Here is a 52,924-nt window from a genome sequence, read left to right as displayed (position 1 = left end):
TTTTTGGAGCCACTATTCATCTATAAAATGAAGGAGTTGGTGGAAATGATCAGTTAAATTCCTTTGTGTTCCTGAAGTTCCATGATTTTATGAAACTGAAAACCAAGTATTTCATCTTCCCCACTAACTTGCTCCCTCTTCCTGACTCTAGGAAAGATCAGTGAACTTTCAAATAATCTCCTATTTGCTGGTTCTCCTTCCTATTAGAGGCACTAATCTCCAAGACTGGGAAAACTCCTTATCTACATGGTCTTATCCCCAATGATGCTGGTGCCCAAGTCTCCATTCAGTCCCTTCTGCTAGAACAAGGGAAGGGAATAAACAATTATGTAGTATCTTCTATGTGCCAGGCGGTGTGTTAAGAACTTATGAATAGCTCATTTGATTCTCACTGCAAACCTGCCATGATTATTTCCACTTTACATTCAAGGAAACTGAAGGAAACAGAGGTTAAATGATTTGCCCAGGGTCATGCGGTTAGTAAATGTCTGATGCTAGATTGGAACTCAGGGGCCCTCCTGACTCCAGGACCAGTGCTTTATCCACTGCACCATCTCAGTGCATCTATATAGAATCTCTACTATAGTCTCTTAATAGGTAAAACCAACTTATAAGAAGCTAGGTGATATAATGGCTACAGCGTTGGATGTGGAGTCAGAAAGGCTTGGGTTCAAATCTGGCCTCAGACACTAGCTATGCCACCCTGAGAAAAGTCACTTACCTGTTTTCCCATTTCTTCCTATGAGAATGAGGGTAACAATAGCACCTACCTTCCAGGGTTATTGTGAGAATCAATGAGATAACTATAAAGCCTGGTACATGGTCAGTTCTATATAAATGCCAGCTATTATTTTTGTTGTTGTTCAATCATTCATTCACATCTGACTCTTCATGACCCCGTGGACCATAGCCATTCAAGGGGTTTTCTTGACAAAGATATTGGAGCGGTTTGCTGTTTCCTTCTCCAGTGGATCCAGAAGATCCTTTTGTCAGGCAATTAGAGGTTAAGTGACTTTCCCAGAGTCACACAGCTAGGAAGTATCTTGGGCTGAAATTGAACTCAGGTCTTTCTGAGTCTAGACCCAGTGCCCTATCCACTGAGCCACTAGCTACTTCTCAGCTGTCATTAAGACCAGTAGAATGACCCAGGATACTCTCATCGCAGGGACATACAGCACAAGGCTCACCCATGAAAGATCGAACCAAACCAACCAATCCCTCAAGGAGCAGCAAAAACTCACATAGTAGAGTTAGGCTCTGGGAATTCTCCATAATTTGTATTGAAATCTCTGACTCTAAATGATTTCCAGTGTTGCCCAAATAATATGCTCTTGTGTTGACACTATAGAATTCCAGGGACCAATCTACTTACAAGTAATCTCTTATTATGGGAATTCCTGTTCTATATAGATCCTTCATGTAATTACAGGTCCAGTTTGTATGATTCCTTCCTCTAGACCTATCTACCACTCCATCCCTTTCCCTATGTGTAAGGGGGTATTTTACCGTCTGTTTTCTTTCTGGAAGTAACAAACAGAAAAGAGGACATTGTAGCAGTGCAGGTAAGACAATAAGGGCAAGAATCCAGGTCAACAAAGGTTTACTGAGTAGTCATTTACTATGTGCTAGGCACAAAGCCAAAGGAGTCTGCCTTCAAGAAGCTTGAATAATAATTGTTATTATTATTATTAATGCTAATGATAAAAATAGCTAGCACTCGTATAAAGCTTCAAGATTTGCAAAGCATTTTACAAACATTATCTCATTTGATCCTCACAACAATCCTGGGAGTAGTTGCCATTAAAATTCCCATTTTGCAGATGAGGAAACTGAAGGATTCAAAGGTTAAGGTCACATAGCTAATGTCTGCAGCAAGATTCAAATTCTGGTCTTCCTGATTCCAACTCCCAGGCTTTGTTTCAATATGAATACAACAGAGTATAATGCAAGGTGAAATGAGGAGGAAGAGAGTACTAATGACTGGGAAGATCAAGGAAGGCTTTTCATAAAAGGTGGCACCTGAGTTGAACCTGAAAGGAAGAAAAGGATTCTGAGGTAAGGAAGTAGTACATTCCAGGAATGGGAGGCAACCTGTGCAGATGCACAATGTGGCATTGAAGATGGTTAAGCACTAGGTTAATTTGGCTACTATTTAGTGTCTGAAAGCAGATAACATGAAATAAGGCTGGAAAACTACAATACTGGATAGGGCCTTAAAATGCCAGGCTAATGGGGTTTTTATCTTTAGGAAAAAGGCCTAGAAGTAGAACGGTAGAGTGGATAGAGAACTGGCATGGAGCCACATAGACTCAAATTCAAGTTATGCTTCTGACACATACTATCTGTGTGTCTTTTGGCAAGTCATTTAACCTCTTGATATCCCAGAAAATTCTCTAAGACTACAATTGCAAAGAGGATACAAAGGTGCTTTGGTAGAGAGAATTCTCTCAACAGAGCTCCTTGTAGCACTGAAATCACAGGTCCATTCACTACTCCAATCCTGAAGGCAATGTTGTTGCTCAGTCATTTTTCTGTCATGAAAACTCTTTGTTTTAAAATCAATATTCTTTGGGACCCCATTTGAGGTTTTCTTGACAAGGATATTGGAGTGGTTTGCCATTTCCTTCTCCAGATCATTTTACAGATGAGGAAACTGAGTCAAGAGGGTTAAGGCCCTGTGCCCAGGTTCACACAGCTAGTATATGTCTTTGGTCAGATTTGAACTCAAATACTGAAGGCAATAGAGAACCTCTATTATTTTTGAGCAGGTTATGAAAGTGTCAGAATGAAGGTTATGGCAACAGAAATTGAAAGGAGGGACTGAGCATGAATCCATTGAGGAAAGGAGTACAATTCAACTATGCCTGCCCATAATCAGGATCTGGGAAATCTGATAGAGGACGCAAATAGATGGTGGCAGAGTTGGTAAGCAATTCTGCTACCCAGTGTCTGCTATTAACCATTGCAGAGAAATATGGCAGCACTTCCAAGACGGCTCAAGTTTCCTCTGTGCTGTACTCCCCTTATATAGAGCTAGTCAGACCAAAGGAAACTGCTTGCCTAGGGAAGCCTAGATCTCTTTGAACACAAACTGATGCCATTATCAAAAGAGTTGCTCACAGATATTCAAATGCATCTGTGATCTCATCAATATTAGTATTTCATCTATGAATACAAATTGCAGCCAGTCCTGCCTATCCATCCTGTGGCATCCTTATTCATACCTCCCCAGAGGGATTTCACCTAAAGGACTAGAGGTCATGACAGGTAGATTCAGAGCACATGCCCTGTTCATTATTATTCCCAGTTCATCTTCTTTTTTAGTCATATAATTTCTTTAACAGCATGTTTACTCCAGTTCTCCTTCACAATTCCTTGTTTGTTAAATGTTGCAGCCTGCTGATTGCCACCAAGTCCCTTCTTGATGGTATGTTCTATCACTTGCAGTCATATGACACCATTAGTAGAATATTTATATTAAAAAAGATGCACAACTGCATATAAATCACTCCATAACACTAAAGCATAAAACCTTTAGGGGAAGCTAGGTGGCACAGTGGATAGGGCACCAGTCCTGGATTCAGGAAGACCTGAGGTCAAATACGGCCTCAGACACATAACTCTTACTAGCAATGTGACCCTGGGCAAGTCACTTAACCCCATTGCCTAGCCAAAAAAACCCAAAAAAACCTTTAGTAAATAACAACAGTAGTAGGATCCCCTTGCAAATATCTACAAAGCATGGTAGTCCCAAGTGGTTAGTTGAAGTAGTAATACGTAGAACCGCAATCAGTAGTAATAGCTTCCTGTACAACTTTCTTCAGTGTAGACAGCACCAGGCAGTGTACCATCTCAGATTTTTTGAATGTCAGAGCTGTAAATGAACTTAGAGACCAGTAAGTCTAATTCCTTCTCCTCCAATTTTGCAGGTAAGGAAACACAGAAAAGAGAAGGAATTCTTTTTTCTGAGAAGGGATGGACACTATGGTTTTCTTGCTATATTATAAACATAAAGCGTTAGCCCTTTCGTATGAAGCAGTTTGGTTGTTGAAACGGGAAGAAAATGAACTTTGAAGGTATAAAATTAGATTCTGCATAAAATAAGAATTAAATCCAATTATGAAGGATATATGGCACTGTCCCTTTCTTGTATGAGCAGTCTAGTTGCCAAAAGGGACCAAAAAAAAAAAAAATTTATTTAAGAAAAACTGATGAAAAAAAATTCTATTATGAAGAAATATAGTTTTCAATGTAAAAATGTGAAGTGAGACAGACTACTTGGACAAACAGAAAGATAACTGAGAGGGTATGTTGGAGGACAGAGAAATCCTGAAGCTACAGGGAATTATGGTCCCTCTGTTCATTTACATGCAAAATTTGCATATTTTTAAATTCTGAGAGTTTGACAAGTTAGAACTCTCAAGGCCATAAACCAAATAATTGTTTGTAAATTATGGGGTGATTAAATAAAGACTGATGGTTTAAATACTATTTAATGAGTTTTATTTATTAAAGGAATTTTATGAGCTGTATTAAAGGATTTTATGATATCTTTATTAAAGGAAATATGAGTCACTGCGCAGGATGATGTGATTTGAGCTATTGAGGCAGTGAAGTACCTGGTACCTAGGAGAAGAAACATCAGGAGCAGTTAAACAGGCATGATGCTGGCAGACTTCATTTGCATAGCTGAGAACTGCCAACTGGCTGCATAAAGACTAAAGCACTTTGCAAGGGAGCTGAATTTTGCTTATTGCCCTTTAGCACCATCTGCAGTTTGACAGAGGTAAAACTTCTCAGAGGTGCTTGCTTGCTCTCTGATGCCCCCTTCTGTTTTGAGAGGCAAAAACAGGGGAAAGAGCTCCTTTCATCAGGTTAGGCTAACTGATGGAATAAAGCAGCACCTTTGAATAAATGGGTATCTAGATTTGTCTGATTTGCGTAATTATTCTAAGGAATTTTGCAGTTCTCTGGCTAAAGAAAACTATTTGTCATTATAATAGTACAATATTTCTTCAGCGCCCTTTTAAAGGGATAGTGATTATGCATTAAAAGCTTTTGTCTCTGCTTTTTCAGTTTTATCTGCTTTATCAGAAGAGCATATTTTAGTAGCAAGAGAATAGAGAGGACCAAAAGTGAAGCAGTTAGCAGAATCGGATCTTTGTGTGGTTCAGATTATTCATGAAGGGACCAAGGATATCAAAACTTGTAGTCCAGAGTAATGAGTTACCCTGTGCCTGTGAACTGTCTTCAGTTGTACTCTTGGAACTCTGGATACTTTGTGGAAGACTGTGACCAAGGTTTACTTGTGAATTATGATATTAATTATTCATGCATTTGCTTTGCATTGAACAACTGTGATATAGTGCTTTTTTCTTACCGTGAAATAAATGTTTTAAATTTAAAAATTAGTGGTATCATCATGCTGATTGATTTTATATAGATGGAAGGTATAACAGTGGATCATCAGGAATTATAGTGGAAGTGTACTCCCACCAACACACATACACACACACACACCCCTACTGACTGTAATTCTGGGCAATCCCTTAACCTCTCAGGCAACTCTCTAAGCCTATAAAGTATAGAACAGTCACCGATGTGTGTTACTAGAGGGGTTTTCCTTCCTTACAATTCCATAAACCATTGAGATCAGAGGTGTGGATCAAAAAAACTGATCTGTACTGAGTGTTCATAAGTCTCAATGTTTCCTCTGAAAATCAGTAGAATACTAAGAAAGTGATATTTTGTGCTAGTGAGATTTTTTTTAGACTGTTGACCAAACCACCTCCACTGAGGAAATGCTCCAACATTAAAAGAAATTATATAACTCAATTCTCCTCTTCCCATCTGAGAGGCCTCTAGAAGTATTTTCTGCATGACCTAGCCTTGGTAGGGAGAGCAATTCAATTGCAATATCATCTACGGCTGTGCCTCACTCTTGAGGCCCCCAGCTCATAGCATTAAGCTCACAGCCCTAATCTCCATTCCCAGGGAGCTAGTCATGGGAACCATGGGAAGCATCATGACCTGAATTTAGACACCAATGTAACTTGGGGCTTAGCGGTGTCACCAAAGGGAGCTGTTGTTGTTGTTGTTAATTGCGGCAGCTAAGTGACACGGGGATAGTGCTTCAGGCCTAAAGTCAGGAAGATTTATCTTCCTGAGTTCAAATGTGGCCTCATACACTTAATAACTATGTGACCCTGGGCAAGTCACTTAACCCTGTTTGTCTCAATTTCTTCATCTGTAAAATAAACTGGAGAAGGAAATGGCCAACCACTCCAGTATCTTTGCCAAGAAAAACGCAAATGGTGTCACAAGGAGTCAGATACAACTAAAACAACTGCACAACAAGTAACTCGGGGCTTAGTAGTGTCACCAAAGGGAAATGGCCAGTAATAAAGAACTATAGACAACATGGGAGCTTTTACAAAGGAATGTTTACTTCAAAAGTATAATCAAAAATATACAAACATTCGCTCCAGCATAAAGGGAGGCATAGTCCTCCTTCCCTTTGGTATCAGCTCAGTTTCTGGGGAAAAGCAGAGGAGTAGGTTCATAGCTCTGCTCAGTTCCTGTGTAGCACAGTCTCAGTTTCAAATCCAAAATCTACCTCAGACTTGAGTCCCAGGCACTCTGGCTTCTCAGGGTTTCCATGCCAGGCTAGCTGGCTGTACAAACTTATTTGCTAATTAAAGGAGGACACCCCCACCTCAGATGATGGGGAGGCAATGGCTCCATGTTAGACATACTGGACATGTTCAAATGCTCCTCAAGGCCGGCTCCAAGTTAGAACTGGATGTGTTCAGAGAAGTCCCATGCTACATATAAATGGCAGAACCAAAAGTGAGCCTACTATAGACTGTTGAATATAAACCATATAACCACCCATTTCACAAATGAAAAAGCTGAGATGAAGGAAGGAAAGGGAGATCATACAGTTATCTTGATTGAAAGCTGTCACATTTTTGGGAATCCAATCTACATGGATGAGTTAAATATTCATTATTTCATTCTTCCTCTGTAAAGGGAAGGCAGCACCTGCAACTTCATTAGATCATATACAGGCCCAAGGCCCATGTCTCTGACTTTCAGGAAAAACCAGTTTTTGTTGTTTGGAGGTTATTGAAGGATTAAACCACAACATCAGGTTTAACTGAGCACAAGATCTCTAGAGGAACAAAATCAGGTACGGAAAAGAGTTGTGCCTTAAATCTATCAAGTTATTGATGTCATTGGAGTTCCAGGATAGAATCAGAACCCCTTAAGGCCTCTTTCTTAGTTCTGAAATGCTCCCTACTTTTTTTCTGACCACCTCTTCACCAAACAGTCCTTCCTGGAAATACTTACCCCTCCCATTGGGAATAGTTAAGTCTATAGGACCTAAGCCTCTACCTTATCTCTACGAAATACAAAGACCATTGGCAGGGATTTTCAGAGATAAGAAATCTCCAGGCTCATGGTTGTCCATTATTTTATTAATTGAGCATTCGCTAAGCACCTAATGTGTACTGGGAACAAAAGAATCATAGATTTAGAGCTGCAATGAAACTTTAGAAGCCAGTTAATTTAATCCCCTCATTTTACACATGAGGAAACTGAGGTTCATAAAGGTGAAGGTCACACAGGTAGTGACCATGGTGGGATTTAAACTCAATTCTCTGGTATCAAATTTGCTCTTTCTACCATATCATGCTGCCTTTCATTTTCAGTCCTTGACTTCTAGGAGCTCATAAGACATGGACATAAAAAACCATGAAACAAATCAGACTATGGCAAGTACATAGGAGAAGTGTAAGCAAAGCACAAGAAAAATTCTGAGGAGAGAGAAGATACCTCTGATTGGAGGAATTAGGAGGTGCAGCTGCTGATCTGGGCCATAAAGAATACATAGAATTTAAATAGGCAAAGATGAGATGAAGAGGCAAGAAAACAGTTCACACACAAGTGATGAGATCAGCAAATTCATAGAGTTGGGAAAGTTCATAATGAACTTAGTGTTGAACTTACTGTTCATAATGTTCTTAAAATTCATAATGAACATAATGAACACATCCTGATGGGTAAATAGCTCAATTTGGTGAACAGTTTAGTACTATGTGTTTTGCAATGTACAAATAACATGAAATAAGGCTGGAAAGCAATGTTAGAGCCATATTACAAAGATCCTTGAATGCTGAGCTAAGCAATTTAGTCTTTATCTACCACAAAGGAGAGCAAAGGAAGGGTTTTGAGCAGAAGTGCAGCATAACCAAATGTGAGCATTTGAAAGGTTAATCATGCAGGAGAGGTGAAGAAAGGATCAGAGAAAGAAGAGATTGGAGGAAGGAAAACCAGTTGGGAGATTATTGCAATTGTCTAAGTGAAAGGCAATAATAGGAATCATAGAATTTTAGAGTTGAAAGGGATATATAGTGAAACAATGCCTCACTTAACAGATGAGAAAATGGATGCCTAGAGATAATTAAATAATTTGCCCAAGCTCACTTAGAGAATAAATTACATTCAGTCAATAAGCATCTATTAATCATTTAATAACGTGTACTAAGGAATACAAAGAAAGTCAAAAACAAAACTTTGCATGTCAGATTAGTCCAAACCTCAAGACATCAGAGCATTTGGCACAGTTCCGTCTTAGAAAACACAGAAGAATGCAGCTTAAACTGTGGGGCCTCTGAAATAGGCCCTTTGTCCTTGAGGGGCTTCACACCTGTGCTGGGGACACCTCTCTACAATTTCTCAACAAGTTTTCCCCCCCATTCTGTGCATGGGAGTGGGGACAGTGGGGAGAAGAGGAAGGTAGGCTTTGTGCTGACCCATCTGGATTTAGTGTAGACCTTAAGAGGGGCCTACTATAGAGCAGCACATGTGCAGTGTATATAGTAGCAAGGCACTGAATGACTCTGAACCTTTGGAGCTATGGGTCCTTAAGCAAGTTACTTCCCTCTTGAAGCTTCTCCCAGTCTGGCTCCCATCTACTTTTCCAGACTTACTGGACTTCCATATTACTTCCTTTCAACAACTCCGTATTTCATCCAAATTAGCCTACTAATTAATCTGGTGACAAAGAAGTCAACAAATGGCTTCATGTCTATGAGAAAGTAAACACCCAGAAGGGAGAATTTTGCAGCTGAGTTAACAATCTGGTGCCAGCCAAAGGCTTTGCAGTCATGGGATGTAGTGTCCTCTATAAACCATCTCAATAGGGAAGTTCAGGATTTGGGCCTCCCTGATACTGTAGTCTTGGGCCACATCTAAGTCCTGATCAATCAGGGCTGTTTTGAATACCAACAGACAGACAAACCTAGCTCCCTCTGCCCACACAGCTTTATTCAACAGGACAGAGAAAAGTAGTCCCTCTTAATAAGTAATAATTAATTAGTTCGTAGTGATTGGCCTCATTTTCTTCATTTATCTGATAACAGTGTTGAGAAGATGATTTCTAAAATCTCTTCCAAGCCTAACATTGTTTGTCACTATATGTTAGCCTTCCCAGAGCACATTTATCTGAAAGACGAGTGGCATGCCTAGAAGGGAAAAGGCTTAAACTGAAGAAACGAATCTCTAAAGATAGGATTTCAAACATTTCAAGTACATGGGAGTAGGGAGGTGGACCAATATTTTAGCACAAAAGAGAGTTTTTTACGTTCCTCACATCACCAAACTAGACAATCACCTGTCACATACATGCATTTGTGATTCTGCCCTCAGGATGGGTGAAGGGATGGAAAACAGATTTACATGGGAAGGATTTATCTAAACCTGAGAATGATTAGAGAGTTGGGTCTATTGCAGAAACAGATAGGAAGCCATGAGAGGACCCTTCTACCCCACTGTGCACAAATGCACAAAAGAGAAAGGCTTAGTGTTCCCACCAACTTGTCATGCAGAAGTGAAAAGTTAACAAATGGCCTTAGGTCTTGACCAAGGTTGTATATTTAGTGAGTGGCAGAACCAGGACTGTGATCTGACCTTTGTGCCAGGCCATCATTTGCTCTTTGCATCTCCTAACTTTCCTCACCTAGACTACAATTCTCCCTTTTTCCTTTTTTCTACCACCCTGACCCCTTCTGCAGGAAGAAATAAAGAAATGGGACTCAGAAGAGGTCTGTGCTTTTTTATTCAAGGCAGTAACATTCCTGCTTGCACTTGGTGATGCTCCATGCAGAGATGGGGTTCTTCAGCACTCTTTGTGAGATGAACCAGTCACACAGCACTGCATGCCAGTAGGACAGATACCATCAATTGCCTTTTTGCAGGGTAATGATTTTGACCGACAGGTTGCAGGAGGGCACACACTACAGGAATACAGAGGTCTCCTTGGGATTCCAGTGTAACCTAAAGTACAGAAACATACATCATCTTTAGCTCAGAGAATGCCAACTCATTTGCTTGTTAGGATTTGAGAGCTGTGAGTCAAATATAAGTAAACCCCAGAAAGGCTTACCAAAATAATACCTTGCTTTTCCAGCATGGCTACTAGAGTCTGTCTCCTTTTTCTATCACTACAAAATATCCATTAGGAGACAGTTAAGCGATGCAGTGGATACAGGGAACAATTAGGCTTCTTTCCCCCAAGGATAATAAGAATACACTACTAGTTCAGAAATAACCCATATTTGCTGAGGACGATTGAGGGCTAGTTCTTAAAGTATTCCAGTTGGTGGGGATATTTGAGAGGAAAATGGCAGGAATAAACCATTTAGCCCCTTTCTCCCTAAGTCTTTTACCTCAGGACTCAGACTTATTACAATGGATTTTTTGTTCAGTCATTTTTCAGTCATGTAGTTTTTCATGACCCCATTTGGGGATTTCTTGACAAAGATACTGGAGTGGTTTGCCATTTCCTTCTCCATCTCATCTTACAGATGAGGAAAATAAGGCAAACAAGGGTTAAGTGACTTGTCCAGGGTCACACAGATACTAAATTTCTGAATGCAGTTTTAAACTCAAGAAGATGAGTCCTCCTGACTCCAGGCAAGCAACTGTATCACTATCCACTGCATCATTTAACTGTCTCCTAGGGGATATCTTTTTCTTTTAAATACAAGTTCAGAAGGTCCTTATATTCATATGTACTCAGGGCTATTTCCACCTATTGTGTTTTCAGGAGACAGCAAGGCATTGTCTGTACACAGGAAGGAGAGAGTAGGGAAAGGTTGTCTGGACAGATCCTAGACAAAAAATGTGGGGAGGTTAGCAAAGTTTTCTTTTTCTTTCTTTTCCCTCCCTCATCTTAATAATACTCACCCTTCCCAACACCCTCCATACTCTTTCTCTCTCCCTCTCTCTTTCACACACACACACACACACACACACACACACACACACACTCCATACTCTCTTCTACTCCATGTGTTGTAGAAAGGAACCATTTCTGAACAGATTAGGAAGTTGTACTGAAGAGATTAGGATTTGGAATCAGAAGACCTAGAATGAAAACTCAGCTCTGCCACTTACTAATTGTGTGATCTTGGGTAATTAATTTAATTTCTCGGGGCCTTGGTTTCCCTATATGTAAAATGAGGGGTGGGACATTGGAAGCTGTCTAGTTCAAAGGCAGCCACACAGCCTGAGCATGTGAGGAGCCAGCCTGGAGATCAGGTCCCAGAACGGAAGATGGTGAAAGCATGGGATGACATGAAGGCTTGGTAAGGAGTGAAATAGAGACCACTTGAAGCACTTCCAAGACAAAGGTGGCCTGATTTACTCTTTTTTTCCAAGCTAGCCCTTGCCGTAGTTAATTTATATTCATGGAAGAGTCCCTTTAATCTTTTCTGGAATTAGAGGACTTGGGTTCAAATTCCACCTCTCTGAAAATTACTACTTACATGACCTTGGGTCAGTCACTGAACTTCTGTGGGCCTCAGTTTTCTCCTCTTTCAATTGGCAGGTTTAGACTAGATGACCTTCCAGCTCTACATCTATGACCCTATGTTTTTTATCATTTTAAGCTAGATGAGTCCAAAGCCTTTATTTTACTGATAAGGTAAATGAGGGCCAGAGAGAAAAATTTGTCTAAAGTCACATAGCTAGTAAATAGTAGAGATAGGATTTCTACCCAGAGTCCTCTGATTTGGAGTCTGGTGCTCTTTCCACTGTAATATGCCACATTTGCCTTATTTGTTCCACCCACTAAATCTCCTCTGTTTTTGGTAAAGCAGCTATCTTCTCCAACCACATTTTTACTCAGTTATGATCATAAATTGTTAAAACTGAGGGGATGCTTACAGATCATCTATTCCAACTACTCTATTTAACTGATATGGAAACTGAGACTCAGAAAAAGAAAATGACTTTACTCAAGGCTACATCACAAATTTCATAGCAAGAGGATCAATACTGATAATAGCTGACATTTATACTGTCCTTTAAGTCTAACAAACACATTTAAATATATTGTCTCATTTGATCCTCTTAACCACCCTAGAGAACAGGTGCTACAGGCAATATTATCTCCATTTTATTGGTGAAAAAAACTGAAGCTCAGGGCAATGGACTGATTTGTCCATGATTCTGAGTTCAATATAAAGATGGAGAGACCCAAAATGATGAAATTCACATTAGGGAGTTTCAATATTCAGAGTGAAATTAAATTAGATTATTTACAGAAGTTCAGAGTTAGGGTGGAGATAGGAGGCTCTGTGAGAGTACATTAAAGAAAGAGAAGTTTCAGAACAACCATTGTGCAAAATGAGCCAGGTAATTGACAAGGGATGACTAAGATGTGTTGGCCGTTTCCATGACACTGAGGACAAATATAAGCAGCACATGGTAGTAACCAGGAGCTTTAGCGGCCAGTGCACTTCCACCCTCAAACCCCGAATTGTCCACTTTGAGGAGTGGGGAGTGGGCCTTTCCCCCAACTACAGGGTAGATGATCTCCAAGTCTCCTCCCATGATTGGTCTTCTCAGGAGGAATTCAATGGATGTCCCTTCCCAGGTACTCTCTACATCACAAAGACACTCTAGAGAATGAGTTCCTCCCCCCTACCCCGAGTTCCAAATGTTCTGGAAAGTCAACAGAGCCTGAGAATGTCTATCCTGGCTCTTACCTGATGTTGCCAGGGACAGGACAAAGACACCAATGAAGAGAAAATACAGGAATTTCATGGTAGAAGTGTGACTGCTGCCCCAGATCCCAAAGATATGAGAGTTAAGAGAGTTGCTGATATCTTAAGTGAGGTATGTAGAAAATCCTTGAATTTATAGAGCTGTTATCTCCCCACAAAAGCAGAAGTAATGTAATACCACTCAAGACTTTCTGACACTCATAAACCACACCCCTGGCAAACCAAGAAATTAGCAAATGCCCATTTGACCACTTCACCAAACCTAGGACCACAAATATAACTCAGCATCAAAATTTCACAGAATCTCAGTCTTGTCAGGGACCTCATAGGGCTTTTAATACAATCCATCACATGAGCAGGAATCATATCTACTGAATACTTACTATCGGACAAGTGTTTGTCCAGCTCTTGTTTGAAGACCTTCAATAAGGGTAAACCAAATGTATAGTCTTAAATTGGGGGAGATTATTTTTTAATCTTAAAAGGTCAATTTATGTGAATAATATGTTGCTTAGGGGAAGAAAGTCAAAGGCAAATTAAAATATTCCCAATATTTCTGCCTTTGTCTTTATTATTCCTTCCTAGGACAGCTGTTATAACTAGTCTCCCTGCTCTCTACTCTGTTCTCTACATCTATCCATTCTGCACACAATTATTAGATTAGGTTTCTTAAAGGACAGAGTAGGGAGGGGAAGAGAAGATAGAAAGGAGAGAGAACTCTGTATTTTTAACACTTGGAGCTCCCTTCCAGGTCTAAATGAAACATCTGGCTACTGCACTGGACATCATCACCACTCCCCTTCCTTTCCTCCTCCCCCCTCAAAGCCCCTTCTCATCTACTAGTCCCTGTGTTCTCTTTGACCAGCTACTTTGCATAGTCCCAAGCCCCAGTCATTCAGCAAACTCCATTGGCTGAAATATATCCATTATAGATATATTGCAATGTGTGTGTGTGTGTGTGTGTACATACAGACATAGATATAGATATAGATAGATATAGATAGAGTATATGATAGCATTTGAGAGGTTCATGCCCCCCCCCCAGGATTGAAGTACAGGACAGGTTCATCTAGAATGAATTGATGGATTCAAGCATTCTTTAAGTCAAGTTGGCAAAGATTTATTATAATGCTAATATGGAGGGCAGAGCTCCTTAAGGAATTTTGCCATGGTTGGCAGAGCTCTCTAGGGAACTTGCAACCTAACAGGAATGATGCTAAAGCTTATATAGGAAAAGTAGTAGTGGATTGTGTATCAAGTATGCTAATTAAGTGATAACATACTACATTAGTCACGGTTGTTATTTACTACTGGAAACCAGGGAGGAGGTTCCTAAGGAGTGTATTTTTATTATGTTATATCTGTGACAAGATAGCTTCTGGAGTTGATGTTGATAACTTGACCTCTGGATCACACACGATAACTATGGGAATCAGTACATGATAGTTTTGTTGATACAAGACTGTCTTGTTCATACAAGGGCAATTCTACAGAGGTCAGCTTGTTCTTGTAGCAGGGAGAGATAGTGAGATAGTTACCTCACTGGGTCTACTCCTGAGTTATTTCCAGAGATAGGGTCTTTGGCCTGGGGATAGTGTTTTGAGGCTAAGGAGAAATATGACCTTGGAAGTGAGGTACAGGCACCCAAGTATCCCATCAGCATATAAATATATATACTGTGGGAGCGGGGTATATATTTAGTCCCTGGAAGCTACATTTCCAGGAAAAGTGACATAATTTTATTTGCTATCCACAATGTCTAGTCCCTTCTGATTCTTTTAAAAGGAAGTATTCAAGATGTACAAGATGTGCATTAAAAAATAGATTTCTGAGTAGTGTACAAGCCTTTGACTTCTTTCATTTTGTTAATCCTGTTTTTCCCAACTGGGGGGGGGGGAATGGGGAGTTTGGGGAAGGGTGTCATTTTCTCTTCTGCTCACCTTCTCATTAAAGACATCAAGAATCAAGATATATGTTGATTTAGTCGGGGTTAGAGATTCTTGTCAAGTTCTACATAGAAATTTTCTATTTCTTCATCCTCTAAAACAGATGTTGGGACATAAGCTGCCAAACATAGAGGCCTTCTTTGGTTTTTAAAGCTCTTAACAGCTTGACCCTAAACTATCTTTCCATTCTTATTATATATTACTCCCTTCTCAGTCTCAACAGATCAGCCAAACTGTTCTTCTCCCTATTCATCACCCATAGCACTCAATCTCCCATCGCCATGTCCCCCATGCTTAGACTGTACTTCCTCCTCACTTTGACCTCATAGAATCCTTCACTTCCTTCAAGACTTAGCTCAAGCACCAGCTTCCACAGTAAAACTTTTCTGTTTCCTTAACTGATGGCAATCTCCCTAGCTACATTGTGTTTGGCTACCTTCAGTTTGCTTTATATTTGTTCTTTATGTGTTTATTCAATATATATTTATATATGTGTTTGTTGTCTCCCCCCAGTAGACTATAAACTACTTCAGAGTGGAAATCATTTCAAATTTTGTCTTTGTATACCCAGAGTCAGGACTGGGACATCTTAAGAACTTAATAAAAAACGTGTTGATTAGTCAATTGTTTAATTTAATATCTTCATTGTGGTCTTTTTGCTTACACTTGTTATGGTCACTTCAAGGGCAATTGACCAAAGATTACATGAAATTATATTTCTTGTTGCTTTGGGCACATAATGAAACCATCTCTTAATTCATCTTTTTTCAGGATATATACACATACACATACATACATACATACATATACATATACATACAGTATGTATGTATATAAATATATGTAGCATATATATGCCTACTATGTGTATATATGTGTGTATATGTATGTATTGTATATGTATATTGTGTGTATGTGTATGTATATCCAGTCCCACTTCCACCTGATGGTAAAAGAACAGAAAAGAGGGCAGAGGATGCTATAATCACACAATTCATAGACCCTCTAATTAATATACATATATATATATGATATATAACACATAAATATGTCTATGTATATATGTGTGTACATGGAAGTATATGTGTATACACACAGTATATATGTACAATATATATACTGTGTGCATATAGTGTGCATAATATATGTACATATGTATATATGTACATGTACGTGTTTGTATGTACATGTGTGTATGTGTGTGTGTGTGTTTATATAAACATACCCATTTGTGTATGTGTGTGTTGTGTGTATATTAATTGTGTTGTTGTGGTTCTCACCTAGACCCTTTTCCCAGCCCCTTCCCAGGTCACCCAAAGTTACTTTAGTGCATGTAAGATCCACCCTGCCCCCATTTAAATGCTGAGACTTTCTCATGCCCAAAAGGCTGAGACTTTTCATGCCCACTCATCCTTACAGGAGTCACCTATGGTTTATTCCTAATAAACTTTTTCCTCTGGCTGAAAGAAGATTTGGGTTGAATTCATTCAAGCAGGGCCCATGTCGTAATCCTGGGGTCCTAGCACCCCTAAACCTCTAGACCTCATCACAATTGCAAGTCAATTGGATTTAAGAGAGGGAGGGCTGTGCAAAGTCACCAGCCTCACTTTCTCCTCGGGAGCCATTATGGGTCCAGTGGCCAGATATAGATCAGGACAACTGGAGGTGGCCCAGGATACAGTAGGAGACCTTGGCCTTTTTAAGCTAAAGTATTTCAGGGTTCTTACTTTGACTAAGGAAGGCAGCACCCATTCAGTGATTAAGGTCCTTTAAGAAGTGAGGCAAGGGATGGACCCTTTAATAACAAAAAAAAAAAAAATCAAACTGGGAGGGGAAGACCCTCAGGGTTTCTGGCCAAAAGAGAAATAATTGCTATTTACACTCACTCTGATCCATCAGGGCCCAAACAAAAATCTTTAAGTTGTGCTTGGGTGGGGACCTATTATTGGCCAATCAATGAGAACCAAATCACCCTGGGTTTCAGACATGGTCTTTAGGGGAAAAATCTAGTTAGTAAACCTCAAGATATCTAGGTAGGTTTGAGTCTTCCAAATTTACCTTCCTTTGGGCAGAGCACCCTCAGGTAATGGCATGATATCCCACGTGTAGAGAAGAGAGGAGCTGAGTATATTAATTAGAGAGTAATTAATAATAAGAGGACTTGACTTGAGATTTCCAGTGCAGATCAGCACCAACTTAGAGAGTTGCCTGGAACACCAAGAAGTTAAGTGACTTGCCCAGAGTCACATAGAGTCAGTATGTGTCAGAGAGACAAGTCTTGAGACTATATCTCCGGGGCTTTGAGGCCAACTCTCTGTCCACTACTCCACAATTTGATCTTTACAACAATTCTGTAGGGGATTCAGGGCAAGTATTTGTATTGTGTCCATTTTATAGATGAGGAAGTCACAGTTCAGAGATGACATAGCTTGCCAAAGTTCACCTAGAACCTGGCGCCAATGAGACTAGAAGCCATATTTCCTGGTTCTAAACTCAACACTGTTTCTCAGTACCACCTTCCCTCTCCATAACCTTCTGAGTTTAGGAATAAGGAACCAGAAAATATATCTGTATCTAGCACAGTGCAAAGAAAGTAACAGTTTCCCTTTTGAAGCATCATTTAAACTACTTTAAACTAATAATGCGCAATGCCCAACCCATACCAGGTCTGCCCAGGGAATTACTACAACTCACTGGCAAGAGACACCCTAGCTAACGTTACTCTAGCCACAGTTTGATCACTTCACTAAGCTACCTGATCCCCTTCCCAACAATCATCCAGTGAGTGATTACCATTATTTCACCTACAAGGGAACCTAAGAAGTTTGAGTGAAAATCCTTGAAGATCTGTGAAGAGTTAACTACTGAAGAGCTAATTAAGTATGTCAAGTCAGTGATAATAAATATTAGCTCGTTGTGTCAAGAACCTTATTAAAAATAGTGTGTGAATTTTATTTTCCATTACAAAATACCTCCTTCAGAGATTAGTGGACTCTTCTTACCTTCTCTTTGTTTCTTTTCCTCAACTTCTCTTTCTCCCCCCTCACTAACTTTTTTCCTTCATGAAATTCTCTCTCCTCCTGTCTTGCATTTCTCTTCCCTCTCTTTCTCACTTTGAATCCCAATTCTGTTGCTTACTAGCTATGCAACCTTAAACTCTCATTGTCCTCATCTGTAAAATGGAAGGGTTGGACTAGATCTCTATTAGGTCCCTTCCAGCTCTCAGTCTATGATCCTAAGGTCTTTGAGGCATAAAGCTTTTCTCCCTTCCTCTGCTCCATCTTTCCCTCTTCCCTTTTCTCATTTCTCCATACCTGTCCCACTTTGATCTCCACCTTTCTCCGTCCACCATTCATTACTGGAATTAGAAAGACATCTATGAATGTTTTTCATTGCATTCTTGTGTTTTTTAATGCAAATTCACTCCCTGTTGTCCTTAATTTAAAAAAAATGTAACTTGAATGTTTTATTTTATTCTTTTAAAAAATAACTGAACCTCTCACTGAACTGAACTAACATTGAACCTCTCACAAATTAAATATAACTGGTTTTTTTATGTGTGTATAGCCATTGAATTGTTTTTTCTATGTGTCAGCATCTCCTGAAGAAAAATATTTCCTTGCTGCTGACTGAGATGCTGCTTCTCTCACTTCTCCTTTGCTCAGTCCTACCCCACAAACTGTTTCTTGTTTCCCTGGCATGTTCTCTGGTCAGATTTTACAGCCTGTCTCCTGTGTATTCCCTTCAACTCTTGCAACCAACTGACAGTTAATTTTGTAACCCTCCTTTACCCCCAACTTCCCACTGGAAGCATTGCCCCCAGTTCCTACACCAGCAACTGCTGACTTTCTGTCCTGAAATCTTTGAATGAAAAGAGTCATTAAAACTTTCCATTATATGAAAATTGATTATCATCATTGCTTGGGGGCTTCATTACCTAGACCTTCCTTTCTGACCTTCTTTTCTTTAAAGGTCATTTTGTTCTGACACATGTCATCTATAGAACCTGTATGGAGAACCATTCTAACCTTAACCTCTGGACACCACAAACAATACAGAACCATGGCTGACAGAGGCTCAGAAGTTTTTGTGAGCATTCCAAGAAATGGCATGTGTAGAAGCATCATGTCCCAAAGAGATTTACCCACATTTACTATGAGGACTCCTCTGGCAGCAGAGGTCTTTCAGCACAAACCCTATCTCAGCCAACTGCTCCCTGCCTGGGGCTATTGGTATTGTTTTCCTGCTGCCCATCTCTCAATCTCTCTCTCTCTCTCTCTCTCTCTCTCTCTCTCTCTCTCTCTCTCTCTCTCTCTCTCTCTCTCTCTCTCTCTCTCTCTCTCTCCTCAAACTCCCTCCCCATAATGATGACCTTAGCCTCAGAGAATAAATAGGTGGAAATTGAAGACAGGCATCTTCATTTGATGTATGTATTTTCTCACTTGATAGAACACAAACCCCTGATGGGCAGAATGTTTTATTTTTGTCTTTGTGTGTGATTGTCTAGCACAGTGTCTGGCTCATAGAAATGACTTCCTAAATGTTTGTTAATTGATAGATTTATTGATTAAAGACCATCTTCTTAACAGTAAGAATTATCCCAAAAAGAAATGGGTTACCTTAAAATGTAGAGTTTCCTTTCACTTCCTTAAAAGCCTTCAAGGAAAGACTGCTTTTGTCAGGGATTTTACTGAAGGAATCTTTGTTCTGGTTTAAGTTGTCACTAAATGGTAGCTGAAGTAGCAACTAATTCTGACATTCTGTTATTCTTTTTGCACCAAGTACAGGTCAAGAGAAAAAGTCGTATGTGCCAATCGTAAATATCAGATTAGATATTAGAACTTCCTGTTTGCATAGTTAGAGGAAGGGCACAGGTTCATGAGAAACCATCAGGTCCATAAGGGTAAGAGAATTAGGGTCTTTATGCCTCAAAGATCATCGGATGGTAGGTGTAGAACTGGAAAGGACCTAAAAGTTATCTAGTCCAACCATTTCATTTTACAGATGAGGACAATGGGATTTCAAGGAGTTAAAGATCACCCTGCTAGTAAATTACAAAGATGAGATTCAAACCCAGGCCATGTAACTCCAAATATAATGCTACCTTACAAGGGCACATCATGCAGAGACCTCAGAAGATGCAATTAGCATCCCCTTGTCATGGCATTAGTAAAAGGTTGGTAAGTTGGGGCAGCTAGGTGGTGCAGTGGATACAGCACTGGCCCTGAAGTCAGGAGGACATGAGTTCAAATCTGGTCTCAGACCAAACATTTAACACACACTAGCTGCGTGACCCTGGGAAAGTCATTTAACCCCAATTGCCAAAAAATTAAAAAACAAAAAGTCAATCACTCAAGGAGGGTTGTTTTTGTTTTAGCATCCTTGCCTCATTCTTTACTCTACTCCCTATAGAAAGAATTCCTTTAATCTCCTATCACCCTCATTACTCACCAAAATTTCCATGTGAGATTTGGTTCCCTAAACCCAAAATAGGCTGTGGATGTAGTGATGTGGAAAAAAATAGGTATTCAATGAAAATACTTACTAATTATGTGACTCTAAGTAAGCCATTTATTTTGCTTCAGTTTACTTCAGTTTCCTTATCTGTAACTTAGTAACACCTCCCTCGCAGGGTTTTTATGAAAATAAAATGAGAAAATATTTGTAATGCATTTTGTAAAACTTAAAGTACTGTATAAATGCTAGCTATTAATATTATCAGGATCTAAACACAGGTCTTCTGACTCCAAGACCAGCCAACCACCTTTCCTTGATCTCATATTTCTTTACCTAACAGAATTTCATGCATTTTTTCAGGTGTCATATAAATTAATTGTCTATTGTATCTTTCAATATTAATTTATTATTAATATTAATGAAATTTCCCTGTTTATCCCTTTTTGTTATCACTTCACCCAGTTCTGTAAAATATCCCTTCAATAATTTGATTAGTATAGCATTAAAGCTATATTAACATCAGTAAGCGTCATTTTTATTACATTTGCATGGTCTAGTCATGAGCAATGAATACTCTTCCAGCTTTGTAATTGAATCAGTGCAAGTATTTTTCATGCTTTGGTAGATTGATCCCCAAATGCTTAATGTATTTTGTAGTTATTTGGCATAGGATTTCCCTTTTGTTGTAGATACGGCTCTAAAGCTAGTACCCTCGTAGTTCAAATTCAACACTGGGATATGACATTCTCAAGTCACTAAACATTTAACAATGAAGGGAGTTTACTTTGCTTTAAAATAGCCAGGATATGACAAGAGGATAGGACCCCCGTCTCCATCTGGAAATGTTTCTAGTCGGTCAGACACCACTAAGTCTAAGAAGCTCAGAGTCCACATGACTGTGGCCAGGACACTGAATTAGGGAAACTAGGGCCAATCATGTTTCATGGGAAGAGGAAATTTCTCCAGGAAAGCTAAGAGAGAAGCTGGAACCAAAAAAGGTTGTGTGGTGATTGTCTGTGGGGAAGAAACTATGTCAGTGAAGCCTGAGCCATCAGCGAGAGGAAAATGCTGGTCCTATCATATACCACCCCTCGATATAGCAAAGTCCTAAGAATTTTCTAGACGATATTTCCACCATTTAAGTGCTAATAGGGTTTTTACTGTACAATATTCCCATTGTGAATAGTATTAAGCAAAGTTGAAAAGCAAAACAAAAATGAAGACCAAGTCCCAAGTTGTTTACTAAATAGTTTTCTCAGGATGGACTGTAATAAGTGGGAGTGGAGGGGGGAGGGGAGAGAGTAGAGGAAGGGAAAAAAAAAACACAAACAAAATGTAGAGAACAAAAGCCAGAAATTCTAGGCTTTTCCTCCAGCCCTTCAGAAGGATCAAATTTCACATCTTTTACTCCTCCTCACATATAATATTTTTAAAATTTAATTTTAAAAAATAAAAAAATTTAAAATGTACAAAAAGTACAGAAAGGAGTACAAAAGTCAGAAATCCTAAGCCTTTCCCTCCTCCTCCAAAAAGATGAAGTCTCAAAGTCTCACAATCTGTTTGTTATGGGTGATGTCACATCTTTGCAGTCCACAGTAGGTCTCTTAATGCAAAGTGGTAATGATGAACCAGAGTATCATCAAAGGCATCAGAGCCTAGTAATGATGATTATACCTCCAAGATGCCCTGATGTGAGATAGTGATGAACATCAGGGCCTCTTCAAAGATGCTATGGTAGAGTCATAATTTCTTTATCCTAAATCAAAGCCATCTGTAGCAATGTGATTAAGAGATCATTAGCTCTTACAAGCAACCTATCCCAGGATCTAAATTAATAGAGACTCTCCCTGTATAGCCACCCACTTAGTATTCCCTGGAACACCTGTCAAAACTTCCCCACCCTAAAGAAACAGTTTAAGCTCCCTTCAGTTGGTACATGTCTCTTCCCCTGGAGGGGTTCAGACCTTCTTTCCATTCCCATGGTTCTGGGGGACCATGGGGTAGAATTATTGGGAAGTGTTCTACTTTATAAAGACATGGGGGAACAATCATACCATACTGGTCTTTCAGAGGTGGACAATCTTATTGGAAGGAACAGCATAATTGGACAGAATAATTGCTTCATCCTTTGTTGAGGGATCATATATCATCCTGAGCCCACTGCAGTGTCATCAAAGCCTTCTTGTCCCAACTGGCAATGGACCCACTCCCCAAGCTCTGCCATGCTTGTAAGGGTATCAGTTTGCTTATTCAGTTCAGCTGAGGGTGTAGGATGTTTCTAATGGGTAATAACTAGCCCTACAAATAATTTTATACAGTGGAGGAATCAGCAAAATTCTACCATTAGTCCTCACCCCAAAGGGGAGAGCCTTTGATTGTCCAGTCCTGTCCCTCCTAGGGTTCAGACCACTCTGCCAGACTCACAGGAACTGCCCAGGAATCAATGTAGATAAAGATCTTGTCTGCCTCACCTCTCAAGGACCTCTCAAATGCCAAAGTTTAGTTTGTAGCCCAGCCCAGTAAGAAGGACTTGCCAGGACCCCCATCCCTCAGAGTATCCCGTTACGGGAGTAGTGATGCTAAAGTTCAGTTTTGTATGCCTGTCTCATAGTGTAATTTAAAACTCACATTTGTAAAACATAAGCATCTAGAAGGTAAGATCTCTCTCTCTTTCTCTCTCTCTCTTTTTTTCTTTCCTTTTTTCTCTTTCTCTATCTCTGAAACCCTGTGAATTTGTACATTCCCCAATTTTTTTCTTTCTTTCTTTCCTTCCTTTCTTCCTTCCTTTCTTCCTTTAGTTGACCTGTGGCTTCGTTGGTATAAGAAGTTACCAGTGAATAAATAATTCCCTCTGCTTAAGCTGTTCACATGCCACTGCTCAGGAGCTTATAGTTTCAGAGAGTTGAGGTGGGGTTGGGGTGTAGAAGAGGGACAATGACTTACTCAGGGTCAAATAGCCAGTATATATAAGCGGCAAAACTTGAACCTAGGACTTCCTGACTCCAATATCAGCCATTTATTCACTATCCTACCCGTAACGTAATAGGCTTGTAGTAAATAAATGCACGTTGAATTACCTATATAGTACTTTATGGTTTACAAAGTGCTTTTACAAGTATGTTAATTCACTCCTTTTGATCGTCATGACAACTCAGTGAAGGAGGAAGGCAAGCAGTCAGATTGCAAACATCCATCCATGCCACATAAGGTCTGTCCAAGGAATTATTTCCATCCAACTTACAGTAAGGACCTTATGGTAATATTGCTTTTGCCATATGCCAATCTCTCCACTACAGCTTCTCTCTACTTCCATCAATGATCCATTTAGTGGTTATAGTTATCCCATCCAGAAGGGAGTTGATAGAGTTGATATTTTGACAAGAAGTCTTAAAAATTTTTGTGGTAGTTAATTTCTAAAAAGTTAATAAGAATTTCAAGAGCCAGTGGTAAAGAGAATGAGCTGTGACAAGCACCTGACTAAAGATCAGTGAGTGAAGTTTACCTCTCATCATAAAACACCTATCTCAGAGGCTACTAGACATCCATTTCCTTCTTTGTCTTTCTTTTCCTCACATTTTTCCTTTTCCCCAGTCACTTTTTTTCTCTTCTCCCATTCTCTTCTCTTCAATTGACCATTACATGGAAGAGTAGTATATCCATCAATATAATTGTTTTATTTCTTTAATGCAGATTTGTGTCCCCATTGCCCTTAATTTTGAAAGCATGTGTATATTTCCTTTGTACATTTCATTTATTTTTTAAAAGCCCTCTCTCCCTCCAATACTGAACATCATTCAAATTAAATTTAAATGACTTTTATTTGTATGTAGCCCATGAATTACTTTTTCTGTATATCTATGACCGGTTTAGAGAAAAATAATGGTTACTAGTTTCTGAGATGCTGGTTCTCTCACTTCCTCTTTGCTCAATTCTAAACCACAAACTGTTCCTGGTTTCCATGGCATATGTTTTAGCCAAAATTCCGAGTCTGGCTCTCTGTATTACTTTAAATATTCCTCTTACAACCAATTGGCTGTTAATTACGCAAACTTCCTTTACCCCCAACTTCCTACTAAGAGTATTGCCCTAAGTTCCTGCGTCAGCACCTGCTGACTTAATGTCCTTAAACTTTGAATAAAAACTGCCATTGAAACCATTCATTATATGAAGCTGAATTATTTTATTGACATGGTTGTGGGATTTCATTACTTGGATCTTCTCTCTGTTATCCTGTCACATATCATCTACATGTCCTGTTTGAAGAATCACTCCCATCTCAACTTTTAGCCATCACCAAATAACAGAGTTATATGCTGACAGAAGTTCAGAACTATTGCTTTCTACACTCTCAGTTTCATAAACCCATTTTGAAGATCCCTAGAAATTCTATGTAGAAGCTTCATGACCTAAAGTTCATAAACCTGGAAATGAAACAAATAATATTAATGGAAGGGGAAAAGGTTAAAATAGTATAAACATGCTTTAAAAGAAGACTGATTCCCAGATTGATGTTTTGGAAAGGCAAACTAGGCCATTTTTGTCTCAGTTCTTACCTAGCCTTTAATCACTGAATTGGCATTGCCTCAGACAAACTGAGACCTGGGAAAGTCCTTAGCTTCAAAGGCCAAGGTCTCCCACTACATCCTGGGCCCTTACCAATTGTCTTGACCTATGTCGTGCTGTTAGAGTCTGATGTCTCTGAAAGAGAAAGTGAGGCTTATGACTTTGCACATCAGTGCCTCACTTAAATCCAATTCACTTTCAAGTCAAGATATCACCCTCCTGTTGTCATTGGTCCTCTTCAAGAAGGAAGAATGACAATTGCAGACACTTTGGAGGACCAAAGGTCATAAAAGCTTGATGAATTGGAATAAGTATAGACACGTTTCCCAGATTCATATGGTTTCTAGTCCTCTGGTCTTGAAAACATTTGCTGAGCCTTCTGGTACATATACATGGAAAGACAGAGGCAAAAGAAGGGAAAGGAAAAGCCATTCTGGACTCCATGGTTGTCTTTCCAGTAACGAGTAGGATAGACATCCTGCTCCAGTGATTTCAGGCAAAGGTAAACAGAAGCAAGAATTCCAAGAGTGGACATAAAATGTTGGCCTGACTGGTGGAGCTCTAAAATACAGTTGTAGAGGAAATGAGATCACTCTTTGACAAAGTTTAAGTATGGTAGCAGTTTGTAAGATGATTTGTGATTATGTGAAAATTGTGAAATTATACTAGGAATAATCTATACTGAAGTTACAAGGCAAAGCCCCATTTATCTTTTTGAATAGCTATGGGGAGAAGGAGAGCTACTGGTCTGGGAACAATTTGCTGCCTTCCTTTACTTAATATTTGTTCATTACTCATCTTTTATATGATAATTTAAAAGTACTAAATTCTTGGTCCAAGAAAGACTAAACTTAATGGTTTCTAGGTAGAATCAAAACCTGGTAATCCAAGGAAAACCAACCTGGCCAAGGTTATCAAGCATATTGGACAAGACTGCTGGGGTAGGAGACAGGAGAGTCAGCACTACGGGACAGTGTCCACCCTGGAGTCAGGAGAGAGCTAGGTGGTATGGTGGATACAGTGTTGGACCTGGAGTCAGGAAGATTCATCTTTACGAGTTCAAATCTGGCCTTAGATACTCCCTAGCAGTGTGACTCTAGGCAAACCTTACCCTTTCAGTGTAAATAGCAAAAATGTTTTCGGAAGAAAAAAAGATTGGAAGCTTCCTTAATAGAACAAAAAAAAATCTTGAAAACTGGAAGCTTCCTTAATAGGCCCTAAAACTTTTGTTCCATTTAGCATTGGTGCTATGATTAACAGTTTTTCTCAATATCTCTATTAAGCAGTTTGTTAATCTAAAGTCTGAACCCATAAATTTAGATATGGAGCAATAAGAGATTTTGGTACAAGTCTGTATCTATGTAAAGAAGCTTTTGGTATCCTACTCTTTAATACACTTGAAAGACTCACATGCTTTACTATTGTATGTGTATGTGGTCTTTTCACTGTGGTGATAGTGGCTGCTGTAGCTCTTTGGAACCTCATTGATTCTATCAATGTGTAGTCCATGAGTAATAAGGGAAAATGCACAGTTGTACTGAAGCCTGAAACTGCCTACAACTTGATACATTCTATTCTGTTTGGAGGTTTGGCATTTAACACATACCCCATGTGTGTATTTGCATCATTTGGCTTAGGCAGCAGTGGGTATGCAGGAGTTACCTTTTTCAGTTGGTCCATCTCTATACACCAAAGAGCATGAAAAATGAAGAGGTATTCAATACCAGTATTAATATTCATCTATCTTTGCTATAAATTCTGCTCAGGAATTCCACCAGAGTTGAGAGAATTTTATGACCCATGTACAATGGAACTGATGAACAGGTTTGAGTCAAAAATCAAAAGAATGAAAAAAAAGAAGAAAATATGAAACACCTCATCAGAAAAACAACTGATCTGAAGATAAGGAGAAAAGAACATATCAAAGAAAAATAATACAAGAATAGTCAGACTGCCTGAAAATTATGATAAAAAGAGTCTTGATACAATATTACAATAAATTATCAAGGAATATTGTCCTGAAGTTCATAGGGCAAGGGAGCAGATAGAAGTAAAGCAGAGGAATGAGTAAGGATATGAATAGGGTGGGGAGGATAGTGAGGAAAAATAGAAGGAAGAAAATATACAACAAGTAATTATAGCTTAGAATGTGAATGGAATGAATTTGCCCATAAAATGGAAAGTGATAGCAGATTAAAAATTTGAATTCAACAATATGTTGCTTTCAGGAAATGCTATAAGAATGAGAAATACACACAAACATAAAAAAAAGGTCAGGAGTAGAATTTATTACATAAGACAAGTGGAGTAGTAATCATGTTTTCAGACAAAGTTAAAGCTAAAATAGATTTAATCAAAAGAAAAAATAGGGAAACTTCATTATGTGTCAGCCATATGACTCAATATTATTTTAGACCATTTAAAATGACTATACAGTATGAAATATTTAAGTGTATACCTGCCAAAACTGACACAGGAACTATATAAATATAAACATAAAATACTTTTTCTACAAATAAATTTATATCTAAATAATTGAAGTAATATTTATTATTCATGGGTAGGTAAAGCCCATATAATAAAAAAAAACAATTTTACCTAATTAATCTATTTATGTAATGCCATCACAATTAAATTACTTTTAAAAAATCTTACTGAGTTAGAAAAAATAATAATAACAAAGTTCATTTAAAAGAACAAAAGGTCAGTAACTTTAAAGAATGTGGGGAGAAAGATGTAAAGAAAGCAGATCCAGTAGTATCAGACCTTAAACCATATTATAAGGTGAGAGCATTGTTGAAGTGTAAAATGGATAATTTCAATTATTTTAAAATAAATTTTTCTTGTATAAATGAATCTTATACAGCCAAGAATAGAAGGAATGTAGGAAATTGAGAAAAAACTTTCATATACAATTCCTCAGATAGAATGGGATTGGAATGGAATATTGCTGTAGTGTAGGAAATGATGAGTTAGTTGATTTGGAAAAACATGGAAAGACTTGGACTTATGAAACAAGATGCTACCCACCTTCAAAGAAACAGAAGACATGTAGAAATTAGCATAGTATGGTCTTGCACATGTGTATGAGTATATATATATATATATATATATATATATATATATATATATATATATATATATATATATATATATATATATATATATGTGTGTGTGTGTGTGTGTGTGTGTGTGTGTGTGTGTGTGTGTTTATAGATATCTATGTACATGTATAATATATGGGTATGTATATGTGTGGGTACGTATCTACACTTAATTGTAGCCTTCTTGGGTGATGGGTAAAGGGGAAGTGGGAAAATATGAAGCAAAAGGTGCACAACAGAGAACAAAAGAAAATCTACAAGAAAGCGAAGAAAAGCTGGACAGCTTTGAAAAGAATGTCTAGTATTTATTATATAGATTTTCTTGAAATGGAAATGTATTGCTTTATATTGAATCCTCTCATGTTCTTCTGTGTACATGGCAATTTTTTTCTTTTCTTATTGTATACTTAAGTTTAAAATAAATTTAAAAACTTAAAAAATAAAAGAATTAAATAATGGCAAAAGAAAAGAAAAGAAAATTGCCTGTTCATATCTTTTGATCATTTATCAATTGGGGAATGGTTTTGTTCTCATAAATTTGAATGTGTTTCCAATACATGTAGGAAATGAGACCTTCATTGGAGAAATTTATTAAAAATTTTCCCACTTACCTGCTTCTCATCAATTTTAGCTACATTGGTTTTGTTTCCAAAGCACATTTTTTGTGTGTGTGTGAGGCAGTTGGGGTTAAGTGACTTGCCCAGGGTCACACAGCTAGTAAGTTTCAAGTATCTGAGGCTGGATTTGAACTCAGGTCCTCCTGACTCCAAGGCTGGAGCTCTATCTACTGTGCCACCTAGCTGCCCCACAGCATCTTTTTAAAAAAAAAAAAGAAGAAGAAGAAGAAGTAAAATACATTTTAGTTCTTCACAATTTTGCCCTATAGATGTAATCATCCATCCACCTGGACCAGTTAGAGTCATCTTCTGCCATCTTGCCTAATCCTTTCATAATACTTCATCTGGATGGTCAATAATACACATTCAGATGTTAAAAGGAACTGTATGATCCCTAAACCTCTCCATTCACCCATTTGTCACCACCTTTAGATACAGAAATATTTAAGACCCTATTCTTCCCTTTCAACAAACAGATCTGACATCTGATATGGAAACGGGAGGAGGGTAGAAGGAAAAAATGTCCCTAAGTTCAGTTACTTTGGAGAGACAGAACATTTATCATACATTAGCATGAGTGAGAAGTGCCTGTTCTGAGGAAAAGGTTAAATGGAACAGTGAAGAGAACACTGAATTTAGAGTCAGAGAACCTGGGTTTGAATCCCAGTTCTGTCACTTACTACCTATGTAGCCTTATCCAGGTTACTTCTCTGGATCTTAGTTAACTCATCTATAAAATAAGGTGGTAGGCCACTTAATCCTAATTGCCTAAAATAAATAAATAAAATAAAATAAGGTAGTAGGACCAGATGACTTCTGAGGTCCCTTCTAGCCCATTTCATGAAATGGATCCATGAAATCTAAATCCATGGAAGATTTAGAGTCCAAAAACTTAAATCCCAGCTTTTTATTACCTACATGACCTTGAACAAATCACTAAGTGATAGTTTCATCACCTCAAAAATGACAGGCTGGTGTTAGTTTCTTTATCTAGAAAATGAGTGGTTTGACTCAACTAGATAATGTTACTTTAAGGTCTATCCCAATTCAAATTTATGATTCTATGTGACTGAACAGAGGCATTCAGATGTGTATGAACCCTAAGTAAGCCTCAGGACCTTTATTGGACACACTTACTTTAAGCTCGTTGAGGACAGGGACTGTCTTTTTTCATCTTTGTATCCCCAGCACTTAACACAGTGCCTGGCACATAATATTATGCTTAATATATGTTTATTGATTGATTGACTGATTGATTGATATCTGCTACACTTATTATCTTATATTGCTTCTTATATAGACATTTGTGAACATGTCTAATTATTATTATTATTAATGACAAAAATAGCTAGCATTTATATAGCTTTACTTAGTATTTTATATATTTATATAAATTTATAAAGTGCCTTAAAGTTTGCAAATCTCTTTATAAATATTATCTCATTCAATCCTCACAGCAATGTTTGGAGGTAGGTACACTTAACCTGTGCCTGCCTGTTTTCTCATCCATAAAATAGAATAATAATAGCACTTATCTCCCATAGTTGTATAAGCATAAAGCAAGATAATAGTTATAAAATGTTTTGCAAACTTTAAAGCACTATATAAATTCTAGATATTGTTATTATCCTAAAGATGAGGAAACTAAGGCACAGAAGGTTAAGTGATTTGCCCAGGGTCATAAAGTCAGTAAGTATCCAAGGCTGGATTTGAATTCAGGTCTTCTTGACTCCAAATCCAGCACTTCACTATGCCACCTAACCAACTCTTTTTTCCACACCATCTAAAATAGCATCTTGGACAAAGATAGTCATCGATATTTTATGAATGAATGTAAATAGCTCATCTTTAAAAGAATATGCATTCAGGTGGGAGGAAGTGATCAAGCCTACCCTGGACCTCCCACACTTAACAGCCTAGAACACGTACCCTTAGCTTTTTTTAACTCTGGAAGGATTCAAGAAGTGGATTTCAAATGCCTTCAAGGAGCATGGAACAGAATTGGAGCATTTCCCCATTTTTATTTCACATGATAAACACCGCCTCCAACAAAGGGCAGGACCATAGTCACAAATGTTATCATCAATGCCACTTCTTACTGTACAAAAGAAAGAGTTGCTTAGGTCAGGAGGCCCTGAGCCATGCCCTTGATCTTCTAAAGCAGGACCTCAGTGATATCCATCTCTAAGGACTAACATACTAAAACTACAGATGTGGTTCAGATGCTGCATGTACATCTCCTTTCCATGCTTGTAATCATCTACTTGCATAAAGTTTGTGCATGATCTATTCTCAAATAAATGGTAATTTAGGAGAGCAGAGTACTTGGAGAGGATTTGGGTTCTGAATTAAATTCTCAAGAATAGGGGTAAAGTGTTGGGATAGACAGCTGTATCTCTGAGGCTGATTCAGAAGGAACCCCTAGCCCTCATCTGGTGCCCACCATGGCAGCAAGTCTAGCCTTTTGTCACACTGCTCTAGCATTCTTTCTTGGCGTATATTCATTCCTCAAAAGAAATCTTAGGGGCAGCTAGGTGGTGCAATGGATAGAGCACCAGCCCTGGACTCAGGAGGATCTGAGTTCAAATCTGGCCTCAGACACATAACGCTTACTATTGTGTGACCCTGGGCAAGTCACTTAACCCCATTGCCTAGCCCAGAAAAAAATTTTTTTTTAATTTAAAAAAAGAAATCTTGTTCCCAGTGACTCTGGTGCTAATCCTGATGAGCTGGTTAGCGCTAGTAGTGAGAGGACATAAGCAGGACTAACAGTAAAAGAATCAGAGAGTGGGATTCAGCCTGGACCTGGAAGGTTTTCTCATACCACTTTACCACCAGGGTGCCTGATGGGGAGAAGAGTGTCAGAACTGCAGTGTGGCTAATCTCCAGGAGTAGACTGTCATAGCAGCAGGAATGGCAGTCCCACAGTGAGCATCAGAAACTGTTTTTTGTTGTTGTTGTTGTTGCTACTATCTGTGGGTTTTCAGGGTAGGGTCAAGTGTGTCCAGTAATGAATGGACCCTTCCAAGGAGACAGGGTAAGTTACGATAACTACTGCCTTAGACTGAAGTACAATAAATCTGAATTGCTAGCTAGCAGTGACCTCTGCAAAGAAAGAAGATGAAACGACCAGAAGGTCAATAGAGGGGATGGAGATGTGACTGAGCCCCTGCCTTCCTGAGCAGAAGTAGGAGATTCAAGACAAGGTAGAGAGTATCATCCTCAAGAAAAACTGAGAAAGCAAGGAGGTCAGAGAGAAGCGAAATCTGTTCACATTGGATTGATAAGATAAGCTGTGCTAATATGAGAGCCTTAATTTTGGAATAATGGGATAGAAGTTGACTAACACATTCCTGTAAATAAGGCAGACTTGGAAAGAGTCCTGCTATTGAGAAATACTATGGTATCTATCAAGTACATTGTCTGTATAATACCATATCAAACAATATATTACCATAATATCAATATTAAAGTATAATAATATAGTACTTCAAAGAGTCATGCTTACTTAAAGGCAAGCAAACATTGATATTGATAAAATATTGATATGTATATGGTAGTCCACTACTCAAGAAGCTCCATGGCTCCCTATTTTCCCTAGGACAAAATACAATAACCTCCTCAAGTAGATTGCAAACTATCTATGCCTTGACAGACAGTTTTCATGAGCTGTGAGGGCAGAAAAATTCAATATTCATATGGACTATTTGTGCCCAACCTGTGGTAGAGCCTTTCAAGATCATATCGGTCTGATCACCCATAGCCAAACACATTGTACTTTGATTTCAACATAGTGATGTCATTTAGTTCCTCTTCAAAAATGAAGGACAACAGCCATTCAATTATTTTATTAAATCTTGTTAATTCTACCTTCTAATCCATCTCTCAATCTCCTCTCCAGTCATGTGGCCATCACCCTATTCAGTCCCTGATCACCTCTTAACTACAGTATTGCAATAGTCTCTTAACTGGTCTCCCTATATCATCCTTTTCCCCTCTGAAATCCATCCTCTCCATAGCTGCAAATTTGATATTGCCAAGCACAGATTTTATCATATCAGTCTCTTAAGGGCTCCAGAAGCTCCAGAGCCTTCCCTCTACTTCTAGAATAAAATTTAAACTCCTTTAATGGCAATTAAAACTCTTCAAAACACTGAGTCCAGTCTGCCTTTCCAAGAATATTGTATGTTACTTCCCTTTCCACACTCTATATTCCAACCTAACTAACCTACTTCCTATTCCCCAAGTATAACATCCTACCTCCATCTCTATAACTTTGCATGGGATCTCCCCTACTTGGAGTTTTCTCCTTCTTCAGGAGCACTTTAAAGAATCCTTGGCTTTCTATAAGATTCATCTCAAGGTCTCCCTCCTGTATGAGCCCTACCCTGATCCCCACAATCTTCCCCTTCCCAGTATCTTACATACTTTTTGTGTATATTCTGTATTTACTTTGGGGGGTATGTGTGGTTTCCTCCCAATAGGATGCAAGCCCCTTAAGAGTCAGAATTGCTTCGTTTTTGTCTTGTGTCCCTGGTACCTAGCAGAGTATCCAGCACATAGTAGACATCTAAAAAATGTATATTGAATGAATGAATGTTAAGTACATTAGAAAAGAACTATGTTTCAAGTCAAGACATCTTGGTTTCAGGTTCCAGCTTCAATAACTGTAAGTAGGAGGAGAAGAGAGAAGAATCAAGCCTTTTTCCAGCCTTCCTTTTGAGACAGCATTTATGCATTTTCAGTTAAGTGGAAAATAGCAGTGAAGCAATGAAGGCCATCCACTGAGAGAGGTATGTTTTAAATCAGGGGTCTTCCTGTTTCCCATAGTTATACTTTGACCAAGTCCATGTGACACCAAAAATTCAACCCACTTGGTTATTTGGCATTTTATATCATGTAGGGCAGTGTTGTCAACCTCAAATAGAAATGAGGACCACTAAACCATACACAGGATCCCTGCAGGATGCATATTACCTTAGAAAACCACACATTAACATTATCTATGTTCTATTATATTTTTATTTATTTTGTTAAAATATTTCCCAGTTACATTTTAATCAGGTTAGGTTTGTACATGGGAGTGTTGTTGGCCACAAATAAGCAATTATCTCATAGAATTGTTTATTTTTCTCTCACATGCAAAATTGTCCCATAGATACATCTTCAATAGAGCTCACTCATTTTTTACTTGTCCAAATGGTTTGGAGGCAAGATCATTTTCAGGTTCTTCTGAGTGACAAAGAATTAGAATGACAAGCATATGGATCATATTCAATAAGATCTTTCATAGTAAATGATTTTTTTTAGATTGTGGACTGGATTCACAGACAACATCCCACCTGGGACCTAGTGGATCCTATCTGCCCTTAGTCTGTCTTACTTTAAAAATTCAAATTGCATCTTACAGAGCATTGTATTTCTGCATAGCACTATATATTTTAAGATCTTTTCTTTGAAAAGAGTGGAGTTCATTTAAAATTATACTTTTCCATAATACTGAAATGTTAGTTGCAGATTATTAGAAATGATCATCAGTAATAATATCAGTAATAAGAAAATATATGGCTAACTTTGCAGCATGTGTGTAATAATCTTTTTTCTTTCTAATTACTAAAACATTATGATTAGTAATAAAGATTTTTGTGATTACTGAGAAAATCAGATTATTTTCCACAGCACCCAAGAAACTACTATACATCCCTAGGGTGCTTTGCCATATGCTGTCAGAAAAAGGTTAGTACATCAAAATAAAATCTATTCATCATTCCAACTAAATTCATAGCCACAGTAGTAAATATGCTGAAGCCATAATTGTTAAGTGGGACTAGATCAGAAAAGCCCAAGACCCTGAGACCAGACAAAGCTATTGGGCTGGGTCTGATAGTGGGGAAAGCTTTTAGCTGGCAAGTAAAGAAAAAATTGGAGGACAAAGGGCACATGATTTTGAGGGCATGATATTGAAGGAAACAATGATGGATTATAGAGACTCTATTAGGCTGGTAGCTAGTCAGTATCTGAAACATCTGGTGGCAAGGAATAGGAAATTAAATTTTGGTAATAATATAGGTAAGTTGGGTAGGACTCCAATGCCCAGTGGGCCTGGAAGAATAAGATATGATCTTAGTCTCAATCTATCCCTCTTTAGGGGTAGGTAGGTGGCAGAGTGGATAGAGCACTGGGCCTGAAGTCAAGAGGACCTCAGTTCAAATCTGACCCCAGACACTTATTAGCTATGTGACCCTGGGACTGAAGAACTAGAAGACTGAAGAGACAGGCAGCATGCCATGCCCATTATTATAGGTAGCTGGGGAAAAGGAGAAACCTAAGTAAAATAATAACCTTTGGGAGATCAAAGGAGAGCCATATGTATCCTCTTATCTCATTATTCTTGGTGAATCTAATTGTTCTTGAATCACCCTTGGTGGTGGTTGTGGCCAGCTTTGCAAGGGGCAGGGGTGAGGGTGGGAAAGTTCAGGCCAAAGTTTTCCCATGTTACTTCTGTTCTCAACTCCCTGCCTAAGGAGATGATAAACTCACTGTGCTGGGTTCCTATGTCCATCTCCAAATGGGTAAACAGGTGTTTTGTGCTGATTGAGGACTTCTGATTACAGAGGCAAGTACATCAGAGTAGTGGGGCAGCTAGGTTCGTCCTGGTGATCTCAGAGAGAATTGGAGACTTTGATTTGAAGACTGGTGGCCAATTCAGGAACCCAGAAGATCCTGTGTAGTCACTGGCATGGCTCCATCAGCTTGCAGCATTTCTGAAACTTGTTGCAGAGAGCAGCAAGCTCTTCATTTTTCCGGCACTGACTCACACATCTCCCCTGGTATTTCTGACATTTCTCATCAAGGAATCCAGCCCCAGCTATATAAGTGAAGAAGTCACAAGAATTGTTTCCATAAGAAAACATTGCTGGTTTTCAGATATAATTCCAGGGATGAGCTGGTCACAATGCCTGAATAATTGTTGCCAGCCCAGCCCTGACCTTAATAAGAGGAGAACTAGTCAGTGCTGTCTCCCTGATGTGATTCCTTCCATGTCAAGAGGTGTACAGAGAACACACTTAGACCTGAAGTCTATCACATAGGAACACTAGATATGACATCTTCAAAGCAAACAGCTGTCTTCTCCTAAAGATTCATCTGGAGATTCATCTGGTTCCCCCATGCCTAGAGTGCATACTCCTGGAAAATCTGTCTCATGGAATCCTTGGTTTCTTTGAAATCTCAAGCACCACCTTCTACATGAATCTTTTCCTGATCCCCATCCTCTCTCCTAATTGTTAGTATCCTGTCTCCCAACATTCTCTTGTATTCATTTTACATATATTTTTATGTACATATTGTACATGTCCACATTATCTCCTCTGTTAGAATCTAAGCTCTTTGAGGATAGGATTATTTTGCTTTTGACTAGATCTTTCACAGTTAGCATAGTGCCTGGCACATAGTGGGTATTTAATAAATGCTAAATCCCACTTTATAGCTGCTAGGAATATGGAATAGGCTGTTCTGTAAATATATAAGTTCTAGACTTTCCTTACTGCTCCCAGACTGTATCACCAGGGCTGAGATTTGCTTCTGAAATTCGGGAGGAGACAGGGAGGCAATTCACAAGATATTCTCTTGTATAAGCTACAAGCAATGGATAAAAGTAGAATATATTTATTGACCAAGGGTAGACCCTGGGCCTATTCCCTTCGAACTCCTAGGATGGATATGATGATGTGCTTTCTCTGTCATCATTATCCCTCTCTCTTCTACTTCCTCTTCCCTTTGTCTCATATCTGTCTGCTAGGTCATCTCTTTCTTACTACCTATTAATAATTAAGCCTTTAATTGGCTTATAAGCTACCCCTTTCCCAGCTCATATCAAGAGGTATAAAAGAGGAGTTTGGGGAGCAGAGACAATGCTCCCAATACCCTACCTATGTGGCAAGCCTTATTCACAAAAATTATAATTGTGTCACATAATATGTCTCAAAGCACAGATCTCCAGGAGAACATATGCCATGATTTCTTCTATTGATAACTGTCCCTCTCACTCCAGGGCCCTCTAGTCATTTTAGGATTTTACACCAATGGAGGTGCCCTCTCTCACAAGAGAATAACTTGGAATTTCTCCCAGTCTGTATTTGACCTATTCCCACAGAAATACCCATTTTACCTGAGTCAGCTTGAGCCAAAAAGAAGAAAAGAGCAAAGAGAAAGGGAATGTTCCCCATAGCAGAAATCACCAGAAGATCAGTAGAGATCAGAGCACTCCATGAGACCAAGCACTCTTGTTTATAGTTCTTTCTAGGCCAGGAAGTCATTTTGATCAACGAAGCTTATCAGAGATAAAAACTCTTCCAGGGTCTACTCAACCATGTCATCAGAAGGTGAGCCATCACCTTTGCTATTGCACTCTGTGGGTGTCATTCAAGACACTGGTCTGGAGCCCTTCCTTTTCTCTAACTCTGAAACAGAGAAAGTGGCTTTGCTCCTTTAATTGGATACCAAGAGTGGAGGCATAACTTTGCCTTAGAAGCAAAAAAATAAAGTGTAACAGCCTGTGAAATTATAATGACCAAGCTCAAGATGAGAAAATGCAGTTCCCTTATTTGCCAAAGTGAGGAGGTATGGATGTAAAATATTAAACATCCCATCTCATCTTTCAACTGAGGTGTTCCTATTACTGAGCTACTTTTTTTTTTCTCTATCCTTTTCATTTTGTGTTACATGTGTAGGAGAACTGGTCTTCAACCAGTCTCTGAGCCCAGAAAGCCCAGAATGCAATCACAGAGTAAAGGGCAGATAACAAGCTGTTGAACCAAGTATAAAGGTTAAGTCATACTCATAATTCCTTTTCAAAGTGTGAACAAGTATTTCCTTCACTGGAAATTGAAAGGAGAATCTCTGGGATGTTGCCTGTAACTTGCATCTACACTCCTAGGTTGGGACCTTAGAGGATGATTACTACTTTTTTTTTTATTAATTTATTTTGATTTATCAACAATCACTTCCATAAGCCTTTGAATTCTAAATATTTCTCCCCCTCTGTCCCCCCTCCCTCCCCAAGATGGTGTATAATCTGATATAGGCTATACATATAGATTCCTATTAAACATATTTTCACATTGGTCATGTTATAAGGAGGAATTAGAACCAATAGGAGGAACCACAAAAAAGAGGAAACAAAACAAAACAGGAAAAAAAAATAGCAAATGGTATGCTTCAATGCGCATTCAAACTCCATAGTTCTTTCTTCGGATGTGGATAGTATTTTCCATCATGAGACCTTTGGAGACGTCTTAGATCCTTTCATTGCTCAGAAGGGCTAAGTCTATTAAAGTTAGTCATTGCACAACATGGCTATTATTGTGTACAATATTCTTCTGGCTCTGCTCACTTCACCCAGCATCAGTCCATAACAAGTTTTTCAAGGTTTTTCTGAAGTCTGCCTGTTCATCATTTCTTATAGTACAGTAGTATTCCATTACATTCATATACCACAACTCAGTCATTCCCCAATTGATCAGCATCCTCTCAATTTCAATTCTTTGCCACCACAAAAAGAGTTGCTTCAAATATTTTTGTGCATGTGGGTCCTTTTCCCATTTGTGTGATCTCTTTGGAATACTGCCCTAGAAGTGCTATTGCTGGGTCAAAGGGTATGCACATTTTTATAGTTCCAAATTTGGGCATAATTCCAAATTGCTCTCCAAAATGGTTGGATCATTTCACAACTCCACCAACAATGCATTAGTATTCCAATTTTGCCACATCTTCTCCAACATTTATCCTTTTCTTGTTTTGTCATGTTGGCCAATCTGATAGGTGTAATGTGGTACCTCAGAGTTGTTTTGATTTGCATTTCTCTAATCAATGATGATTTAGAGCATTTTTTGTATGACTATAGCTGACTTTAATTTCTTCATCTGAGAACTGCCTGTTCATATCCTTTGACCATTTATCAATTGAGGAATGGCTTGTATTCTTATAAATTTGCCTTAATTCTCTATCTATTTTGGAAATGAGGCCTTTATCAGAGACACTGGTTGTAAAAATTCTTTCCTAGTTTTCTACTTCTCTCCTAATCTTGGTTGTCTCTCTCCTGATGATACAGCCTCCTTGGCCACCCATTCCAGCACTGGTTGTAATTTCATTCACCTCCCCCTCCCCTGCCACTAGTCATGTTGGAGACCCTACTCTTCATTGCCGCTTCCAAGCAGTCCCTGTACCATAATCACTCAGTAACCTTTCCTCTTTTGAGGTTCATTCAATCCATATCTACAATCCAATAAAATTCTGGTAGCTGCTGTTTAGCAAAATCTGCAGATCACTCACCTTTGCAGAGAACACAGGGAAAAGAGTCATAGCTTTAGAATGGAACATTTAGGGGGAAAGGTTGAGAGGATGGGAACAAGAGAGCAGGCATCAGGCGATGCAGAATGAGATTTGAATACTGACAATTGAGGGGCTCAGAATCACTGGAATGGGGAGGGTATAACTTGGTGGGAAGTGGTTAATCATTGAGGAATAAAATCAGGTAGAATGAGTTCCCCCAAGGTGAAGAAGGTGGGGGTGGGGTCAGTCAAGTAATAACCCAAAGGTTGCTAGATGGTAGAGTGGATAGAAGGCTGGAGCTGGAGTCATAAAGACCTAAATTCAAATTCTGACTCAGATACCTACTAGCTATGTGACCTTGGACAAGTCACTTAGCCTATCTCTGCCTCAGTTTCCTCATCTGTAAAAACAACATATAATAATAGCATCTACTTTCCAGAGTTGTTGTGAGGAGAAAATAAGAAAATATTTGTAAGGTGCTATATAAATACCAGCTATTACAACTACTACTACTACTGCTACCACCACTTAGAAATTCCTGCGGTTTAGTGTCAAAGACTACCCAAACAAAAACACTTTCCCCTGCTCTCTACTCTCCCATCCCTATTCATCTCGGTAGTATGCCTCATTTGTACCACTACTACTCTTCTCTCTCCTTCCATATGCCCTCTGGAACCTCATTCTATTGCTAACTAAGCAATGATCATTGTAGAACTCTTCCTCATACTTCTTCCATCTCCTTGCAATTAAGAAAACAGAGCTTCCCTCAATGGACACAGTGTCCCTGTCCCTTCTCCAGAATCAGAAGTCCCTTCTCTCATACTCTTCTCTCCACACCCAAACACAAGGATACTGAGTGAGTAGAAGGATGCATACTCATTGCTCCTCATGGCCACTTCCAAATACTCTCTCTTCCACCATCACTCAGCAACTTCTCCTTCCTCTATTTAGATTTATCATCCTTTCTTTCTGCTGAGGGCAGTAATCAACCAATTAGTCCCTCAGGTTATTCTTCTTCCTCAGAATCCCATGTATCTTCTTCTCTAATCCAACTCCTGCCTATACATACACATATATGTACATACATATGTATATGTGTACATGTATGTATAGATTATGTGTATATTGTGTGCCTATATACATGCATGCGTACAAGTATGTGTATGTATACATATACAAAATGTAGACACTAATGTCCCTTCAAGCATGCTATCCCAGGTCATCAATTTCTTCAACTACTATGAACCTCATCATCCTTCTAGTTCATTTGCATATGAAGATGTTCATGCCCTTGATGTCATTATTCATGAGTAGTATTCCATTTCTACAATCAAACCTTCAAACCCCTCTAAGTATAAACTCTTGTCCCTCCATCTTTTCCTTTGCTTCACGCCCTCATAAACCTATTCCTTATGTCATTATTCATGAGTAGTATTCCATTTCTACAATCAAACCTTCAAACCCCTCTAAGTATAAACTCTTGTCCCTCCATCTTTTCCTTTGCTTCACGCCCTCATAAACCTATTCCTTATGTCATTATTCATGAGTAGTATTCCATTTCTACAATCAAACCTTCAAACCCCTCTAAGTATAAACTCTTGTCCCTCCATCTTTTCCTTTGCTTCACGCCTGCATAAACCTATTCCTTATCCTCATCCCAATTTCTAGTCACTCCTCCTCCTCTTATTTCCTAGTCCATCAATGTTGCTCTCACCTTTCTTTTAAATCTCCATGCCAAAACAGCCAATTAGTTCAGCTTCATGCTGTCCCCAACCTTTGAATCCTTTCTTTTCCTTTTTTTTTTGACACATACATTTCCAAATCCCAGCCCTGAATTAACCTCACCATTCTCCTTCATTCTTATTTAGATGCTGCTGAGCAAGGAAAATAAGTCACACAAACAAGGTGACTGAGTCTCATACAAATTTACAGGATCTAATCTTAACTACTACATGGTAATTCTTTTGCTCTCTCCTGATTGACTATCACACTTCCCAAAGCATCTTTTTCCAAACTTTCTCTCTTCCAAGCCACTTCTTTCCTCCCACTCAGCAGGAGACCTCATCTCTAACTAGAAAATTGAGGCTTTCTTTTAATAATTCCCTTTTCTCTACAATCTGACTTTAAATTCCCACTGTTACACATTTGCTCCAGTATCAGAAAAAGAAACAGAACTTCTCCTTACCACTTACATTGATCATTTCCTCTCCTATCTCCTTCTGGAGCTTGCCCCTTCAATCATCTCCATTCTTTTTAGATATTAAACATTTATCTTCTGGCTCCTTCCCCCTTACCCTAAAATCAGAACAAATCTCCCCCACTCCTACAATTCCTTCACTTCATCTGCCAATGCCTTAAATTATCATAATAGCTCACTCTTCTTTCACTATACAATTCCTAGTAGAAAAACTATATACATTGATGTCTCAACTTCCTCTCTTCCCAGTGACTTTTCAACCCCTTGTAATCTTACTCCCAACCCTATGCTCAAATGAAACTATTCCATGCAAGGCTATCAATAATCCCTTAAATAATTAATACAATGGACTCTTCTGAATCCCTATCATCCTGAAATTTCTGTGGTTTATGACACTATTGACTCCCACCTCTTTGACACTCTCTCCACCCTGGTATTTCCAGACATTGCACTCTCCTGCTTCTCCTCTATGTGTCTGAATATTCCTTCTTAGTCTCCTTTGTTGGATCTGATGGGGTTATGGGATTCCCACTGGACCCATAGAAGGAAAAGACCATGTCTTTGAACACAACCTAGCCCCAGAACTTTACCACACAGGCCAGACCACTTAACTCCTTTCATTGTCTGCCTCTGGCCCACCCCAGGCTACCTGACACTCCTTAATCCCATTCAGACCCTTTCTCTGGCTATTTACCATTCCTTAATCCCATCCAGATCCTCTCAGTCTTTTTCTGTATAAAAGTATCAATCCTATCCTCATCAAATTCATAGATTTACTAAGAATCTTGCCCATCTAGCCAGTGTTACAACAAAACCTCACTACTCTGACTGAAAGAAGCTTGAGTGGTTGAATTCTCTCAAGGCAGAGCCCTTATACCCTTGCATTTTGACCTTCCCAGCACCCCAAACCACAACAAATCCTCATTTGTGTTCTGCCCCTCATACCTTGTCCTGCTTTTTCTCTTTGCTTCCAACAAACAAACAAATATTTACTGAATTCTGCTATATGTCTAGTCCCATGTTAGGGTACAGATCTGTTCTTTCATGACCACCTAAAAAAACCGGTCTGTGTAGTATATTTTCCATTTTTTCACAGAATCATAGACCATTAGAGCTATCCAAAGATGGAATAGGCTACCTTGGGAGGCAGCAGGTTCCTTCTCACTTGATGTCTTCAAGAAAAGGTCAGACGGCCACTTAGAGGGAATATTGTAAAGGTATTTCTTGGTTAGGCATAGATTGAATTATATGGTCTCTGAGTTCTTTCTGAAATTCTGTGATTCTATGAGTGGATGATTTATCCAAGAAAAATAAAGCCTTGAATGAAAAGAACAGGGACAAGGAAAGATCCTTGAAAAACAGTCGTGTGAAAAGTTTGGGAAAAGAATGATAAACCAAAGAGTAGAACAGGAGATAAGAGAACATGTCATCTCTTAAACTAACAAGAGAGGGTATTCAGAAGTATTGAGTAGAAGTGAGTGTTCAATAGCCAAATGCTACAGAGGGATCAAGGAGAATGAGTTGAAAAGAACCATTTGATATGTCAATTAGGAGATCACTGATGACATTAGAAAAAAGCATTTTGGCACAGTAGTGGGGGAGGAAGCCAGATCATAAGAGGCTGAGGAGAGTGGGAGATAAAGAATAATGAGTCAATTTTTTAAAAGAAATTTAGAAGTCAAGGGGAAGAGAATCAATCAGCAATCACCTACTATGTGGCACAGAGAGGTAATTAAGTTCTGCCTGATACATACTGATTTTGTGAAGATAAGCAAGTCATTCCATTTCTCAGTGCCCCAGGCAACTCTTTCCAAGACTTACACATTACAATGGTGGAAAGAAGTTCCTAGACCAGTGAAAAATCATAGGTCCACTACTTATTCCCATACCTTATCTCTGTTGGGTATTGGCAATACATATATAAAACCGAGAAAATCTTTGCCCTTAAGAAACCTGGATCCTGAGACACATGTTCATCTCTAAATGAATGCAGGTTACAGGCAAAATAAACAGTGATTTGAGAATGGCACTAAGAGCTGAGGGGGATCAGGAAAGGTCTCTACAAAGGAGAAGCAATTGAGGTAAGTCTTGAGGGGAGTTAAGGGTTCCAAGAAGCAGAGATGAGGAGGCAGAGCATTCTAGGCATGGAGATAATCTATGAAAAATCAAAGGAACAGGAGACGCAATGTCAAGTTTGGGGATCAGAAAGTAGGATAGGACAGCCTTGCTAGCGCGTAGAGTGTGTTGGGAGGATTAATACATAACAACCCTGGAAAGGTAGACTAGAGAGCCATTCCCCCATAGATAAATGGTCAAAAGATATAAAAAGGCAATTCTAAAAAAGAGGAAAACAAGCTACCATGATCATATTTTTTAAATGTGCCAAATCCATTATCAGTATAAAGCAAGTTAACACAACTCTAAGGTTCCACCTCACACTCTTCAGATTGTCAAACATGACAGAAAAGGAAAATCACAGGTATTGAAAGAGTGGTGAGTGGATAGGCATGCTAAAGCACTATTTTTGAAGCTCTGTATTCATCCAGCCATTCTGAAAAGCAATTTAGAACTACACATCCAAAGTCACTAAATTGTACGTAGCCTTTGACCAAAAGATACCACCACTAACCCTGTATTCCAAAGAAGTCAAAGGCACATAGAAAAGACATATTATAAAAATATTAATAGTAGTAAGATGGAACAGTGGATAAAGCACCAGACCTGCAGTCAGGAAGACCTAACTCAAATCCAGCCTCAGACATTTGCTAGCTGTGTGACTCTGGGAAAGTCACCTAAGCCCTATTTGCCTCAATTTCCTTATCTGTAAAATGTGGATAATAACAACACCTATCTCCCAAGTATATTGTGAACATAAAATGAGATAATAATTGTAAAGCACTTAACATAGTGCATGGCACATAGTGTGCACTAGATAAATGTTAGCTATTATTCTTATCATCATCATTGTTATTAGCAGCAGAAGTATACTTTTTATTATAGCAAAGAAATGGAAACAAAATGTATGTCCACCAACTGAGGAATAACTAGACAAATTGTTGTGTATAAATGTAATGAAATATTATTTCACTCTAAGAATTGCCAAAGGACAAATTCAGAGAAACTTGGGAAGACTTGTATAGACTGAAGCAGAGTAAAGTGAGTGAAAGCAAGATACTCCCTCACATGTCTCTCTGCCATTGCCCTGGACATCTCTAATCCCTGGAATAGCCTCCCATCTTAGCTCCGTTTCTAACAGTCCTTTTCTTCCTTTAATACACAGCTCAAGCTGTGGCTTCTGCTCAAAGCCTTTCCTCATTTCCCCCAACCTCTAGTGCCCTTCCTTTTCATTTTACATTCAAGTACTTTATATATTTGTGTTTATTCACAATTGCTTTATGTTATATATGCATATATAATAACATGTATACTTACTGTCATCCCTATTAGAATGGAATCTCTTTAAGTGTAGGGATTATTTATTCTTTACATTTGCATCCCTAAAACTTAACATAGTGCTTTGGTACATTTTAAGTACTTAATAAATATTTGTTGATTTATTGATTCATAAGAATTGCAATGATTGAAAGGAAACCAAATTTGAAAAACTTAAGAACACTTATTATAACAATGGCCAATCATGACTTGAGAAAAGTAATGATTAAGTATGATTCCTTCCTCTTGGCAGAGGGACTAACAGAGCAGAATGGAACATTTTCAGACAAAGTTAATAGAAAGATTTGGGGTCTTACCTGTTACAAGGAAGATCTTCTACTGGTGGCTATAAGGGGTCTGTTAAGCATTGTAGGGAAGGAATTGTTGTGTAGTAATAGTGATGCAACAAAAAGAAGAAAAGAAAATAGGAGCATTGTTGAAACATTAAAATAATATGCAAAAAAGCAAAAGTAAGCTCAGAAGGAGACACAGGCAAGCAGGGCAGTTTATTACTAATGTATTACATGTAATATTTTTAAGAACTACAAAATAATTCATAGCTTCATCTTTAATCCTCTTTTAATGTTCTTTGTACATTGAAGTGTCCATGTTTGTTAATATTTAAGTTCATAATTTTAAAAAATAATTGAAAAAGAAAGAAAAAAAAAAGCTCTGCTGTAGCAGAGGTATCAAAGGCAAGGTGGCCAGTGGGCTGCTTTGTGGCTGACAACACACCCCATCACACAGAAACATATTAAAATGCAATTGGGAAGCATTTAATAAAATAAATAAAAATACAATAGAACATAGATAATGTGAATATGTGGTTTTCTAAGTCAATATGGATCCCATAGGATCCCTTAGCATCCCTTTTATGTTTGAATTTGATACCACTGGGCTGGAACCATCTTGTAAAAGGTTTTAAATGCCGAAGATAAGAATTTGTATTTTATCTTAAAAACAATAGGAGCCACAGAAAGATGAGATGGCAGTTGGGTGGAACAGAAGGGTCAGTGAAAGGCTTTTTATTACTGGGGAGACATGATCTTATCTCCCTCCTCCACTCTAGTCCTGCATCTTCAGCTGCTAGCTGCTCTATTTAGATATCTTATAGTCTTCTCAAACTCAACATGTCCAAAACAGAACTCACTCATGATCTTCCTCCCTCCACCTCCTAACTTTCTGATTACTTGTGAAGGCACCACCATCTGCCCAGTCCCTCAGCTTCACAAGCTCGGAGACATCCTCGACTTTTCACTCTCAATCACCACCACCCTAAACCCAATAAATTGCCAAGTTTTGTCAGTTCTACTTCCCTATTTGTCCCCTCTTTTGTATTTGTACCATACTCACCATAATCAAGGCAGCATCACCTCTTGCCTGGACTTTCAGGATAGACTCTTGATCGTTTTACCTGCTTATAGTCTTTCCCCTTTCCAGCCCCATTCTTCATTCAGATATGAAAGGGATTCTGTTTTTCTCAGTTTTTTTTTTTTGTGGCCAAAAGATGGGATGAGTAGAAAGAGTTGCTTGAGCAAAAGAGGACATTTAATAGAAAGGACTTTGGCATGAAAAAGAAAAGAGGTAAGTGCTACAGTGTAATGGTTCTTAGGCACATTATTCTCCTTCACACTTGTGTTCCCACCAGTCTGTTATCAGTATCAGAGGCAGCTTAAATGGTGTAGTGGATAGAGCACTGGGCCTGGAGTCAAGATCTGAGTTCAAATTTGACTTCAGACACTTGCTAGCTCTGTGACTCTGGGCAAGTTATTTAATCTGTGGTTGCCTCAGTTTCCTCAACTGCAATATGGGGATAGTACCTCCCTCTTTGTGAGAATCAAATGAGATAACATTTGCAAGCACTAAGCACTGGAACATAGTAGATGCTTAATTAATGCTTGTTTCCTTCCTTCCATTATAGCATATTCCATCTCCCATATCTATGCCTTTGCATAAGCTGCCCTCATGCCTGGAATCCCTAGCTTTCTTCAAGGCTTAGAACTACAGCCTTAAAGAAATAGAGTGACGGAGCAGTGGAATAGATTAGGTACACAATATGCAAGAGGAAATGCTTGTAGTAATTTTGTGTTTGATGAATGCAGAGATCCAGACTTTTTGGACAAGACCTCACTAATTGACAAAAACTGCTGGGAAAACTAGAAAGCAGTTTTGCAGAAACTGGGTACACACCAACACCTCACACCGTATACCAAGATAAGGGCAAAATGGGTACATGATTTAGACATAAAGGGTGATACCACAAGCAAATTAAGGGACCGTGGAGTAGTTTACCTGTCAAGTCTATGGATAAAAGAAGAATTTATTACCAAATAAGAGACACAGAATATTATGGAATGTAAAAGGGATAATTTTTATTACGTTAAATTAAAATGTTTTTGCATAAATAAAACCAAAGGAGCAAATATTAAAAAGAAAGCAGAAAACTGGGGAGGGGGAGGGATTTTATAGCAATTTTCTCTGATAAAAGCCTCATTTCCCAAATATATAGAGAATGGAGTCAAATTTACAATAATACAAATCATTGCCCATTTGATAAATGGTCAAAGAATATGAACAGGCAGTTTTCAAATGAAGAAATCAAAACTATCTGTGGTCATATAAGAAGAATGGTCTAAATCACTATTGATTAGAGAAATGCAAATTAAAACAACTCTTAGGTACCACCTTATACCAATCAGATTGGCTAATATGACAGAAAAGAGCAATGACAAATATTAGAGGGAAAGTGGGAAAATTAGGACATTAATGCACTGTTGTGGAGTTGTGAACTGATCCAACAATTCTGGAGAGCAATTTGAACTATTCCCAAAGAGCTATCAAACTGTGCATGCCTTTTGATTCAGTAGCCACTACTAGGTCTGTATTCCAAAGAGATCATAAAGGGGGGGGGGGCGGGGAAAGAACGCATATGTGTAAAGATATTTATAGCTGCCCTTTATGTGGTAGCAAAGAATTGTAAATCAAGGGATGCCCATAAATTGGGGAATGACTGAATAAGTTGTGGCATATGATTGCTATGAAATATTATTGTGCTATAAGAAATGATGGTCAGGATGCTTTCAGAAAAACCCTAGAAAGATTTACATGAGGTGATGCAAAGTGAAGTGAGCAGAACCAGGAGAACATCATACATGGTAATAACATTACTGTACAATGTTAAACTACGAATGACTTAGCTATTCCCAGCAATACAAAGATCCAAGACAATTCTGAAGATTTATGATGAAAAACATTATCCACCTCCAGAGAAAGAACTAATGGAATCTGAATGTTGATTGAAGCATTTTTAAGTTTATTTTTCCTGCAATTTTTTGGTCTGTTTTCTTTCACAACGTGACTAATTATGGAAATATGTTTCTCATGACTGCACATATATAACCTTCATCAAATTGTTTACCTTCTCAGTGATGGGGGAGGTGAGGGAAGAAGAGAGAAAAGTTGAAACTCAAAATTGTAATTAAAAAAAAGGTTACTTGGAATTGGAAAAAATTTTATTTATATATATATTTATATATAAATATATATATTTATATATATATATACATTTATATATATATATATATATATATAAACAAGAGCTCCATCCTGATCTCCCAAGTTGCTAGTGCTCTCTTTACCCCTCATCCCTGGTAATTACTTTGCATTCATTTTTTTGTATTTTCTTATCCGTATTTATGTTGTTTCTCTCCAATGGGTTGTAAGCCCTTTGAAGGCAAATTTCCTTTTTTCTTTATATCCTCAACTCATAGCACAATGCCTAACAAATGCTTGTTGGATGAATAAATGAATGAATGAATGATCTAAGGCATTTAGCCAAGAATCCAGGTTGCAGACTTGAGACCTCTTTTTCATTTCCTGTCCTAAGAGAATAAAGGTCAATGAAGTAGTACAAATCTAAATTTGTGGTTTGGGGCTTCTATCAACTTCCTGATCTTTAGCAAATACAACTAATGCTGTCTTCTTTGAATTCAAACTTTCTTAAAGCCAACTAATCTCACCAGGAAGGAATAGGCACTTTGGGATGTTTGGCTGAAAAATCAAAGGAGTTTGATTCCTCTTCCTACTCATTCTTTGTCCTGAGACAGTCATCCATCCATTGCCTTCTGTATGATGAAAATTCATAGACCATGTGTTTTCTTTTGCAACAGGACTAATATGGAAATATGTTTTGCATGACTGATCATCTACATCAAGTTCCTTGCCCTCTCAAGGAGGGGGGAGGAGAGGGAGGGAAAGAGAGAACTTGGAACTCAAAATTTAAAAAATAAACAAGTGCTAAAAATTGCTTTTAAATGTAATTTTAAAAAAAGAAAATATTTTTAAAAGAAAAGAAAATATTTATAGAGCAGATTATTCTTAATTATTAGACCTAGTTAATCCTCAAGACATAGACCTGGCTATTCCTAAAGAAGTGCCCCCTGAACTTGTGATGGAAAATACTATTGACATCCAAAGAAAGAACTATGGAGTCTGAATGCAGATTGAAGCATACTATTTTCACTTTTTTTGTTTTTTCTGGCTTGTCCCCTTTTGTTCTGTTTCTTCTTTCACAACATGACTAATGTGAAAATATGTTCACATAATTGCACACGCATAACTTATTATCAGATTGCTTGTTGTCTTGGGGAAGGGGAGGCAAGGAGAGAGGGAGGGAAAAAAATATGAAATTCAAAATCTTAAAAAAAAAAGAAACGAACATTGAAAACTATCTTTACATGTACTTGGAAAAAAATAAAATACTATTTACCAAAAGAAGTGCCCTTGCATGACCTCAGTAAGCACCACTTCCATTGCCCGATGTTGGAATTTTGTCTCTCAGCTTCCTGCTTCCCAGGGCCCTTCCACAGCATATAGGACACAGGAAGAAGAGTACTTGGTGGCAACATTAGTAATTACATCTCTAGTATCATTTGATGACAATATCCCAAGGTCAGCCTAAGAAGCAGATAGGAATAGCCAGAGTTTATGGCCATCTTTGTAATATAATTTGAAAGACTGATTCTGTGCAACCTACAAGTAGCCCTCTAAATATCTCCCAGATCTGAGTAACACAGTATCTAAAGTTTCACCATTAGAGATTCATTTTGATGAGTTTCCTTCCTTTTGGTTGTTATTATCGCTCAGTTATTTCAGTTATCATCTGATTCTTCATGACCCCATTTGGAGTGTTCTTGGCGTTGGGGTGGCTTGCCATTTCCTTCTCCAGCTTATCTTACAGATGAGGAAACAGAGGCAAACAAGGTTAAGGGTCACACAGCTAGTAAGTGTCTGAGGCCAGATTTGAACTCAGGAAGATGAGTGTTCCTGACTCCAGGTCTGGTACACTATCCACTGTGCCACCTAGCTGACCTCCCTGCTGTATGGCAATGGGAAAATCACATAGTGATTATGGGCATTCAGTCCTCAAAGAGTGTAGAGAAAATGTCTAATACAGTGAAAAAGAACTGGGTTCTAACCCCAGGCATGCAACGGCACACGCAATGGCAACAGCACATGGATGACTTTGGACATCAATTAACTTACCTGGACCTCAATTCATCATCTATAAAACTAGGGAATTGGACTAGGTGACTGCTAAGATCTCTTCCAAATCTAATCTATGATCTTGTGATCCTGTGCCAGTCTTGCTTGTATCATTTATTCCATGTGTCTTCCAAAGAGGAACTATCAAGTACACCTGAGGGCATTCTCTGGGTCATCAGTTCCACATGCAATCTGTGTATTTACTATTTACTATTATCTCTGTGCTTCAGGAGCCTTGATTATTCTGGGTCTTCAATAGAAATCAGATTTTCCCAAAATAGCAATAATATATTAAGTTTATTCACATGAGGATATTAATGAGACAATATAAAATGATAAAACCTTCAAATAATTAAATTAATTAACAATTAATTGCTAATTAATAAGAGACAATATAAAATAATGAGAAAACCTTCAAATGGAGAGTCAGGACACCTGGGTTCTTAGTTCTTCCATAAATTTAGCTGTCTGACCCTGGACAAGTCACTTTCCTTTCCTGGGTCTCAGTTATTATATCTCTAAAATTAAAGGGGTTAGCCTAGATCGGGGGCCTCTAGGCCACATGTGGCCTTCTATATCTTTGGGTGTGGCCTTTTGACTGAGTCCAAGTTTTACAGAACAAATCCTTTTATTAAGAGGATTTGTCCTGTGAAATTTAGATTCAGTCAAAGGGCTGCACTTGAGGACCTGGAAGGCCACATGTGGCCTCGGGGCCACAAGTTCCCCACACCTGGCCTAGATGATCCCTAAATTATCTTCTTTGTCTCATACTCTGACATCAATTTCCATTGAAAAGGAGTTCAATTCAATCTAAAAATTTATGAAGTAACTTGTATGTACACAGAGCCACTGTGATCTAAGGACCCTAAGAAATACAATAATTTCTTTCCTAGAGGATCCTTATTTTACTGGGAGAGATAATGGGAAACAAGGGAAAAATCAAAATCCTCTAGGAAAATCTGAGGAGAAAGAAAACACTAGCAATTTGGGGGTAGGAGGGGGGAGGAGAGGCAGCAATAGTAAAGGATTTAAACAGAGTGTTCCATGTCTTGCCAGAAGCCCATGCAAATGTTCTGTGATAGATTGTCAGATTAAGGTAGTGTGCCTCAGAACAATTTACAACTAAGCTAGGGCAGCTCTTTGCCTAGAGCACCAAAATTTAAAGAGCTGCAAACTTTTGTCCTTCTTTCCTAGTGACAGAATATCTAGCCATGGCCTCACAGTGTCTCGGTTATCTTGCAACAAGGTCTAGCACTCTATGGTCCATATCTATACCTCTCACATACAATAAGTCATGTCAAGTTCAAGGAGCAACCAGTAGGTTCATTTGGCCACACTATAGCTTTCACAAAAGGGAGTCAGTTTGAGATTATGGTGTTAGGGTAATGGAAGGCCAGATTGGAAAGGGTCTTACATTCTACACAAAAAGTTGATATCTTTATCCCAGAGACAGTTGACAGCCACTAAAAGTTTTTGAGCAGGAGAGAGATGTGTTCGAAAATCTGTTATAGGAGGAGTATTTTGGTAGCCAAATGGAGGGTGGATCAGAGAAGGGGGAGACTAGAGGAGGAAATACCTTTTAGAAAGCTATTAGAACACTCCAGATAAGAAGGCAATGTGAGGGCAGGAACTCAAGTTAGTGGACCTGTGAGTAGAGGGAAAGAGAAGGATACAAGAGATATCATAGAGATAGAATAGATGGGACTTAGAAAGTTATTGGACATGTGGGGACAAGAAAATTGGAAAAGAGAAGAAGGAGTCCGTAACTATAAATCTGAGTAACAGGGCATCAGGAATGCTGTCTCATAGATTTCTATATCTTTTTCAGTGTCCATCATATGCCATATCTCAATAAATACTTTCTGAATAAATTTATCATTGATTGGAAGCAGAAAATGTGAATGATGGGAAATAAACAGAAAGGGAAGATAAGAGCATCAATTGTCATAATTTTGACCAGAGTTAGTCTGACAAACCCCATGAGAGCGTATTAAGCCACATCAATGATATGTCTCAAGAGAATCTGAAAATGATTGATCTAGAGGACAGGTCCTTAACCTTTTTTTTGTCTCTTTGCCTCAATTTTCTCAACTACAAAATGAGAATAATAACAGCACCTACCTTTCAGAGTTGTTGTGAGGATCAAAGGAGATATGTGTAAAGCAGTTAGCACAGTGTAGCACACAGTAGGTACTATCCCTTTCCTCCCTTTCCTTTATTTACTTATACACATGCAAACAAACATTTCAACCATACTATCACTAAATGACTGGAACCAATTTTCCCCTCTTCCTATTCAAATACCCCTGAACTATTAAATTGTTCTTTAGTGACCTTTTCCTTTTCTAGCCTTCCTTGGATATTATTTTAACCTGGTACCATGTGTATAAAAGTATCAGAGTCACTGAATGTCAGGGGCCATGCAGTACGATTTATCCTAATCCTGTACTTCCTGCCAGGGTCCTGCTGGGGTGTATCTTTCTGTGCAGAACACACTAATGGCTGGCTTACTGTCCATCCCATTAATGAAAACTCCTTATTAATCAATAAATCCATATTTACATTCAGGATAATAATTAATTGTTCTAAGGAAGACTGAGCCACTGCAAGACACTGAAGGAAACCATTGGTCTCATAAAAGTTGTCTAATATCGTC

At 38.5% G+C, this 52,924-nt stretch overlaps 1 protein-coding gene and 2 long non-coding RNA genes across 3 annotated transcripts; 1 reads left to right on the top strand and 2 right to left on the bottom strand.

The window, feature by feature from the left end:
* Window positions 1-10,106: 10,106 nt before the first annotated feature.
* On the bottom strand, window positions 10,107-13,241 carry LOC110207228 (uncharacterized). Its single transcript, XR_002324092.2, has 2 exons — window positions 13,059-13,241; window positions 10,107-10,341 (listed from the first exon to the last, which is right to left on the bottom strand). It is a non-coding gene; the product is annotated as an uncharacterized LOC110207228 (long non-coding RNA).
* Window positions 13,116-33,559, top strand: LOC110207236 (uncharacterized). The gene is made up of 2 exons (XR_002324093.1): window positions 13,116-13,188; window positions 33,415-33,559. It is a non-coding gene; the product is annotated as an uncharacterized LOC110207236 (long non-coding RNA).
* A 1,935-nt stretch (window positions 33,560-35,494) lies between these two features.
* Window positions 35,495-39,985, bottom strand: LOC110210221 (beta-defensin 106A-like). The gene is made up of 2 exons (XM_020989065.1): window positions 39,919-39,985; window positions 35,495-35,631 (listed from the first exon to the last, which is right to left on the bottom strand). Exons 1-2 carry the CDS (start codon window positions 39,983-39,985, stop codon window positions 35,495-35,497), a joined length of 204 nt encoding a protein of 67 aa, XP_020844724.1.
* Window positions 39,986-52,924: the final 12,939 nt, after the last annotated feature.

The sequence above is a fragment of the Phascolarctos cinereus genome, unplaced genomic scaffold (assembly GCF_003287225.1).
Source record: "Phascolarctos cinereus isolate Bilbo 61053 unplaced genomic scaffold, phaCin_HiC Scaffold_2;HRSCAF=192, whole genome shotgun sequence".
NCBI classification, from domain to species: Eukaryota; Metazoa; Chordata; class Mammalia; order Diprotodontia; family Phascolarctidae; genus Phascolarctos; species Phascolarctos cinereus.
This window is presented reverse-complemented; position numbering and strand designations above follow the sequence as displayed.

Bases quoted from the DNA above. Each gene is read 5' to 3' on its own strand.
- LOC110210221 (XM_020989065.1), bottom strand. From the start codon at position 39,985: ATGAGGAGCAATGAGTATGCATCCTTCTACTCACTCAGTATCCTTGTG. The intron at 35,632-39,918 runs GTATGAGAGAAG...TCACTTATATAG, and splicing joins GTTTGGGTGTGGAGAGAAGA to CTGGGGCTGGATTCCTTGAT.